A 72,089-nucleotide genomic window follows, 5' to 3' on the forward strand; every position below is an offset into this window, starting at 1 on the left:
GACAGCCAGTTATGCCAGTACCATTTGTTGAAAATGATTTCTTATTTCCATTGTATAATTTTAGCTTCTTTGTCAAAAATCAGGTGTTCATAGATGTGAGGATTAATATCCATGTCTTCAATTCTATTCTATTGGTCACTGTCTCTGTTTTTATGCCAATACCAAGCTGTTTTCATAATTGTAGCTCTGTAACAGAGCTTAACATCAGGGAAGGCAATACCTCTGGAAGTTTCTTTATTGTACAGGATTGTTTTGGCTATCCTGGGTTTTTTGCTTTTCCATATGAAGTTGATTATTGTTCATTCAAGGTCTGTGAAGAATTGTGTTGGGATTTTGATGGGGATTGCATTGAATCTATAGATTGCTTTTGGTAAGATTGCCATTTTTACTATGTTGATTCTTCTTATCCAAGAGCATGGGAGATATTTCCAATTTCTCATATGTTCTTCAATTTCTTTCCTCAAACACTTAAAGTTCTTGTGAAATAGGTCTTTCACTTCCTTACTTATCCCGATATTTTATGTTATTTATGGCTATTGTGATAGGTAATGTTTCTCTGACTTCCCTCTCAGATTCTTTATTTTTTGTGTATAGAAAGGCTACTAATTTTTTTTTTGTGCTGATCTCATATCCTGCCACATCCCTGAAGGTATTGCTCAGCTGTAGGAGTTCTCTGGTAGAATTTTTGGGGTAACTTATGTACACTATCCTATCATCTGCAAATTACAATTATTTTTTAAAATGGGTTTTTAATGGAAAGGAATTATATTGTACCACTTCCACCCTCCCATTCTCTCTTTCAGCCCCTCACAGGTAGCCTCCATCATACCCATTCTTGTTGCTCTGTCAAGTTGCTAGCCTCTTTTTATTACTATTACATTCCATTTGAATGACATCTGTTAATATTGCTAATGCCTCTTATGTGGTGAAACAGCTCAATGGTTATTTGAATAGCCCTTGAAATGTTACAATTAGCACACCAGATTGTAACTGTTTTAGCCAAGGAGTTGGTAGAATACCATAGCCCAAATGAAAGGCTGGGTCCAGTGGTGATTGGAGACCCTATTGCTGGCAATCTTAATGCCTGTTGCCATGGGCATTCATCTCTGAATTGTGTGTAAGATCAGACAACCCATGAGAATGCAGCATATGGTCACTTAGCAAGTCCTTCTGAGCCTGTAAGCCAGTAACTTGAATGTACTCAAGGTTTAGTTGCAAATACCGCACTGACAGTGAAGACTCCTCCATAGACGGGCAACTTCTACAAAAGAAGGCCCGCCTAAGACAGGGAAGAGGTCTCCCTAAGACGGGTAAGGGTTTACTCTTCTGAAATGACCTAAGACAGGAGGGTCTTCTGTTTTATAAAAAAAAAATTAGGGAGGAGATGTTGGGACTAATTGAGTCCTGGCTTTCAGCTGCTCTTCCCTGTCTAGAGCCTTCTAACTGAAGTTACTAGAAGCTTTGCTTTGCCTAGAGGTTCAGAGGATGGGTTTTTCACCTGTTGGCCATTGACTGCAGGGTATTTAAGCCTCCATGGTGCTATAAAAGAGGAGTTTTTGGTACCAGTGTTTGAAAGTATGTGTGTCAGTCTGTCCCTGCGTGTGTATTCTCAACCTCCAGCCCCTTGCCAGAAGCTCAAGGACTGGGTTCTAGCGCTTAGAGCACAGACGGGGGCCGCGGTTCTCGGCACTAATCTTTTCTGAATTAAACTAAATCCACTAATATTTTTTAAAGACAAAAGATACAAATAGTAAAACCCAAGATCTTCCTTCTTCAAATTGTTAAAACTACTTGGTGTTTATCACCATAGCTTTGTCTATCTCTTATTATGAAATAAATCATGAAGACAAAAAATAAAATAAAGAAGACCTAGCCAGTCTTCAAAAAAGACTCAGGTGGAGAAAAGGTATTTTAAATTTATTTCTTTGACTTCCAGAAACAATAAAATTAAAATTTAATGATTCAGATCAATCCACAGAAAGATATTAAAAATTTGATAGAATATCTGAAATCTGAAAAGAGCATATTTCTATGGGGTTAAGGAGAGGTATTCTGTGCTATAGAGAAAGGAATAAATATTCAACATATCTAATTAATAAGCAAGATATATAAGAAAGAAAAATATTTTCAATAAAAACTAAAAATAATAGGAAGAAACAAACAAAAAATAATGAATTAATGCATAAATAATGTGTTGGCAGAAGTTTCTGTCTTGCCAGCAGCTCCTAAGAAAGCACACTAAATCTTATATTAATTCACGCTCAGCTGATAGCTGAGGTTCAAAGCTAGTTAAATCTTACCTTAATCAATTTTTATTAAAAATTTCCACCTCCTCCCATTTCCCTCTCCCTACTCCAATCCCCCTTCCCTCCCTTTCCAGTCCAAAGAGCAGTCAGGGTTCCCTGCCCTGTGGGAAGTACAAGTTCCTCCCCCCTCCATCCATGTCTGGGAAGGTGTGCATCCAAACAGACTAGGCTCCCACAAAGTCAGTACATGCAGGAGGATCAAAACCCAGTACCATTGTCTTTGACTTCTCATCAGCCCTCCTTTTCCGCCATGTTCAGAGAGTGCGGTTTTATCCCATGCTTTTTCAGTCCCAGTCCAGCTGGCCTTGGTGAGCTCCAATTAGATCAGCCCAACCATCTCAGTGGGTGGGTGCACCCCTTGCGGTCCTGACTTCCTTGCTCATGTTCTCCCTTCTTCTGCTCCACATTTGGACCTTGGGAGCTCAATCCAGTGCTCCAATGTGGGTCTCTGTCTCTATCTCCATCTATCGCCAGATGAAGGTTCGATGGTGATATGCAAGATATTCATCAGTGTGGCTATAGGATAAGGCCAGTTCAGGCGCCCTCTCCTCAGGTGCCCAAGGAACAAGGTGGGGACATCTCCTTAGACACCTGGGAACCCCCCAAGAGTCCAGTCTCTTGCCAACCCTAAAATGGCTCCCTTAATTAAGATATCTACTTCCCTGCTCCCATATCCACCCTTCCTCCATCCCAACCGTCCCATTCCCCCAAGCTCTCCCCATCCTCCCCTTCTCCCTTCTCTCTCCCCATCTCCCCTAATTTCTTATCTATGCTTTGCCACATGGTTCAAGACTTATTAATTCATGTCTACCTGTCTTACTTCCTTAGCATCTGGCTGGAGTCTCCTCTGACTCCACCCTTCTTATTCCAAGCATGCTCATTTTGTCTCTCTCACCTTACCTTTTTCTGTTCAAACATATATTCACACATTGTATAGGAATATTTCAAAAATAATTAAGAAAATATTTTTTCTCTTAAAAATCTCTAGTAAGCATAAGTTTAAAAAGCATATTTTAGGGACTGAAGAAGGAAATGAACTTTGTCCATTCTTTTAATTAGTAACAAACAAATTTATTTAAAATAAGTATGTAAATGTACCTATTGATATATAAATAGACCTGAAATTCCTTAATTAAAATTTAATTATATAATACTTATAGTAATGACAACCACAAAATCGTTCCTGTACTAAGTTTGATTGTTAAACATATATAAAAGCTAAGGTGGCATAGCCATTATATCTTCCATGCTAAAACCTGCCTTATATATCTAAAGCAAATGGAAGGAAGGATTGGAGGACGAAGATACTGAGATATAGGGAGAGAAAGTTTCCAAGGTTACCACCCATGATCCAATGTCTACACATCATTTTGTTAGGTAGCTCTGAGCAACATGAGTTACACCTCCAACATGTCAAGAGCCTGACCATTTAACTGACTAGTCCATGGACTGTTTCATGAGAAATGTAAATGGGATACAAGCTACCTATGTGAGAATATGAATTGAATTTGATAATAAAATGAATGTATATAAGCTGGAGATAGCTGACCCTAGGGGATGGTAACTTAGTCAATATTGATATACTTAAGAGTTTCCATATAAGTAACTATATTACATTCTTTTGTTAGCTCCACTAATTCCAGCTAATTGTAATTAATGGAATATGTCTGGTTATATGATGAAGTGTGTTCAGTTAGATCCCAGGAATAGAAATTATGGAATACTCTGAAAATGGATGAAAAATACTATCAACCATGAAATGTATGTGCTGTTTCCTGTTGCCAGGCAAGGCAGGTGATTTCCATTAAAACTGAGGAAAAGGGGTTTTAGGGAAAAGGCATAAATATAGGAAAGCAGAAAGGCAGGTATAAAGACTATAATCTATAAAGGAAGGAGGAATTTGGAACAAATGAAGGCAAATGAAGCAGACAGACAGTTGGAAAGTCAAGAACCAGTTACCACCCTTATTATTCCAAGGGAACATAGCTATAAAATAACTCCCAGAGACAAATGCTATATATGTAAACCAGTGCATCATCCAACAAGTGTATCATCAGAGAAGCCTCCTCTTATACAATATGGTTTACAAAACAGAGCTCCACAATAGGACAGTGTGCTGATAATGAGAGATGTTGGAACACTCAGTCTTAAATGCGATGTCTTTACCAAATTGTCTTCTCAAGGCTCTAGAGAGGCTCTGTATCCTGCTAAAGAGGATACTGAAAGGTTTTAAGAGCCAGAGGTGGTAAATGTGGCCAAGAAAGAACATCATTCAGATCCAACAGAACTGATACACAATTCACATAGACTATGACAGCGATTTGAGACCTGTACACATTCACTCCAGACAAAATCCCATAATGACAAAGAGGAAGTAGACACAAATAATCTCCCCTAACAAAGAAATTATTTCCAGTTGATAACTGTGGGGGAAGGGAAACATCAGTTTTCGCCCCCAGTGGAGTGCCACTAAGTATATCAACCGAACTCCAGAATAGGATCCATTTCCCAGAGAAGTTGGTCAAGTCAAAATGGACTTCATGTTTCTTTGTAGACTTTTTATTTTGTTTTGGTATCTTGGTCTTATTTTTGTTTGTTTATTTACTTTGTCTTCCTTTGGATATCCATATTTTAGAGAAAGATAGAAAAAGAGAGAAGGAGATAGGGAGGAAGGGAGGGAGGGAGAGAGAAGAAGAAGAAGAAGAAGAAGAAGAAGAGAGAGAGAGAGAGAGAGAGAGAGAGAGAGAGAGAGAGAGAGAGAGACTGAAATTGGGTGAGTAGAGGAGTTGGAGGTAGTAAAGATTACAAATGAAATACATTGTATTATTTAAAAAGCAGAACAGAAAAGTGCAGGAGGCCAGCAACAGGGCTGAGGGAGGGGAGGAACCAAAATACATCAATGTAAACCATGTATACTTCATGTGTTAACAAATAGGTAGACCAATCTAAAAAGAGAAAATTTAAATTCCTTAGCACTATGTCATTTGATTAAGCTCACCTGAAACCTTTCTAATTTAAGGGTACTTACACAATCCGACATGTGCTTTTCTTCCAAAATGTATAGTATAATTTTAGAGCAGCAAAAATATTATGAAAAACAGTAAATTCCATTTCCTCATTCAGTGTTTCTAGAATCTGAGAATAGTTGAAGAGCAGATTGTAAATTAACCCTAAACCTGGAAACATCTATAAACTCATTGTATGTGTCTATGATTGTGCCATCAATAAAGATATCTTGTTTACCTGTGACATTTATAAGGATGTACACAGGCTAGCTGTTGCGGGAGGACCTTCCGCTTCTCCAGCCAATAACCGCTGAGATACCAGCCCATTGGGGCATGGTCTCTTTCCCTTTAAAAAAGCGGCTACTTCCCTCCTCGCTCTCTTTACTTCCTGCTCTGGTTCCGGAGACTAGACTTCTTCCTAATTGCATAGATGGCTGTTGTCTGGGACGGTGATCTGTAAGTTTTTTCCCCTTTAAATAAATACCACCCTATTAATCATAATTCCAAACTGGTGTGGGATTGTTTATGACTTATGCCAACAGCTAGCAACTCTCAGATGATTCATGATGAACCTTTTGTATCATAATCACTCAAATTTCCTTTTTACCCCCACTATTTCATACAAAGAATGATTTTTTTCAGAGCTTCACCATATAAGGATAATTTACAAATCCTATCACAATATAAAGTTTATCACTAAGCCATCTTTTCTGAAGGCAAATTTCAATCTATTTATAAATTGTAATACAAAATATTTATCATCATGAAACAAATCACATCAAATAACTAGTAACATTTTAAATAAGCATGGAAAGTTTTTTATACAACACACAACGGTCGAATGCCATGGTTGTCAGTATTAAGATTTCAATCATTCTGAAGAAGTGCATAGCAAACACCTACAGCATGCATTTTTCATAGGCGATGGTTTTTCTTCTCACTAACATATCCCCAATCAATTTGGGAGTCACACAGGATGTATAGCAGATGTCCATGGAAGATAGGTGACTCAGGAAATAGTACATTGGTTTATTGAACAGAAAACTCCATCTAATTGTTACAAGGATCAGTAGATTCCCAGAAAAGGTGGTGAAGTAACAGAATGAGAAGAACATAAAGCAAAACACTTGTATGTTCTGCTTAGAAGACAGACCCATGAGAAAGAATTCTGATATATTCTTCTTGCATTCCATTTACTATAGTCTGTGCAAGAATAATTGATTATCTATGTGGAAAGGATCCAGATAAATGATTTCTAATGTTATCACAACTACATCGGTGTTATAAAAAGTAGTTACTACTGTAAAAAACCACAGAAGAAAATTTGCAAATAAATATAATTGCCTTAGTATTTGAAAAATAAACTTGATATTTCAAACAGTTATTTATCAATTTTCCCTAATGCCTGTCATATAAGTAATAGCAAGAAAATCTTAGTTGTTAAAATATAAAGTAAAATTGCTATTTTTCAAAAAAATAAAATGTGGTATTACTATGTGCAAGTTTTTGAAACAGGAAAATGATTTAATATAATGTAGAGAGTGCATTTTAATTTTGTTTTCAGTTGCATATTTTATTGAAACTGTAATGAATGCTAGGAGTATTTTTTCTCCAATTTGATGTAGTGTAGCTACCTGAATTTTTATGTAGTAATAGATTCATATTTGTATACTTAAAAATTATTTAAACGTTAATTATATGACTGATGGAAAAGGTTCCATAAAATATATCAAGCTAGGGAGGTAGAGAGATAAGAATGACTACAGAAGTTATAAAAAACATTGTGTGGGATATGGTCTAAATATAATTTAAAAACTAAAATATAGTTAAATTTCCTTATTGATATTTTGAAAAGAAAGAAAACTTACATGTGTTTCTCATGAAAATTTCAATGCAAAAATTATTGTTAAGTAAACTCTAGAGTCATAAGTAGTAAGGATACAAACACATTAGGAAGAATAACTGAGAATCACAGATAATTTGGAGTGGATAGAGTTAGATTATAAACTAAACAACAAATTGAAGAGAAGAAAGTATATAAATTAAGTGCAAGTTCTGTGGTAAAAGCACTCATAGCTTGTATTTGTTTCATAATATAATTTTGCACTCACATATAATAGTCTTTATTATTTATTATTCATGTTAAAATATTAGAAGGATCGGAATCACACATCTGCTAGCAAAAGTTAAACAGTGTACAGAAGGAATTTATACATGAAACCTAGATTGCTAATTTGATAATCATACAGGACTCTATTGAACATCATGCAGAGAGTATTCGTCCACAGTTTCCATATTTTATAAATTTATTAATAATGATGTTTGTAATTATTTGAGACTTAAAATAGAAAGCTTTAAAAGCATTAGGTAGTACATTGACCTAAAATTTCAATTTTAACTGTGCTTTTCTACATTAACAATGGAAAGTCTGAAATTTCTCAAGTTCCAAGAATTTCTTCCTAACTACTCCTTATCTCCCATTTAATGACAAAATTAACTAAAAACGAAATGTATTCAATCAATAGCATTTTCACAAAACATATCAATGTATTATAGACTTAAATGAATGGATAAAATATATATTGAAATTTATGCTTCATTTGTAGAAATAATGCTTTCCAAAAGAAAAGCAAATACAATGTCGAGCAATTACATAATTTGCTAATAAAAGCAGCCTTCAAGTCTGTGGGTTTAATTCTTGATGATAGCTCCTGAATTATTAACTAATAAAATAAATGTTGAGTACTTACAATGGCGGGGCAGTAGTCTGAAAATGACCAGCACATGAATTGCAGCTGCTCTTCTGATTATTTTCACATTACTCCTTATCATAGTCTACCCTTCTTACTAGCTCGTCTTGCTGACTTTTCTTGACGTAGCACCTGAAATGGAAAGGAAAAATATAAAAGAGCCTAACAAATGTCAATTCTTACAAAATATTAAGATTGCATTTGTCTTTTCCAAATGGAAAACCAGCTACTGGATAAGAGAGTAAGATTTAAATAGTTATAGGTTCACACTGTTATATTTCTTCAGTCAATGTAAAATGATCCTATGTTTGGAAAGCTGATAATTCTTTATAGCCAGTCTTATTGAGAATTAATGAGAATGTTTTGAAAATACCATTCACAGAAATATTTAAAGCTATATCTTCACAGATACACAGTAAGCTCTGTAAACATACAAGAGTCAAGTACAAACAAAATAAATCATACCATCTTTAAATTTGAATGCAGGGCTATCTCTTCGTTCATGAGCATTCCCTAAGTGATGTTTATAATACAACACTACTCAATTGTCCAGCTTTCTGCTCTTCTCTCAGGTCTCTTGTGAATTTTGAGGCTACAATTCACTTTCTCATTTTGTAGTAGCCATTCTCTGAGTACCTTGTCTCTAGAGTCCAGTATGGTGATGTGATCCAAAGAGCCTCAATAACTTTTTAGTTGTTTGAATAATATTCTCTGAAGAGCATGAAGAACACTTGAGAATCACTGAAGGAACATTGAGTTTCCTTCGGAGGGGTTCCTGATACTGCAGAGTAGAGAAAAATAAAAGTGTGAATGTATGTGTCTGTCTCTTTTTCTGTGTGTATGTGTATGCAACACAGAGAGAGATAGAGACTTCAGAATGCTATGAAGTAGTTCAGGGAAGAAAACACAGACAGAAGGCAGTCCCTTGTGAATTTTGTGATTTGGATCTGAATTTTTTTTGACTATTTGGTACAGAAAGGCAATGGAATATTCATTCCTCCTTCACTGATTTTTTTTTGTGTTAAAAGATCAAAAGAAATGCATGTTAAAATTAATATGCACTGTCTCTCTCACTGATAACTAAGGTTATTCAAATTTATTTTGGAAAAGTAGATGATGATGAAAGGAGCCAAGAACTTGTGTGTGTGTCTTTGTGTCTCTGTGTGTGTTTGTTCCAGTTTTATTAGTATTTGTACACTATAGGCTCACTTTTGAATCCACTGACACTATTTAATATATTTTTTCTTCTTTATTGACTGCTAGTTCTGTTTTGTCATTTTTAACTTGTTGGTTATTTGCTTGTATGCTGTGAATTTTTTTGAAGAGAGAGAGAGAGAGAACATAAAGTTGGGTGGGTATGGAAGGAGAGAGATTCTGGGTAGAGTTGAGTGAGTAAAAAGTTAAGACATATTTCATGAAAAATTCTGGTTAAAGTTCATTATTCTAAACACACACACATATATACATATATGAATAACTTTGTAAGACAGATTAAAACTATTTCCATTATGAATGTGGTTGTATTAGGTTTTCCTCTAATATCTCACTCACAGGAGTTCATTCACACAACTTAAAATAATCATACATGTTTACACAGAGTACACAAAGCATATAACAATGAAATAATAAGAATTTTATAAACCCAGTTCTAGTAAAAGAATTAAACAATCCAGATATTTATCTCTAAATGTTTTAAATCTTAACATAAGTGATTCCAATTTTAAGAACTAGAAAATGTAGAACTTTGGTAGAGGTCCATACTTTTGTGCAGTCAACAGAAAAAGCACACAGAACAATATCTACGTAAAATATTTGTACGTACTTACTACTTGACCTAGCTGTCTTTTAACTTTTAGCTGCAAGCTCTGCCTGCTCCCAAACCAATTATGACAGAAAGTAAATTAGATACAAGACTTTGGAATCAGCTAGGTAGGCTAGGTAATTGAGTATTTTCCCTGAATTTGTCAAATGCAAATGGACTAGATATTGTTTATGTATTTATTGCCTGTACATATTTTATATGGTTATTGTATATAGTTTTCCTTATATTAGTTATAGTCTTCTTTATTATTATAGACAAAAGGGGGAAATATAGTATTATATTATTTGTGTTTTTATAAATAAAGCTTGCCTGAAGATAGGAGGGCAAAGTAACTATAGTAGCCAGTTATACGAGCCAGGAAATGGTGGTATATACACCCTTAACAGCAGGAAATGAATAAAGAGACAGATAGATCTCTGTGAGTTTAAGGCCATCCTGGGCTACACAAGATTCAATCTGTGTAAAAGAGAAACAGGCTCACACAAAGGTGATCCCAGCACTTTGGATCACATGCCTTTAATTTCAGCACTAAAAAGGTGGAGACAAGAATGATATGGCTGGGCAGAAAGGGGAATATAAAGGAGGAAAGGACAGAAACTCAGTGGAGTGTGGAGTCTGAGATTGGTGCAGAGCATTGCAGAATCATCCCATTGTTTTGGTAGAGGCAAAAATCTCTTTAGTGGCTTGGCTGTTTTAATTTGATCTTCAGCTTGAATCTCAATATCTTTCTCTGGGATTTTATTATTCATGTTACATTTAGCTTGGGTCATCCTTGTGTATTCCTGGGATTTCCCCTAATATCAAGTGTATCCCTAAGCCTGCAAAGGCTCCCTCTTGCAAGATATCTCTTTCATTGCTCTCCCACTTTCTCCCTCCCCCAACTAGACCATCTCATTCCCTCATGTTCTCACCGCCCATCCCCTCCCACCTACTTCCCTCCTACCCCCAGTTTATTCAAGACATTTCATCTATTTCCCCTTCCCAAGGCAATCCATTAATCCCTTGTTAAATTGATAAACTCCTTCAATAATGTGGCAAGATACAAGATTAGCTCAAAAAATTAGTAGCCCTTTTCTATACAAATTATAAACAGACTGACAAGGAAATCAGACAAACATCACCATTTACAATAGCCACAAATAATATAAAGCATCTTGGGGTAACACCAACAAAACAAGTAAAAGACCTATATGATAAGAACTTTAAGTCTTGGAAGAAAGAAACTGAAGAAGATATCAGAAAATGGAAAGGTCTATACAGTGTCATTTCCTCTGTATTTTAAAAAATAAAGCTTGCCTGAAGATCAAAAAAGTAAAACAGGAACTCTGGCCAGCACTACAGACCAGGCAGCAATGACACACACCTTTAATCCCAGTAACCACACTAGTTTGCCATAAAAATTATACAGTGAATAGGATTATTCCATAGCGTAGGCCTTTTTGAACAATAGTTGTATGATGGCCTTGGTATGTGCCTTCTTGGATTACATTATGTCATCATTGATATATAGTAAGTGTATTCTCTAGTAAGCCTAATGATAGTAGGGTAAATGAGCTGTAATGAAATCATGTTACTAGACCTGAAGTTAGTAGGAGGGCGGAAAATGCTCCTGTAAGAGGTCATGTGCGTGGATTAACTATGTGAAATGCATCTGTTTGGTGGGCCATTATGTGTTATGTAATTAGAGGCTAACTATAAGGGTAAATGCGTAAGCTTAGATTAGGGCTTCAGCAAACTCTAGAATGGTGAGTAGGGCTAGGATGATGAATGTAATCATTGCAATAGGTGGGCTGATGCTTGTGAGAACTAGTGTGGCCCCTCCAATGAGATGAATTAATAGCTGGCCTGCAGTGATATTGGCTATTAATCGGACTGCTAGAGCTGTAGGTTGAATGAATAAGCTCATTGTTTCAATAATGATGGTATAGACCTTTAATCCCGGAACTAAAGAGGATTATAAAATGGGAAGAGAGAACTCCCAGTCTCACTCTCATTCTGAGGTTTCCCGAAGGAAGGGTCATCATATTTAGACTGAGGTCAAGGTAAGAGCCAGTAGCTGTTTTGCTTTTCTGGTCTTCAGGTTAAACCCCTACATCTGTCTCTGTTTTTATTATTTGTGCAACAGATCTCCTGTGCTCTTGGATAAGTAGGATCAACATAATAAAAATGATAATTCTCTCAAAACAATCTGTAGATTCAATGCAATCACCGTCAAAAATCCCAACACAATTGTTTAGTATGAGCCACTATGAGCTCCGCTTAGTTGATTCTGTGAGATTTATTGATATGTCCTTAAACCCTATGGTTCCTACAATCTTTCCTATTCATCTTCCACAAGATTGCCTGAGCCCTTCCTAATGTTTGGCTGTGGGTCTAGCATCTGAATGGTAACACTATTATGGTAAGAAACTAGTTACAAAATATGTCAAAAGTTCCAGGTTCAAAGAAAGAGTTAAAAACTCAATTTCATGCATATATTTTAAACCCGGATCAGAGTTTCCCAGCCTTTCAAAATATTAGTATATTTCTTTCATAGGCTAAACTTCAATGTGATTTTGAAAGTATCATTGTAAAGAATCTTCAGTAAATAATTTGGCAAGTGTCCCTTAGAATAAGGAGGAGGCACCAGAATATGTCTGTAACAACATTTCTTGGCAATAATTGGCTGTGCAGTTGCTATGTTAGTGCACTAAGTCTGTTAAATAGCTCATTTAACAAATTCTTTAGAGGTGAGTAGAAAAATATAGTTTGGTCCCTTTGAGACTGTGCATACTTGCATGTTACCATATACCTTATACCTATAACTATTATGTGGAGAGAAAAGATGTCCATTTCTCATATATTCTCATTGAATTTTTCAGGGTAAGACCGACTTTGACTTTAAAAATACTTTTATATAGTAAAAACTGGATAAGATTTTTTTTTCTGTAGAGAATATTTCAGTCTCTCAGAAAGTCTAACTCTGGTCCTCTGAAAGAGTGTCTGTGTACTTTCTCCTGTCTCCATATTTTCTACAACATAAAGCAACAGTGAGTGAAACTAAAATACAGTTTTGTCTGGAATGACTCAATCCTCAATTTGCATGTTCCCAGTTCTCTTCTATGTGATTCATCAGGAAGGTAAATCAGAACTGAAGAGGAGTAAACTATGAGCAATGTATTGAAAACAATGTCTTTATCTCAAAAAGAAAGGATAAGTTTTCCAATATAACTTAACCTATTTTATTTATCTTTTCTCCCATTTAGGATCAACTCATCTTCATTTTGAGTCCTGGAAAACCTAAAATAACAGAAACATGTTTTCTTCATTGGTGCGAAGCTGGTAATAGTTTGTGTTTCTTTATCTTACACTGGACTCTGAGACTGGACAGTGTCTCCAGTTATCTACATACTACCTATTCGCAAAGTGCAGGCAGGGTTCGAACAGAGAAGAGGGGTGGACCCTCAGGACAGAGAGCCATTTTGCAATGAAGCTGCTGAGACAGTATGATAATGGGGATGAAATCAGTGTTGGGGTTCGGCATAAACTTTCTATTTACAATTCACCCTGTGGATTTGATGTAATGGCTAATATAAGGAGTAAAAAACAGAAAGCATCTCTACTTAAATCTTAAAACAGTGTATAGTACTTTGTTTACACTTTCATGAAATTTGTCCTGATTCATCTCATGATTTTCCTCCTCTGATTCTTACTGGCAGTTATGTTCTTTCTCTTTTCACTATGATTCTTCACATAACTATGATAGATATGATTGCAATACAGATACAGAGGTTACAACACTTGAAGCACAAAGGCTTGGCTTCTGGTCCTGTGTCTTGTCTGGCTGCGGTTGATAGATAACCGACATGGTCTTGGTAATTACAATGTACTGTAATGTGTGCAGACTGGAACAGCACAAATTTGTCTTACTTGAGTATTTAAAACTGACTGAATAAAGTGACTAAATAAACAATGGTAAAACAAAAATGAGACAAGAATCTACTAGGGATGACAAATCTACAAAATTCATCCATACAAACTTTAAAACAGAAATACATTAGAATACCACATGTCACCATGTAAATCTACATAGGTGCTCTGAGGAAATGGTATTTGCATTGTGTTCTCTGTCCAGACAAAATAAGAGACAAGTGGTTTTAGAAAAGGAAAGTTCATCAGGCTCTAATTTGTAGAACTTACAGAAATAAGGGGCTGTATTGGTGTGATTGTATGGAGTGCAAGTGGCGAGACACATCTGGAACGGTGATGCTGAAAGCGAGAGTGAGTATCTCAGCCACTGTGATTTGAAATAGTAATAATTTTATAGCACATGGATCATTCCATTTCACAAGCTACCTCGTCCATTTACAGTGATGATAGGGAAAAGGCAAAGATGGAGAGAATATAGGAAAGCTGAAGGAAAAAAATCTAAATGCTGATCCTTGTTTTCTGATTAGATACACAGAAAAGACAAATCACTAAAGGCTGTCAGTGATTTTATTAATTAGTTCCTGGGATATTCTAATTTATTTTCTATATTAATTACTAGATTAGAAAGATAGATAGATAGAAACACAATAGATACATAGAAATATATGTGGATATGTATGCTAGTAAGTATATATCCCAATGTGATTGACTGTACTTCTGCCATTACATTTTATGAGATATTAGGATATAATAATTGTAAAATGTTGTGCCAAAGGAACCATAGCCAAAACTATATAAATATTAAGATAATCTTTTATAAAACAGAAAGAAGATATGTAATTTTGCTATTCCTCTAGAAGATAGTTGAGGAAGAGAAGTTCCACTCTTCTAACACGAGATGCCCTGCATGGCCATTCTGCTTTATCTGGCTTTTGACATCAATATTCCTAACAGACTTCCATTATGACCTTTGTATGTGTTTATTTGTGGAATCATGAATAATCATTCTCACTACTCTTTGGACATTGTTTATTCATTCAATTTTAGTACGCCTAATAAGGAAAGTTTCTGTTCTTCCACTACACACTGATTACAAGACCTGCTTGTATAACACACAGCAGCCAGAGATGACCCAGGATCAGACGCAAAGCCTTTGAGCTCCATGTTTTGTAACTGTAGTGGGAGCTGCTGGCTGCATTCCTGCCACCCCAGCTCCTGGGCCACCTGGGTAGCTTTTGCCCCAAAATAACAACACACAAACTGTATTCTTTTAAACTCTGCTTGGCCCATTAGCTCTAGCCCTTATTGGCTAATTCTCATATCCCGATCAACCCATCTCTAATAATCTGTGTAGCATCTGTCTTACTGGGAAAGATTCAGCATGTCTGACCTGGCGGCTTGCTTCATTGCGTCTGGCCGGGAGAGGGGGGCATGGGCTCTGCTCCAGAGAGCAGAGCTGTCGAGTCTGAGCTCACTTCCTCTTCCTCCCAGCATTCTGTTCTTTTTACTCCACCCACCTATGTTTTAACCTATGAGGGCCAAGCAGTTTCTTTATTACTTAACTAATGAAATCAACAGATTGATATATGACACTCCCACATCATGTAACCCATTTAATTTTTCAGGGCAAAGCTGAATTTTTTTATAAGGAGAGAGCAACAGATGTATGAATCAGGAGAACCCTGGATTTTTATTACACCTAAGTTCTTCAGTACCTCCCACACAAAAATCAGAAAATTCCACTGAAAAACTCAGTAATATTTTATTTCAGGAGATAAATGAAATTTGCTTTTATTTTAATTACTTTTATTTCTCTGTGGGTCTATCTGTCTCTTTTTTCTCTATTTCTGTGCCTATCTCTCTGTGTCTGTCTCATCTATCAGTCTCTCTTTTTTGCTCTGTATGTGTGTGTGACTGTGTTCATGTGCCCATGTGTCTGTATATGTATGTATGTATGTATGTATGTATGTATGTATGTGTGTAGTGTGGTGAAAATCAAAGGCAATTTTTCAGAAGTCAGTAGTTTTTTTCTTTCTGTCATATAGATTCTAGGGATCAAGTTTAAATCGTCAGTCTTGGTGGAAGCACCTTTTCTGCTGAGCATCTCACCATGTCCTGGTGAAAAAATCCTAACAAAGGGTGTTCTTATGTTTTGCATGCCTCAATTTTGTGATAAACTAATTTAAAAAAAAAACCCTCAAAAATCATCTCATTATTTTCAAGAACCTCTTACAAGAAACCACTTAGATCTCTAAACTTTTGTTTTTGGAATCAAACTACCTAAGTGAGATTTATTGATTAGTTTGCCTAGATAACTTTTCCCTAATTTTCATATCCCTGGAATCTACACCATTAGATGTGTTCTTTTTCAATTTTGTCTTCATTGTGGAAATACTATATTTAAGATGTTATATAATTTTTTTCTTTATGTTTTTATAGTTAGAAAGACAAAAATGTCATTTTTTACCATGTGGCCACTACAGAAACACTATCAATATTTTTAAGGTTGATATCATCTTAGCTACTTGGAAGAAAAAATAAGGTTTGAAAGAACGTAAAAATTTAGCAAATAAACAACTTGAAATTAAAGGTTTATGAATGGGGAGATCATAACTGAAGAACCAGTCATGAAAGTCACCATAACAATGATACAGTGGTGTTTAAACATATCTCTATAAGATTTTATCGATTTCACTAACCTTTATAGAAACCCCAGAATCTTTATTCAATAGTCAATAAAAGCAACACATATACAGAAGGACTTCCCACAACACACTCTTGCTAGAAACAAATTATTACTAAAAGAAAGAAAAAGATTATAAAATAAAGTAACATAAACATAAAAACAAATAAACATCAATAAGACAAAACAAACAAACAGAAAAAGAAAGTAGCCAAGTTTCAAATGTTACAAGGTGGGCTTTGTACACGTAATTTTGATTCATCCTTTGAAACAAAAGACAATTCTGGAAGAGTAAAAAATGAGTGTTATATTTTAAAGAATGCTTTGTAGGACTAAACTAAAGAAGAGGCATTAGCAAACTATAATATATGACACATGAATATGTCACAACAAAAATAATCACAGATATAACTAAATATCATTATTTACTAACAAATCTCATTATTTTGCTAGATTGATGTCCATTCAAAGAAATATAAAGATTGAGAAATTACTTTACAAAGATGAGAAGAATGACATTTTCAGGAAATCATGAAAATGTAAGTTATTTCTGTAAAATTTTGTATAATGCTAATGAAATATATTTTTATTTTTAGCAGCCAACTAATATAAAATTTTTTTAAAAACTTAGCTTTTCTGAAAATAAATTATGACCACACTTGTATGTATGATAAGGGTATGCAGACACACAGATACAGATACACTCATAAATCTTTTCAGAAACTATGTATATATTATGATATTTTTAAATTTTATAATATTTAAGATTGTAAATTATAAAAGCATGTGAGATGCAACCAGTGAAGACATCCTATCCTGACTACCTGAAATCCATCCCTGAACCCTTATGATGAAAGGAGAAAATTACATCCTCTATCTTTCACATGAATGTTACAACATGAGTGCACATGCAGACACACACATGCATGCACACACACATGCACATATACACATACAAAGATCAACACATGAATAGACACAAACATGATAATAATTTTATAGAAATTCAAGGTCAAAGTGATGGCATGAAATTGCATTGATCATTTTTCAATCACATAAAGTACAAATATTTAAACAATTAAAAGAAAACACAAAACTTAACATTGCAACAATGGAGTTTTTAAACTACTACTGAAAAAATTATATGTATATATACACATATATAATTTTAAAAAACATCTTTTTTTAGATATCAAAAATTTTAATAAAAGCTCAAACTTACAGATAGAGAAGTTTAATTTTTAATTGAATATACTTAAATGTATTAAAAACATAATATAGTTTTCTTTGATTATAACAAACTCAAATTTTTGTATAAACCCTTATTTTATCATGGTCACAGTAATATGGTATCTTGAATATAAGAGGTAATCTTGAAATATGACTAAATAAATTTTTGTAAAGTATAATTTATCCATGAACTAATTGACTAAAGGATAAAAGACGGAAAGATATGATATGGGATGTACTTATGTGTTGCTTGCTTTTATTGGTTGATGAATAAAGGTATTTTGGCCAATGGTTTAGTAATTTAAAGCCAGGTGGGTATTCCTAACAGAGATAGAGTAGGTGGAGTCAAAGAGAAGTTATGTAGCCACATAATACTAACAATACTAGTAAACCAGTCTTGTGGCAATACATATAATAATAGAAATGGGTTAATTTAAGATGCAAGAGCTGGCTAAGAATATGCCTGAGTCATTGGCCAAATAGACCTATAATTAATATAGTTTCTGCTTGATTGTTTGGGTCTGGGCATCCCTGAAATGAAGGTTCAGTCTCTGTTTACAAAGATGAATGAATTGAATTGAAATGTTTGTTATAATGGAATCACAAATAGTAGCTGTTAATTGTATTAAATAGTGCCTTTCAAATAATAGATCACAGGAAGAGAATTAAGCAATGAGGTATATGTAAGTATGCATGTACTCATTTCTTCATACACATGTATATATCCCTGTATTCATGAAGGTTCTCATTTCTTGAAAACATTCAGAAGGAAGTAGAGGAAATATTTGTGCTCATACCCATTAACAAACACATGCTTTTCCTAAGTTTCCAAATCACTAAGACATTTTTTCAAAGACAGAACAAATTCTGCAGTTTGGAACTTTAATGGGAATCAAAGTAGAGTTAAACAACATTCATATTTTTCAGTCCTGAAATTCAAAACTTTGATCCAGTACAATAAACTTTTGAGTCAATGTTAAATCTTATTGACAACTAAATATCTAGGCTGATAGACATTGGGGTAATTGAAATCTTCAGGGATTTCATAACAAAGAAAGGTGGGACAAATAGCCTGGGATAGACCCAGTGAATTTCAAGTTTCAATGAACCAAATATGCTATTTTTTTTCTTGGCAGGTTAACATTTGTCAGACTCTTTTTATCTACTACATCCACTGATATGATGTATAACAATAGTGTGACTGAATTCATTTTGTTTAGCTTGACACAGAATCCAGAAAAGCAGAAAGCAGTATTTGGAGTCTTCTTGATTCTTTATCTTATGACACTAATGGGAAACTTTCTTATTGTGGTGACCATTAAGAAAAGTCGGACACTTGACAGCCCCATGTACCTTTTTCTTTTCTATCTGTCCTTTGCTGATGCTTGCTTTTCTACAACTACAGTCCCTAGATTGATCGTGGATTCCCTCTCTCAGAAAAAAACCATTACCTACAATGAATGTATGACTCGGGTCTTTGCAGCTCACTTCTTTGGGTGCATGGAGATCTTTGTGCTCATCCTCATGGCCTTTGATCGCTATGTAGCAATCTGTAGGCCTCTAAGATATACAGCTATAATGAGCCAGCATACCTGTGGTGTATTTCTTGCCTGGGTAGGTTCTTGTATCCACTCTTCAGCACAGCTTTTCTTGGCCTTAAGATTACCATTCTGTCCCATGCTTTTTCAGACCCCGGCCAGCTGGCCTTGGTGAGTTCCCGACAGAACATCCCCATTGCCTCAGTGTGTGGGTGCACCCCTCGCGGTCCTGAGTTCCTTGCTCGTGCTCTCTCTCCTTCTGCTCCTCCTTTGGATCGTGAGACTTCAGTCCAGTGCTCCAATGTTGGTCTCTGTCTCTGTCTTCTTTCATCGCCTGATGAAGGTTAATATTCAGGAGGATGCTTATATGTTTTTCTTTGGGTTCACCTTCTTATAGCATGGGACAAAACCGGACTCGCTGAACATAGCGGACAATAAGGACTACTGAGAACTGAAGAACAATGGCAATGGGTTTTTGATCCTATTGCACGTAATGGCTTTGTGGGAGCCTAGGTAGTTTGGATGCTCACCTTAATAGACCTGGATGGAGGTGGGTGGTCCTTGGACCTCCCACAGGGCAGGGAAACCTGATTGCTCTTTGGGCTGAGGAGGGAGGAAGACTTGATTGGGGGGGGGAAATGGGAGGTGGTGGCGGGGAAGAGGCAGAAATCTTTAATAATTAAATAAATTAATTAAAAAAAAGATTACCATTCTGTGGCCCAAATGTTATTGGTCACTATTTCTGTGATTTGCAGCCCTTGTTGAAACTTGCCTGCATGGATACCTATGTGATAAGTTTGCTAGTTGTGTCTAATAGTGGTGCCATTTGCATGGTAAGTTTCATAGTACTATTTATCTCCCATATTGTCATTTTATACTCTCTGAGAAATCACAGTGCAGAAGGAAGACGAAAGGCCCTTTCTACTTGCACTTCTCATTTCATTGTGGTGGTCCTATTTTTTTGGTCCCTGTATATTTATATACACATGTCCATTAACGACTTTTCCAATTGACAAGATGGTGGCTGTGTTTTATACTATTGGGACACCTTTGCTCAACCCTCTTATCTATACCCTGAGAAATGCAGAAGTAAAAAATGTAATGAAAACAATATGGTGTGGAAATGACTTCAGTTGATAAATACTATATGATGATTCTAAAGTATAACACCTTAAGAGTTTAGCTTTGATACAGGGACTAAAACGATACAGTATTTCTGAGAGTATATAATCAAGATATCTTTCACACACACATGTGTGTGTGTGTGTGTGTAATACTTTGGAATCAGTGATATGTCTTAAGAGGTAAATGATCTTGCAATCAAGCCTAATAACTTGAGTGTGATCTCTGAAACATACAGGGTTGAGACAATAAACTGTCATAATATGTCCTCTGACCTCCTCACATGTTTCCTGTTGGATACAGACACATAAATAAGCAAATAAATAAACAAGCAAGCAAATAAATAGATAAATATATTCAATAAAAATTCTAAAAATCAAAATCTGATTCAGTTCTCACTTATGGATAGAAAATTAATAGATAATTAAACATGTACATGTATATGAAGTTGTGGGGTATATATTCTGCTTCATTTTGTGGATGTTTGGAAGTCTCTTAAAGAAGAAGAAGAAGAAGAAGAAGAAGAAGAAGAAGAAGAAGAAGAAGAAGAAGAAGAAGAAGAAGAAGAAGAAGAAGAAGAAGGCAGCAAAGTTAAAAATGAAGACAACTTAGAGATGATGTCATTAAAATGAAGTTGCTTTTAATAGTATGCAAATAAAAACACAAAGTAATAAATCATCGTGACAATGGAGTGAAATATAATGGAAAACAAATGACCAAGACACTGTTACCAGCTATGTCTGTGTGTGTTTGTTGACATACTGGGAAAAGGTTTAAAGAGAAATGTAAAAATAAATCCTCTTTAGAAGTTCAAAAAAGGGAAGTTTGACTTGACATTTCTAACTACAAACACTTGTTACAAGAGGAAGTCATCCTTTGCTATCACTGAGGACATTCCCTATCTGTCCAAAGTGTCCCATCTTTCCAGTCAGGCTACTTTCTGTAAAACTTTTATATGGTTCCTAATGAAGAGTGAATGGCAAATGACTGTATCACTCTAGCCCTGAGAACACTGTTAGTAATGAACACTGCCAATATTGAATAGTGTCAACCAGAAATTCTTACCTGTATCTTCTACAAAGTCAACAAGAAACTAATCTTGCCTAAATTTTTATGGTCTCAGATCTTTGAATCAATCAATGGGTTGGGTTTTATGCTAAATAATAGCATTAACGGAGTGATAGTCCATTCCATTGTATAAATGTATGCTTTTACATGTGTATATGGATGTGTGTGTCTCTGTGTGTGTGCATGTGCAGAACTTGAAGCAAAGATAAATCACATCTTTATGATTCTTACTATTAACTACTGATCAAGAGTTTTCCTCTAACTGCTTTATTTTGGAGATTAATATATTTTTAGCATACTGTCATCATAGAAGTAGGCAGGGTGGCTGTATAATATTTTGCAATTTCATATAGAGTCCAATCAAACTTTCAAATTTAATAATTAATGGCATAAGTGTTAATGTATAAATATGTTGACTATGATATGGTAATTTATTTCAATTGACAAAGGAGTTATATATTAGTTACACAATAAAAACTGCACTATTAACTAAAAGAATAATAATTTATTTTTGTTTTGTGGCAGGATCTCACCATGTAAATCTGTATATCCTGGAACCTATTTTGAATGCAAAGATGGCCTCAAACCCAGAGACATCCTCCTGCCTCTGCTTCCTAAAAACTGGGAGTAAAGGCATGAGCCACCATGCCCAAACTTCAAAAGTAGTTATAATTCTGTTTACTAAATTGTAAGCACAGGGGCAGGTGATTCAAATTTATATGATGAACTAAAAAATATTTTAACAGTAAGAATTAGCTTATAACATACATACTCTTTGTTGGCCTATCTTTATCTAATTAGTAATCCTTACATATTAGCCAAATATAAGGTCATATTTCTCACTTTAAGATGCTTTTCAATATTTATACTTTGTGATTAATACCCATTAAAATTAATTATGAGGTTATTTTTAAAAAGTTTAAAATAATAATATTAGTTCTAATTTTTTTCATTACTGCTAAACAGAATAATAAGTATAAAATATATAAATATATTATCATAAAACATTTCTAAAAGTTTTTTTGAAATTTGCCCTGTAATTGAGAAGGAATGAAAAATGAAAATTAGTTTAATACTCATTCACAGTTTCTGCTTGAATGCACTACAAAAACAAACCAAAAAAAGGACACTATCAGTGTTGTGAAATAAGTTTCATCTTTGGGTCACTTTGACAGGTGATAATGACCTTTGCCTTCTAACAAACATATAGGCATTTGCATGCCTCCCATCTAACAGTTTCCTTCCACTATATGTATGTTTTATTTTCCTCCACCTGTTGGTCTCTTTCTTGAAAATGTCAAAACTATTTACTCATTTATTTCTCCTTTTAGATTTTTTTGTCCACAGATTATCGTGTGGTTACTTGTATTATAATATTTTTATAAATTATTAGTTTCCTTGTACTTATAATATTGATTTACATAAAAATTATTTATCCTGAAGAAATCATAAGTAAAATATCATCTGTAATTTTACCCCTGAGTAAAAATCTTCACAATCCCCTCAAATAAAGTACCTTGCTAAAAGTCATCATAGAATTCAACTTCTGTGATATTAATAATCTTTTATATATGGGTTATTATTAATTAATAGCTTACTTAATTATTTAGATAATTTTAAAACTGTAACTTTTATCTTTACTCAGAGGAAAAAATATATTGAGATAAAGAATAATGACATTAACTGGGGTCATAGCTCAGTGGTAGAACACTTATCCGTGATGGGAAAGATTAAGCGGTCACTCCCCATTTTGTTGAGAAAAAAATAATGGCAGAAAAGGAAGACAGAATATAATGATGCAGGCTGGCTTCACTGAAAAAACAACACTCAGTCTCACAGTCAATGTTTTATTCATGCAATTTCATTGACCATATTGATGAGTTCATAAACATAGCTTCAACAATTACACCATATACTTTAACCATATTCTGAACTCTATTCACCCCACTTTATCCCTCAATATCTTACCCATGTCTTTTTCTTTCTTTTGAATAGTTCCACTTTTCTTTTCTGTTACATATATGTTTCTTTTTTCATGTTTTAATATGTATTAACCTAGGCACATACATTATAGTGGCACTCACTCAGGGGATCAAATGTTAACATATTTTTAAGAGCAGTTAGAAGAAAATAATGTGCTTCATGTCTTGTAGGTAGGTGTTGAAGAACACAAGATATATTTTAGACAAAAAGGGAATAGAAAGATGGACTGACATAATTCTAAATGAAGCAAGGAGACACTAAGGTATTAGTAAGTTAAGTAAAGGTTCAATGCTGAAAAATTTATAAATCCTATACTTTATATATTTTAAATTATACCATTTATCTCAATAGCTACAAACATAAAATACCATTCTGATTTCTAGGGAAGGAAGGGCAGATTTATTCATTATTCATTTCTGAAAGAAAGACTACTTCATATGAGAAATCTGATGCTTAGCATAAAAGTTACTTGGAAAAAAACTTTCTAATTCCTCCAAAGCTTCTTCATAGCATTTTTCATCTCTGCATTCCTCAGTGTGTAGACAAAGGGATTCAGCATGGGTGTGACAATTGAATCTGACACAGCCATGGCCTTGTCTATGGGATAGGTAGACACAGGCCTCACATATAAGAAAATACATGGCACAAAAAACAATGCAACCACTGTGAAGTGAGAGCCACATGTGGAGAGAGCTTTCTGTCGCCCTTCAGAGTTATGAGTCTTTAGAGAACATAGGATAATTATGTAAGAGACAATTAGAATAAGAAAGATGGCCAAACACATCACCCCACTGTTGAATATGACAATGAGACCCAGGGTATGGGTGTCCATACAGGCCAATGTCAGCAACTGAAACAAATCACATAAAAAGTGATCTATGATATTGGGACCACAGAAAGGTATTTGATACATGAATAGAAGCTGAATGGTTGCATGTGCAAACCCCCCTACCCAAGCACCTCCCAAAAGCATGCAGCACATATGAGTACTCATCATGGTTCTGTAGTGAAGAGGTTTACAAATGGCCACATAGCGATCATAGGCCATCACAATGAGAAGAATAATCCCCACACCTCCAAAAAAATGCTCTGCGAAGAGCTGAGCCATGCAGCCTTCAAAGGAGATGGTAGTATATTTGGAAAAGGAGTCTACAATCAATTTGGGGGCAATGACAGAAGAATAGGTGATATCCAAAAGGGACAAAAAAGTGAGGAAAAAGTACATTGGTGATTTCAGACTCTGACTTGTGATCATGGTCACTATGATGAGCACATTTCCCAACACCATGACCACATACATGAATAGAAACACAACAGAGAACAATTTCCGCAAGTGCCAGTTCTCTGTAAGACCCAAAAGTATAAACTCCGTCACATTGTTTTGATTTCCCATTTATTTTGTAATTAGCATTCCAGCTCATAATTGTTGAACCTAAAAAATGAAAATATGATTTAAAATTAATCATCTGTGTGCTTCTAGGTCATAACTCTCATATTGACTTTCTGTACCGCTAACCATTCTGCCATATAAGGTAGAAGAAATATGCTTTGAACTATAGTCATGAAGGCCAGTATGGTGACCAATGACTATAATGCCATCACTTGATGCTTAGAGCAAGAAAGAGCAGAAGTTCAAGATCAAAGTCATCCATGACTGCATAGTAGTTTGCTCCTGATTAATCTAAATGAGACTGTCTCTCAACAAAGCTGTTCTTTCAGGTTAAAAAGGTTCTTCTCTCTCCTTTTAAGCTTATGTTAATTATCAATGGGCAACATTTTTGAGGAAAGAGTTTCAGGACAAGAATTCTCTGTGAATCTTTGGCTGTCCTGGAACTCACTCTGTAGACCAGGCTGGACTCAAACTCATAGAGATCTGCCTGCCTCTGGGATTAAAGGAGTGCACCACCATCCCCCAGCTTAGTGTGCAACTTTTGACCTACATAGGTGGTTAGATGTCATTTGAAAAATAAAAGACTGCAAAAAAAAAGAAAAAAAAAAAGAAAAAGAAAAAGAAAAGACTGAGGTACAATCAGTTTATAAATATTGTGATGGCAGCATATGTCCAGGATTTGTTGACCATGTGTGTAAGAAAATTTAGCAAATTGTGTTATTCTTTTGTTTTTTTAATGATAATATTTTCTATACAATTTATTCTGATTAAAATTTTCCCTTCCTCTACTCTTCCCTATGGATCCCCTCCTCTCCTACCATCAGGATCAATCTCTTTTCTGTTTCTCCTTAGAAATTAACTGGGCATTTATGGTATAATAACAAAATGAAATGTAATATAAAATAAAAAATGACAAGTCAAAATAGGAAAATCAAGCAAATAGAAGGAAAAGCAATCAAGAAAATGTACAATAAAAAACAAGAGAAGTATGAAGCTGCAGAGACACACTTTTGTGCACATCAGAAATCAATAAATACACAAAACCGGAAGTCATCATATATACGCAAAACCTATAGGGAGAAAAGATAGACAAATAAGATAAAATCAAAATGTAAAAGCAGTGACACATGATTACGGGACAAGGAACCTCCAATGATGCCATTTCCAAAAAAACTGTAGCTATACCACTGTCATTTCCTGCTTTCCTTCTATGTCTGAAATTATATACTTACTACGTATTATTATCCGATACCTAAGTAACATTGATCAATGATGATTAATTCCCAATTTGAGAATAAATGGAAGAACGGGAAGCTGATTTTCTTGCTTGTAATTATATAATTTCTGTTTTGTAGATTCAGCATTTTATAACAAAAGTTATGAAAGAAGAGGTCATAAATTTGAGATGGGTACAAGAAGAATTACAGGAGTAAGAGAAGCATATGGAAATGATATGAATACAGTTATCGCCTATTAAATTCTCAAAAAATGTAAAAGAAGAAAGTAAACAGGAAGCATTTTGTAAATTGTCCTACTCTTAAAAAACTTTCTTTTTCCCATCACCAACTTCGCCCAGTCCACCTGTAAAACCCCAGCAGGTGGGGGGCATGGAGAGAGAGTATTCAAAGAGATGCCTGAAGCCAGCAAGGTAAAAACCTAGTGTAATGGAATTCTCCGGAATCTACAAGGCTGACACTAGCAAAAACTCCTAGTAGTGAAGAATAGAGCCTGAAATTTCTACAATCAGACAAGGATTTTCTAGTGGAGGGAATAGGACACCAATCCAGTCACAAAACCTTCCACCTACAATTTATCCTTCCTGTAAGATGGGCTTTGGCACAGGTGCCTAGAACTTGTGGAAGCTATTTACCACTGACTTGTTCAATTGAAAACCACGCCTGACACTATCTGCAGGGTCATGAACCTGGATAGCTCAAAGATCTAGGATAAAAACGAACATTTTTGAAAAAAAAGCCCATGAAATGATTCCCAATAATACTCTACTATACTTGTAGACCACAGCCTAGCCTAATGGTCATCAGAGAGCAGAAAATGTTCATCAAGCAACTGAAGGGCAGAGCAGAGACAGAGACAGAGACACTCAGCTAAACATTAGGCATAGTTCAGAGCTTGGGGATGCTGTGGAAGAAGGAGATGAAAGATTGTAGAAGTCAGTGGAGTCAAGGAAACACAAGAAAACACAGAACCAACTAACCTCAACTCCTAGGCACTCACAGAGACAGAAGCAACAATCAGGAAGCTTTCAGGAGTCTGACCTCGCTAGACCGTCTGCATCAATGCTACTGTTGTATAGATTGGTGTTCTTATAGGACACCTAATAGTGGGAGTGGATACTGTCTCTGACAATTTTGCCTGACTTCTGGATCCTATTCCTTCTTTTGGGTAGGTTCATCTAGCCTTAGTATGAGATATGTCAGTCTTTTACAACATGATATTCTATGCTTGGTTGAAACTTGTAGACGGCTTGCCATTTTTTGAAGTGAAAGTGAGGAGGAACAGATCTGAAGAAGAAAGAAGAAAGAGATAGGGACTTGGATGATAAAAGGGTTGGAAAGTTTTGGTTGGTAGGTAATGTATGAGAAAACAATAAACAAAATAAATAGAAAAATAATAGACTTTCTTTTTTAAAAGGCCACTCCATTGAATAGAAGCAAAATCAGTTAACTCTCTAAGTTTTATAAATCTAATATTTTATAAATCAAGTGTTTATCAAGCAAGGACGGATTAATTGCACAAGTGTTTTTAGATATGGTATATGTCTGTGAGAACAAAACTCATAAACTAAAAATAATGCCAATAGAAATAAATGTACTGAAGGAATTTAAGAAAAATACTGACTTAAGGCAAGTTTGAGAGCAACCTGGATACATGGTGAGACCTTGACCCAAAATAAAGAAACTAATAAAAACTAACTAATAAAAACACAAAATATTTTGGTATATGAGAAATAGAACATAAGCAAAACAGTTAGAAATGCAAATACTTAAATCAATATGTGAAAAAGATACTGTGAAAGACAAAAACCAACTAAGTTGAACTTTAAAAAATAAGCCTCATTGGTAAGCATGTCCCTCTGAGTAGAAACTTTTATTCTTTATTCAAGAAATTTAATTCAATAAAATAAAATTATTTGGTAATTTTATATATTGATAATATTCAACTCCTCCCCCAAACTTCTCAAAGATATGGTTTTATATTCCTACACAATTATCCCAACTTCATGTCTTCCTTTTCTTAATTTTATAACCCACTGACTCCAGTTTACAATGCCATGTGGTTCTAGTTGGAACTTGTTTGACCTACTAAAAGCTGCAAAGTTAAAATAAAATAGACTGTCCCTTCTCTGGCAGCCATTAAGTGTCAATAACTCCTCAGTTAATGGTAAGGGTTCATGAACCTGTTTACACTGCATGCTGTAAGTTCCTCAGTTAAGTGTAGGGGCTCATGAACCCCTTCACACTCCATGCTAGAATGCTGAATTGATCTTATGTTAGTAATAACTTCTCTGAGCTCATGAAGGCTGTAGCCCTGTTTTCTACAGAAATCTCTGCGAAACTCCAGAACAACGACTCAATGGGAGGGCACTCATCATATTCTAGAAGTAGTTTCTATACTCTAATTCCATAAAATGATGAGATCTGTACATGAAACCTTAATCTAATTAATAGTCCTTTTCTACCCAGAAAATCAGTATTTCACCTGGTGTGTCTTATTCTCATCTGGCCCCAGGGAAGTTTTCACCCTTGAGAACATACTATTATTATAGCTGGTGAATGAAAATGCATTAAAACTGAAGTAATATCTTCACCATTGTAGAATGATGATTAGATGATTGTTTTCACAACTCTTTGAAAAAGGCGAACAGGTCAAGTTTCTCAGATACCGTATAGGGTAATCTGTGATCTTCTAAAATTCATCCTCATTTCATTGACATAAAACAAACTTTCTCAGAGAAGATAGAACCTGTGAATTATCCCAGTTTATTTTCTAACCATGTGGAAATCTAGGAATACAAATGAGGGAGTTCAACCATCCAGTTTTTATCAAATGTGTAGACCAGAACTTTTATTGTGTCCATAGAAAGAATTAGAAGTAACTTTTAGACTCTCTGAGCCTACAAGAGACATAATCTTCCTAGGTCACTAAGTGGTATATTGTCTTACAAATAAAGAGCAATTACTAAAGAGAAGCCAAATGGAGACTTACCAATTCATTTCACCTTCCCTTTCTATTTGCAAATGATTGTATTTGTGGATGAGAGTAGTATGTCTTATTTAGCTTCTTCTGAGAAATATTATGAGTATTTCTGTTCTCTGGGTATTATCTAGAACTGATAAGAGCATAGGGTGCTTGCTTGAGGCAGACTTTCTTCATCCCGGATTCATCCCTTGAGGATGATTCTACAATGATGAAGATACTAATAGTTTTAATGTATTTTCATCTACCAACTGTAATAATAGTGTGTTCTCAAGGGTGGAAACTTCCCTGGAGCCAAATCAAAATAAGGCATCAGTAAGTGAAATATTAAATTTCTGGGTAGAAAAATGCTTAAGATGTGTCCATTTTCATATATGAAATATAAATACAATGTGAGAAAGAAGAAATAATATAAATGAGCTCTCTGTTCTATGAAGTTATTTCATTTGCATCGATTCTACAATGTAATTGGCATATATCACTATATATACAATTACTTGCTGTGTAATAGCATTCTCATAATAGTGTACACAGTTTGACCAAGTTCCTTGTATTACCTCCAGTTTACTCTCTGTTTTCTGGCTTCTCCTCCAATTACTCCAATAATTTGAAAGTTAATTCCAATCATTAACTTTCATTTAATCTTCCTGCCATATAAACATCCACAATTCATGTAGCTATATAAAAATCCATATATGTATGCAATATTTGTCTTTCTATGTATTAATTAATTTGATTTAGTATGATACTCTTAATATAGACAATATAGCTCTGTTCGTTGTGGCTGGATGTAACTCCAGTGTATGTATCTATCACGTTCTGTTGATGGACAGCTAGTTTGATATAATAACTTTACATTGTGAAGAGTGCAGGAATAAACATTGACTTTGTAGAAGTATTTCTTTAGACTTAGAATCTTTCAGAATAACAGGACAGGAATACCATATATTTAGTATTTGAGGAATATCTATACTAATTTATATACTGGATTTCAGTTCACTTTGTACATTATTGTCCTTTTTCTTTCATATTTAGGAGTATTTGTTATTTGTTTTTTTAATGACTATCATTCCAATTGGGATATGAAAGAATTTTGATCCATCTTAAATTTCCATTTCCTGATGGACAGTGTGATTTGAACATAAAATGTTTTCCTTAGGATGATGTTTTTGAATATTTAGATTCCCTGTTTGAAGGGGTTGTGATATTGTAAGTGTTGGAGCCTTGTGGGACAAGTAGATGTAGGGAGAAGACACTTGTTTGAGGAGTTAAAACCCAGCCTTGATTCCTACTCACTGCGTGCTGACTAAGGGTGTTTGTTACCAGCACGTGTCCTGCTCCTAATTCTTCACCTGCCTACTACTCATTTCCCCAGCCATGAAGGAACGGCCCTGACAAATACTAAGCCTTAATGAACACCTATTTCCTTAAACTATCTTTTTTATTCAGCCACAACAATGAGAAAATTATGAAGCATAGGAAGTGATAATAAATGCTTTCATGGATTTTAGCCATTTGTACTTTATCATTGGAGAACTCCCTACTCATTCATTTCCTTCCATATGTATTCTATATTTGGTTTCTTGGTATTTATTTACTTCTTGGTTTATATTTATTTTCAGTTCTCCATACAGTATAGATATCAATAAAGTGTCCGAAATGTAGCTATCTAGAATTTTCTCCCATTATCTTTACTGCTCATCAGAAAGAAAATAATTTTACATAATCCCATTCGCAAAATCTTGTCATTTCTTCAGCAATTGTAGTCCTTTGCAAAAAGTTGTTGCCTAAAGTGTGAAGTTCCCCCATGGCGGCAACAACAACTGCTTACATAGTTTTTCCCTAAATATTTCAGGTCTGATAGTAAAATAATATGAACAGAGTTAATGATCACATATTTGTCTTAGCTACTTTTTTATTGCTGTTAAAAGACACTATGACGGGGCCACTTAAGAAAGAAAACATTTAATTGGGGTCCTTTTTCAGGATCAAAGGTGAGTCCCTTCCCATCATGTTGGAGAGCAAAGCAGACACTGGAGCAGGAGCTGAGAGCTTACATCTCCTCTGAAAATTAGAGGCTGAAGGGTAATACTGAGCTTGGCATGGGTTTTTAAAAACTCAAAATCTATCCCTAATGACACATCCCCTCCATAGTTCCTAACCCTTCCCAAAACAATACAACTGGAAACCAAACAGTTAAATATAGCACTCTATGAAGGACATTCTCATTCAAACCACCACAATACTGCTCATTAAATTTTTTAAAGAAAAATATGTCTTTTATTTTTGAGATTAATATAATTATATCATTCCCTTTCCCTTTCCTCCCTCCAAACCTTCCTTGTTCTTTCATGACCTCTTTTCTATCAATTGTTACATATATATGTATATATATGCACACATACATATGTGTATACACATATACACATACAAACATATATGTATGTGGGTATGTATATGTATGCGTATACACACACACAACACTCTCTGTACAGTGTTGTTTGTATATATATTTTTAGGGCGGATCACTTGGTATTGAATGACTAATCTGTGTGCTCTTCCCTGGGGAAGACTTTCTCCCTGTCATATTGATATGACTTTACTTTGGTAAGCTTCTGATTTTCCTGGGAGACACAAACTCACAGAAAACTCCCTGATCCTCTGGCTCTTATAATGTTTTTGTCCCTTCTTTCACAATAATCCCTGAGCCTTAAGCTTGGGAGGCGTATTATAGATGTTTCTGTTGGGACTGGCTTCCATAGCTCTGCATTTTGATTGGCTGTGGTTTTCTGCATTGGTTTCCATCTGTTGCAAAGAGAAATTTCCTTGATGAGGAATAAAGACTATGCTTATCTATAAGTATAAGATAAATATTTAGAATGTAGTTAAGGATTATTTATTATTATTATTTTTCAATCACAGCACCCAAGATAACAGAGTATACAGAGTATAATTTTTCTTGCCTGGTGAACTGAATTTCCTGTTAGAAATATTGAAAGCAACTACTATATGTAAAAGTAAACTGATAAATGATTTCTTAGAAATTTTCTGTGTTCTATATACAAATGACAAATGTAGAGTGGTGGTCAGGATCATTTGGGCTGAGGATTAGTTGTCAATTAAGACTGGTACTCAGGGTACACTTACTAGAGGGTTTTGCACAAAGATTTGGAGAGGTGGAAGTGATAGAAAAATGGATATTTACATTAAACAGTTTCTCCTGAATTTGTGGAACTGTAGCTTTTGAGTGAAGAAAGGATCCAGAAAGTGGGGAGAGGTCACAGATGAATGTCCTAGTGAATTTCATTTTTGATAAGAAGGCATTATCGGAGAGTTTCTGCCAGCATACAACAAATTTCTGCCAGTGGGAATATGGATATAGTTGCAATATTAGGATTTAATCAGTGTTCAGAGAGATGTATACACTTTCTCAGTGTTGAGACAAAAAAAAATCACAAAAATGGCAATTGAAGAGAGATGTGTTTATTTGCAACCAACAACGCCTGTCTGTACTCTATGCGCTACCATACAGTTTGTGAGTTTCGAGCAAGGGACTAGAGGTTGAAACACAGAGATACACACAGACAGAGAGACAGAGACATGGACCTCTAGTCACTGTTAAGAAGCCCTTTATTCAATAGCACCACGGAGGCTTATATGCCCAACAGTCAGGTGGACCAACAGGTGAAAATCTTATCCTCTGATCCTCAAGGCAAGGCAACAGGTGCTCGTGAAGCACAGCTGGTAAACAACTTTGACACAGCCTTTAGTAACTCAAATCAGAAGGAAAATAAGGATCTCTAGCAGGGAAGAGCAGCTGGAGGCCAGGACTACAATGGTACCAACATTTATTTTTTTTTCTGAATGTTTGAGAACATACAGTTCATCAACATCAGGAAAGCATTTTAGCATGATATCAATTGTCAGTACATGCTGGTCCATCATGATGGTCTTCTCTTATGTATGATGCTCAAACCAGGAAAATTTTATGTCAAATTTGATATGAGGTATTAGATAGAACAATCAAGTTTGATCTTTCTCTTAATCACTGAGCCATCTATCCAGCCTGATTTTGGTCTTTTTCTGTTGCTACAAACTTACATTGGATAATTACAAACAAAACTTTTTTTCTCAGTTACTTGAGACAGGAAGTCCAAAGCTATAGCACCAACAGAACTAGTGACCAGCAAAATTCTATCAGCATAGATGGTATCTTCTTGCAGTGTGATGTAGATTTAGAAGTAAAGGGTTGCCTAGCTTTTTGAAGGCCTTGGTTCAATTTCTAGCGCTGAAAGTAAATTATGTTATCCTTAAGATATATACAGGCAAAAATATTTTAATTAGTTTCCTTAGACCATTGTACTGGACTCAGTGTATGCTTTCAATTACTGAACTGTTACTCCCATGAAGATTAATCTTCACAGCTGCTACCAATCCTTAGCAACTTTGCATTCAATTACATTCTTTTAAAATATAACGTTCTACTCGGAACTATTTCAGCTTACATTCATCTCTTATGCATTAAGTTCATCTCCATGAGCCCCCACCCAGAGTCTTTAAATTATGAAACTATTCAGAAACGTCTTCTATACTCAATGTAAACTCTTAGCTATGATCTACCACAAATTCTAAAGAAACTGAATGTTTCCAATATATAAAGACACCAATAAACATTGCTGTTCCCAAAGCAAGGAACAGGAACCCCCCAAAATTGTCACTTCGGTATCAAAACTAGAATGACAAATACTAAATCCTGAGTCCTATGTCCAGGGTCAGAGCATGTGGTATCACGATATGAATTTCCTTGGTGTTGTTTCGGTTCTTGATATTTACAGACCACATGATTCCTCTGCTTGGTTTATTCCATTCATATCCTGAAGATATTCTTGCCAGGTGCTTTACATGTCTTTAATTTCAATTTCACTGGAATTAATTGCTGCTTAGACTTCACATTTACAACCTCACACAGTTAATTCTCACAGAAACTGACTCTCTTAACATTGTCTAAACTCCCAAGCTTCTTATTTAAATAAATACAGGTAATTTTTCCCATAACACCTTAGTCCTTGCATTCTGCATGAAGGAAAAAAGATATTTATCATAAAGAAAATACTGAGGTTTCCCTGAAGTTGATGAAGTAGCTGTCAATTTTGTGGACCCATGTCTTCTAACTGCCTTTTTGATGGCTAGATTCTATTCTTTATATAGATCTCTGTCAGCAGGATTCTTTGAGGATCTCTCCTCTCAATGGTGGTTCTTTCAAATAAGTTTACAGTTTTATATCTTGAAGGAAGTGATGCTTGTAGTAAAACCAAACACCTAAATATTTCAGGGTTACTTTTCTTTTTGTCCCAGTGAAAAGCATGCATATTTTTTAAACAGCCACACCATCTTTTACACAAATTCTAACTCATTATATTTGTAGTAAAACTACTTTTCAAATTCTGTTTTTACTGATTTTTTGTCTGATTCTTACTCTAAATTTGACAAGAAGTATCCAACAATAGATATATCACAGCAATGATCAGAGGCAGTCTTGATATTTTTCAATATTTAATTTTTTATTCTAAATATATAACAAGAGAAAAATATCACAAACATTTGCACTAAATTTACCAGGGATATTCTCACAACCTAGGACTGTGGGAGGAAGACCCCAGAGTATCTTGAAGCTGGCTGGCTGCTGGCATAACTCCAGTCTAAGGGAGAAACCCTGTCTCAGAGGAATATGGCAGAAAGTGATAGAGAAGGAAACCTAGCATTCTCCTATGCGCTCTAGTATATACACATGCATGTACTCAAATACATGTTTGTATAGACCCAATACACTGACACATACAAAGTAATTTAATAAATGTTTTCCTGACATAGAGTACTACAAACTAGATTGTTACTATGGGTATATTTATAAACTTGCTCTATTTACATGGAGTTGAGAATTTTGACATAGTCAATGTCTCATTTAGATAAGTGTACTGCACAATTAACTAGAAGGGTTCACAAAAACATGGAATGACTCAGCTCAAAAAGTTCTAGGATCAAAAAATTAATTATTTTTCATCCACTACAAATATGAAGAATTCTCTAAGAAACACAGTAGACTTCCATTTTCAAAAACCTTTGCTAATGATCTCAATAATTGTATGATTTCTATTGTTTGTTCCCTTTATCTATATATTCTATAATTTATATAACTTTGGAGATATCATGTCAGTTAAAGCTCAGTATATGCCAGGAATAAACAACAAAAATGGATTCCTTGCACAGATATCAACTCCAGAGAGAAAGAGAGTAATGAAGGTTAGAAGGTATAGAAGGATAAAAGCACTTTTAAAATACTACTGTGAAGAAAATGAAAAGACTGAATAATCTGAGAGAAGAAATGGAATATGCTTTGGATAGAGTCATGGGGTAAAGCTTTACTAGGATAATAATATATAGTATTTATCTAAGATTAACAGTAAGTAAGAAATTAACTGACAAGGATGATGGTTTTAAGGGAGAAATAAAAGACACTGAGGAGAAAAAGGGCTTGCACGTCTTTAGGACAATATAGAAGCTCTGACTGCTCTGGTGCATAAGGAAGGAAAGTGGTGGACTGAATGTTTCAATGTTAGTTCTAACTGCAATATTAATTAGAAAAATCTTTTAAAAGGGCAAAGTGATTCCATGAAATGGTGGCAAGAAGGACCATAAATAAATTATAGATATTCTGTAATCAAAAGCAGTTTTCTAAATAAATATCCCAGTTGTTGACAGCAGAAAATGAACAGTAGCAGATTTATAAGTTCTTGAAAAAAATGTTCGTGGAAAGCACATGCACAACTGACATGATAGCTACATGATAGCAAACAGAAACTACTGTCTCATCCACAGTTTCTTCATGGCATTTTTGACCTCTGAATTCCTCAGTGTGTAGATCAAGGGGTTCAACATGGGTGTGACAATTGACTCAGATACAATCATTGCCTTGTCAATGGGGTAGGTTGACACAGGTCTCACATATAAGAAAATACATGGCACAAAGAACAACACAACAACTGTGAAGTGATAACCACATGTGGATAAGGCTTTCCATCTTCCTTCAGAAGTGTGAGTTTTCAGAGAACACAGGATAGTCATGTAAGAGACAATAAGAATAAGAAAAATGGCCACGCACATCACCCTACTGTTGAAGATGACAATGAGACCCAAGGTATGGGTGTCCATGCAGGCCAGTATCAGTAACTGAAACAAATCACATAAAAAGTGATCTATGACATTGGGACCACAGAAAGGTATTTGATAAATGAATAAAAGCTGAATGGTTGCATGTGCAAATCCCCCTACCCAAGCTCCCTCTAAAAGAATGCAACACATCCGAGGACTCATGATGGTCATGTAGTGCAGAGGTCTACAGATGGCCACATATCTGTCATAGGCCATCACAATGAGGATGATAATCCCCACACCTCCAAAAAAATGTGCTGCAAAAAGTTGAGTCATGCATCCTTCAAAAGAGACGATCGTCTTCTCAAAAAGGGAGTCCACAATCAGCTTTGGAGCAATGACAGAAGAAAAGTTGACATCCACTAGGGACAGAAATGTAAGGAAAAAGTACATTGGTGATCTCAGACTCTGACTTGTGATCATGGTCACTATGATTAGCACATTTCCCAGCACCATGACCACATACATGATTAGAAACACAGCAGAAAGCAGTTTCCGCAGCTCTGAGTTCTTTGTCAGACCCAAAAGAATGAACTCTGTCACATTGTTGTGATTTCCCATTTATCTTGCTTTAGGTGAGCTCCAAGTGAATCTTTTAAATCCTAAAACAAATATAAATATATATGGTTTGTAATTAGTGGGTGTTTTTAATTTTGTATTTCCACCTATCAAGGGAACACACTTGCTTTTAATCATTTATTCTCCCTCCAAGCTTTTGTTGTTAGAATTATACAGTATTGTTGAACAAATGTTCTAGTAGTATGATAGAGCATCCTTTGGATATATGCCCAAGAGTGGTATTGCTGGGTCCTGAGGTTAGTTGATTCCCAGTTTTCTGTGAAATCATACTACTTTTTTCCTGAGTGGTTGTACCATTAATGAAGGAATGTTACACTTAGTCCACATCTTCTCAGGTATAAGCTATCATTGGTGTTTTTGATCTTAGCCATTCTGACTGGTGTAAATGATATATCAGAGTCATTTTGATTTGCATTTCCCTGATGACTAAGTGTCTTTCGGCCATTTGAAATTCATCTATTGAGAATTCTGTATCACATTTTTAAATTGAATTATTTGGAATTTTGGCATCTAATTTCTTGATTCTTTATATATTTTTAAGATCAGCCCTCTCTCTGATGTGGTGCTCTTAACTGCTAAGCAATCTCTCTAGCTCCAAGGTGACACTTAGAATGATTATTTTAATGAAGTTGAGGATAGTTTCAATCCCTCTCTTTAATGTTCTTTGCCATATATTTCTTTGATTAGTTATGAAGATCAGTATTTCATAAACTTTTTAGCTGTGACCTGTTTCTTTAGAAAAGAGAAAAATAATAAGCTTAATTTCAACATTAATAAATAACTGAAACAAAAATGCAAACAAAAAATGACTTAAAGCTCCATATAAGATTGTGATGAAGAGAATGAAGAATTATTTCCATGAGAGGGAATAGTATGAGAAAAGGGCCCCAGGTGGGATGAAGAAAGCAAACATTTTTGAGTCATTAGTAATAGAATATAATGTTGATTTCTTCAATAGTTCTTAGATGCGTTTAGATGCATAATTAATTAACACTGTTTTACTTTTTAGCTGTGCATTTATCTAGAAATATTGAATTGCTAATTAATGACATGGATTCAAAATAACTTAATAGTTGTTCAAATCGCATTCACTATAACTATATGAGAATTTGTGATTTTAATTTTCTGTTATATCAATAAAATTGCAATGTCTTTGTTAATTAGTTTTCATGTGTGTAGGTGTATAATCATAGAGATTAATGAACTTGAATACAATGTACATGAAAGAAATATTTAAAATAAAATTTTAGGATAAATTCCATGATTATTTATTTGTGAGTTAATTTTAAGCTCATTTACTTCTAAAATAACGTTATCACTAGCATTATAAAGGGCTGCGCTGTTTCTGTGCTTCCTTTTGTTCTTTATAGCCATTTACTTCAAAAGCTATACCGATTTATCCTTCATTATCCTTATATGTTGTAAAACACTCCAAATTATTTTTTTCAGACATTTCATGTAGCAAAGAAGAGGTTTCATCTGCTACATTTTCCATAAATTCATTAACAGTTGTGAACTGATTATACCATCTGTAGGGTAACAGTGTCAGTGATGTCCTGTGCCCTAGCTTTCAAAATGACACTTAACTGTAGATGCTATTTTTCTCTCAGTTCTAAGTGTGTGTGTATGTGTGTGTGTGTTTACATATGTAATTACTTTTTCTCAAAATAAAATTTTAGAATCTACAATTCTTTGAACCCCTGTGATAATTCAGGTATACATTATATGTCCCTTTAATTATTTTGATAAATTATCCCTTTAATAAATATTCCATTAGTTCATTTTTCTTTTCATGAAACTCTAGATTTTTTATTAGAATGAAAAATAAATTTATTAGGGTAAAATGAGTCATGAAATTTAAATGTATAAAACCAATGTAAAGGCAAATAATCCTTGTCATCTGAAGCAGCTACTACATAATTGCTGTCTTAAATGAATAAAGCTCAGGCATTACCCACTCTACTAGGGCAACCTTCTCCATCACAGGCACTGGAGTAATTCTGGCAAATATAAACAATTATATTTTGTAGCTATGCTTCTTATAACATACAAATTTCATGAATAAAATAATCCCTAAATGAAAATAGCCAATCTTAATCTTATATAGTATTGAGTATTATAAATGTCAGAGATAATTACATATTCTATTTTTCTGTTATTAAAAGGAAATAAGGAATCTCAAAGTTGTTTTAATTTGCATTTCCCTTATCGCTAAGGAGGTTGAGCATGACCTTAAGTGTCTTTTGGCCATTTGAATTTCTTCTGTTGAGAATTCTCTGTTCAGTTCAGTGCCTGATTTTTTAATTGGGTTAATTAGCATTTTAAAGTCTAGTTTCCCAGACCTTTGTCTGTTGCAGGGTTGGTGAAGATCTCCCAGTCAGTGGGTTGCCTTTTTGTCTTAGTGACAGTGTCCTTTGCTTTACAGAAGCTTCTCAGTTTCAGGAGGTTGCATTTATTCAATGTTGTCCTTAATGTCTGTGCTGCTGGGGATATACATAGGAAGTGATCTCCTGTACCCCTATGTTGGAGAGTACTTCCCATTTTTTCTTCTATCAGGTTCAGTGTGTTCAGACTGATATTGAGGTCTTTAATCCATTTGGACTTGAGTTTTGTGCATGGCGATAGATATGGATCTATTTTCATTCTTCTACAGGTTGACAACCAGTTCTTACACCTGCCAGAATGGCTAAAATCAAAAACACCAATGATAGCCTTTGCTGGAGAGGTTGTGGAGTAAGGGGCACACTCATCCATTGCTGGTGGGAATGCAAACTTGTGCAACCACTTTGGAAATCAATGTGGCGATTTCTCAGGAAATTTGGGATCAACCTACCCCAAGATCCAGTAATACCACTCTTGGGAATATACCCAAGAGATGCCCTATCATATGACAAAAGTATCTGTTCATAGCAGCATTGTTTGTAATAGCCAGAACCTGGAAACAACCTAGATGCCCTTCAATGGAAGAATGGATGAAGAAAGCATGGAATATATACATATTAGAGTACTACTCAGCCATAAAAAACAATGACTTCTCGATTTTGCATGCAAATTGATGGAAATAGAAAACACTATCCTGAGTGAGGTATCCCAGACCCAAAAACAGGAACATGGGATGTACTCACTCATAATTGGTTTCTAGCCATATATAAAAGATATTGTGCATATAATTTGTGATCCTAGAGAAGCTAAATAAGAAAGTGAACCCAAAGAAAAATGTATAGTCATCCGCCTGGATAGGGGAAGTAGACAAAATTGCCGGGCAAAAACTGGGAACTTGCACGTGAGGTGGCATGGGGTTAAGGGGAAATGGGGTGAGAAACGTGAGAAGGGGAGGATGGAAGGAGCTTGGGGAATGGGATGGTTGGGATATAGGAAGGGTGGATATGGGAGCAGAGAAATATATATCCTAACTAAGGGAGCCATCTTAGGGTTGGCAAGAGACTTGACTCTAGAGGGGCTCGCAGGTGTCCAGGGAGATGTCCCCAGCTCATACCTTGGGCAACTGAGGAGAGGGAACCTGAAATGACCCTATCCTATACTGATGAATATCTTACATATCACCTTTGAACCTTCATCTGGCGATGGATCGAGATAGAGACAGAGACCCAATTTGGAGCAACGGTCTGAGCTGTTAAGGTCCAAATGAGGAGCAGAAGGAGGGAGAACATGAGCAAGGAAGTCAGGACCACAAGGGGTGCACCCACCCACTGTGACAGTGGAACTGATTTATTGGGAGCCCACCAAGGCCAGCTGGACTGGGACTGAATAAGCATGGGTTGAAACTGGACTCTCTGAACATGGCGGACAATGAAGGCTGATGAGAAGCCAAGGACAATGGCACTAGGTTTCGATCCTAATACATGAACTGGCTTTGTGGGAGCTTAGCCTGTTTGGATGCTCACCTTCCTGGACCTAGATAGAAGTGGGAGGACCTTGGTCTTCCTGCAGGGCAGGGAATTTGGACTGCTCTTCAGTATTGAGAGGGAGGGGGAATGGAGTGGGGGGAGGAGAAGAGGAGTGGGGATAGGGGAGGGGAGTGGGGGGAGGGGGCAATATGTGGGAGGAGGGGGAGGGAAATGGGAAACGGGGAGGAGGCAGAAATTTTAATTAAAAAAGAATAAAAAAAAATAAAAGGAAATAAGGAGAAAAGAAAAGGTAACCCAGGAGGCCTAAAATTAGGAGGAAACTGGCACATATATGTAATATCATCACTAGGATGAATAAGGCAGATCTTCTAATGTTAATCTGGATTTTGTAATAAGACTGATTCAGAAAAAATTCACATAAATTAAAAATGAAAGGATTGAAAATGAGATAGAGATAAAAAAAAATAAGAAATACAAACATGAACAAAGCAAAAAGAAGGGAATACTAATCAGAGAAGGAACTCTTGGAAGGCAAAGACCAAGGAAGGAAAAAAGATTATTAAATTGAAATTAGAAAAAGTAAAAGCACAAATCACCAGTGCAGGCACATTTCTTATGACCAGTCTTTTGAGCATTTACTTTCCAGAATCTGGATCATTTTTAAAAATACTCTAAATGGCACAAATAAATCAACTCAGAAAACTTGATTAAATCCAGGCTAGAATGAAAGAATGAACAGAATTCTGTAAGTAAACATCTCATTTTCTATATTTAGGAAAAATATCACTTACAGATAAGTAGACAGGTGTAGAAGTCAAATTGTTGGCACACTTTTGGATGAACACATACATGTGTATGTTCTTTTACAAATAATAGGATTTTTGTTAACCTAAACTACATTTTTATTTAGACTATGTTGACTTAATAATAGGGCACATTTTAGAATTGTAGCATAGAGTTTGGGGTTGGGAGCAAATTTATCTGTATTTTCAAATTCCTGGAATGCTATTCTTTGAAATTTGGGAACAATTCATCAACATTCCTTGTAATGTTTAGAAGCTTCAAAATTATGAATGTGTTAAGTATATTTCTAACAGACTTTAAACCTTATTATTTGGGTAGCAAATATTCATTTGTTAAAAATAAAGTACAACAATTTAGTAGTTTTGCAGAGAATTACATTCTGCAAGAATATTCAAACATTGAAAAGCATATTTAAAATTCAGATCTCCCAGTAAGGCAATGCCACATTATGGAATCACGTACAGGTACTGTCCAGTCTACCTGCTCATGAACATGTGAATGAATAATTAAAATAGGGAACAAACATAAAATGGAATACAATTCAGCTCTAAAGATAACTGAAATCACAAAATTTGTAAGAAAATATGTGAACTTTAAATCTGTTTTATTAACTGAGATCACCCAATCCCAGAAAGAAAATAATTGTATGTTATCCCTCATCAAATGCTCAACCAAACAATAAAATGATTTTTAATCACTTTTTTCTGCAAGTGTTTTTGGAGACAAATATATAAGGTTATCAGATCATCTGCATTTAATGTGTGATTATTTCTTTTACCTTTCTTTTTTTTGTAACTATATTTTGTAATTCGAAGCTTCATTCACATGAGACAAGCTTGTTCACAGTACTCAGACATCAGCGAAATGTTTGCAGATTACTGTTTTAAGTGTCTGGGAAAACTTTAACCCAGTTAACAAATCCTGGTCAAGTTCATAGACCTAATTATTTTAACAAAATACTTAAAACTTTTTGTGATCTCTGGGCCTGTTAGAGAAATAACCCACCTAAGTCACTAGGGTATCTACATTTTCTCTAATTAAGAACAATTGCTAAAGAAGTATTCAAATGGAGACTTACCAATTTATTTCATGTTCCTTTTCTATGTCCTGTTGTTTGTGTTGGTAGAATGGATTTCTTTATTTGGACCATTTGTATGACTTTATATTTCTTCCTGTGTCTGACCAGGACAGTAAGAGCATGGATTACTCACGTGAGATGCAGACTTGCTGCATCCAGGTGGATCCCTTGAGCCTTACCTCACTCTGATGGAGATGCTAATTCAGAATGCAAACCTTTTCTGTTCAGCAGCTCTAATAATAGTGTGTTCTCTGGGGATAGCCATTGATTGGAGGGAAAGGAGGGTGTTTTAAAAACTTCCCTGGGACCATGACAATATGCTTCCTTCCAGTAAATGACTAAATCTTCATAACAACTTTTTACTGTATTTTTGCTTTCTTTATGGTTCGAACATCAAATGCCTGATATCATCAAACTTAAAGGAATTATAATATATAAATTTCTAGCAAAATGATTCTAAGCTAATCTATCAATTGAATTCCTCAAGCAAGAGCAATGTTTGAGACTAGAAACTTCCTCCTATGATAAGAAAAATTTCATTTATGTTAAAATTAAAATGAAATCATTGCCAATTTCTGTCACATGCATATGAAAGTAATGGTTTACCATGTTTAAAATCATCCAAGTCATGTCCTGTGTAGTAGCATGGCTCATTTTCAACACCCCCAGCTTTTCTCTTATTATTCCACAATGCAACTCCACCCACTCCCGAAACCATGACAAGACACAATGACTATTCCAAAGTTTGTAAATAAGTTTCCTCTTTATTCATGAGGACTTAGTTTTGAAATAGCTAAACTGCATGCAAGTTGGAAACACTGAGGGATAAATCCCTGTATCTTTAGCAAATGGCTTTGAAACTTCCCTTTTATATTGTTCGCTATCCAGTCCTAATGTTTACTCATATCTCTACAGTCTCCCACAGACACCATAATCACTCTGTGAGAAATATTTCCTCTGATACATTATTTTTTCATTTCTTAATTGTGTCTGTTACACACACACACACACAAATGCACACACATACACACACAATTGTATACCACACAACTTAATATACTTTCTGGGAAGAACCCTCAGAATGGTTTATTGGCAGTAATAATGTGAGTATATAACTAACAAGTTCTGCAAGGACATCTACTGGCACACACACATTTTCTATTAGAGGGGAGCTGGTTCTCAGCTTCAGAGTTAAGAAACAAAGTGTCAGAATAATGAAGGGCCAATTAAAAGTTCACTGCTACCCCCAAGGAATGATAGAACATGCTTGTAGTCATATCACTTGAGTGGTGAAGATCAGAAGACTAAACAATTAAACATTACCTTCTTCTACATAGTTTAAGGTTACTCTGAATTACATGAGACACTGTTTTCAAAATTGTACACTAAAACTAGGCATGAACAAATAGCTTAAATTGCTGGTCATAGAAGGACTATAGGTATGGCCATTTTCTTCTGTTGTTGTTTTTTTGGTTGTTTTATTGTTTTGCTTTGTTTTTATTTTATTTTTTGTTTGTTTGTTTTATTTTGTTTTGACTTCCTGCTTTTTTGAGACAGGGTTTCTTTGTTTATCCTAGAACTCACTCTGTAGATCAGTCTGGCCTCAAACTTACAAAGATCTACCTGCCTCTGCCTCCCATTTGATGGAACTAAAATTATTCCCCACAATTTTCATAAATAACCTAAAATAAGAAGAGGGAAATAAATCATAGAATAGAAGTGAAGATCTCCATACTGCAAAGTGTAACTATATTGTCAATTTTGCTAGTAACTATTTATTCCAGTCTTACTCTTACGTTTTAAAAATGTATAGAAGTAAGGTGGTAGAAGTGGTGGAGGCATGACCAGGATTCTAGGCACCCCAGAAGTCACTCGACATTCCCAGTGGTCACGTGGTTCTCCCAGGGATTGCTCTGCAAACACTGAGATCATTTAGGCCTGCTCCCAGTGAGGATGCTTACTTGAACCTACTCCCCCGGAGGACACTGTCTCAGGCCTGCCCTGGTAGAGGCTACTAGCTTGGGCCTGCTTCTGTGGAGGTCACTGGACTGGGCCTGGTACCACAGAGGTCACTGGTTTGGGTATGCTTTTGCAGAGGTCGCTAGCTCCACGTCTTTTCTAGACCTCTATTCCTTCTATTTGTTTTGTCCTATTCTTTTGTGTTGTTTTGTTTTACCTTATCATATTATAGTTTATTTTATTGTTAACTGATGTGGGAGTGTCATATATCAATCTGTTGATTTCATTGGTTAAGTAATAAAGAAACTGCTTGGCCCTCATAGGTTAAAACATAGGTGGGTGGAGTAAACAGAACAGAATGCTGGGAGGAGGAGGAAGTGAGCTCAGACTCGACAGCTCTGCTCTCTGGAGCAGACGCCATGCTCCCCTCTCCCGGGCAGATGCAAGGCAGCTCCTCTCAGAGACAGATGCCATGCTCTCCTCTCCAGAGCAGACGTGATGAAACTCCAACCCAGGATGGATGTAGGCTAGAATCTTCCCGGTAAGCGCACTTTGGGTGCTACACATATGAACAGAAATGGGTCAAGCAGTGTTTAAAAGAATACAATGGCCGGGCAGTGGTGGCGCACGCCTTTAATCCCAGCACTTGGGAGGCAGAGGCAGGCGGATCTCTGTGAGTTCGAGACCAGCCTGGTCTACAAGAGCTAGTTCCAGGACAGGCTCCAAAACCACAGAGAAACCCTGTCTCGAAAAACCAAAAGAAAAAAAAAAAAAAAAAAAAAGAATACAATGTGTGTGTTGTTATTTCGGGTATAAAGCTAACCATGTGGGAGCCGGGCTGTGGGAAGAGGCCCACAGCTCCATACTACAGTTAACCCTTAGAAGCCTTTTGTTTTCTAATGAGAGAGAAAATGCAGAAAGAAGGTGGACAATGTCATAGGTTTTATGTAAAATAGTAGGAGATGCCAGCCAATGAAAAATAATAATTACTACAAATGTTCCCAGGGATGAGAATGTTAAGCAAAAACACTTATTAATAAAGAAATAAAAATAAATGTTACCAGTACTTTTTAAATTTATAGGAGAAATAATTTTAATATATATTAGAAAGAAAGGACACATTTTAAAGACTGTCCCAAAGCTATAGGTTTGTACCCCTGCAGCGTTAAAAAAAAAACTAGACATGGTCGACCACACTTATAAACATAGAAAACAAGCGTTTGAGGCAATAGAATTAGAGCAAGATCATAAATAAAAAGTCTTACATTATATCAGACTCTTATATCAAAGTAATTAATACAGTAATTAATTAATTTTAAAGAAAAAGAAGGAAAAAATAATTATTAAAAGAGGAAGGTAAGGAAAAAAGTTTTATAATGGAAAAATGCACAAACAGAAAACAATGGATGTCTTAGCTGGAATTAAAATTACAATCACATATTTAATATAGAATAAAACCAAAATATTTCAAAAGATTAATATAAGAATACAAGGAGGTAGTAAGTTGAGTAAATAGTTCTTAAATAAGAGATATAAATGGTCCCAAAATACTGGAGGAAGTGGTCAACACTCTTTTCCATTTGTGAAATTCATATTTAAAATTCCTGGAGATTCCTCTTCAACCAAGTGATAATGGTTGTTAGCAAGAGAATATAGAGCACAAGTATGAGGCATGGGCGGGCAGGTAAGTATGGAGAAGGATGGAGGAGTAAGTCAGGATCCCCATTATTCAGTGCTGAACACAAGGTACTGAACATTTCAGGGAAAGGGAAAATATTGCTATTGATCTTCTGTTGACCAAATGGGGTTCTAATGAATAACCACATCCAATGGACAAATACACAGATGGCCCAGGTTAAATTGCATGTGCTTCACAATATAAACAAAAGTAATTGTCTTAGTTAGGATTTATATTACTATGAGGGGATATCATAACCATGGCAACTCTTACAAAGAAAACATTCAATTTAGATGGCAGAGGTTCAGTCCATTACCATCATGATGTGGGGCGGGGGCACATAACGATGTACAGGTAGATATGGTGCTGCCTACTTCTTCAGCAGAAGGCAGAAGAAAGTAGACCGATTGTCACACTGAGGGAAGCTTGAGAAAAGAGACCTCAAAGCCCAACCCACAGTAACACCCTTCCTCCAGCAAGGCCACACCTCCTAATAGTGCACTCCCTTTGGGGAATATTTTGTTTCAAACCACCATTTTCTACTCCCTGGTCCCCAAAGGCTTATAGGCATATATACAAAAAAATATATTCAATCCAACTTCAAAAGGCCCCATATTCTATATCAGTCTCAAACGTATTTCAAAGTCCAAATTCTTGTCTGAGATTCGTGTTTATCTTAGTGCAGCATTTCATATTATTTTCAAGGAAAAAAAAGTGAACCAAAATCAGCAGAATGTTATTATGGAAAAATCTTTTCATAGGCTGTGAAGATGCATTTTTGCCAAGATGCCTTCTGATTGGTTTATTAGGAGAACTGATTGGCCTGTAACTAGTCAAGAGGTATAGGTGGGACAGCCAGGCACAGGACACTGCAAGGAAGAAGAAATGGAGAGAAACAAGATGAGCATGCTGTGTAAAAGAAGATACAGCCACGTAGCAGAGGGTAGAAAATTAATGTGGGTTATCTTAAAGGTAAGAGTTAGCTAGTAATCTGCCTGAGCTATTCGTTGAACATTTATAATTAATAATAAATGTCTGAATGGGTATTTAGGAGCAGCTGCTGAGAGAGAAAAACGCTGCCTGCAGAATGCTAAGTCACACAATATTGATGAAAAGAACACAAAATTCCACACCCTAGAATCACCTGCAAGAGAGTATTGAAAGATGCTTACTACGATTAAGTGGATTAAGGTATACATCTGTGGGGTATTGTCTTGACTGAGATAATTTAGGTGGGAGAACCCAACCATGTAGATAGCATCATTTACCTGTTTTACATTCCAGATTGTAAATAAAGAGAAGGAGCTAAAAACAGGCATGCACACATGCATGCATTTTTTCTGCATTTAACTATGGATGTGACTAGTGACTTCAGGTACACATTTGCCTTAGAAATGAGAACCACAGGTTTTCATGTGGGTAAACTTGTTTCTCAGGAACAGAGACCATAACTCCTTCAAGGTACTGGCTGAGAAATTCCTGAAACAGAACTTTTCCCAAGAGACGTGTGAGTCTCTGTGTGTCTGTGTGTCTGTCTGTCTGTTTTGTGTGTGTGTGTGTGTGTATACATTATATATTTGACAAAGAAACAGAAGTGACTTGGGATAAAGGAATGAGGACTAGTAAAACTTCTGTAGGATGTAAAATAGAAGCTGAACTATGACAGCTAGTTTTAATTGTCAATTTACCACACCCTAGAATCACCTGCAAGAGAGTATTGAAAGATGCTTATCAAGATTAAGTGAATTAAGGTATACATCTGTGGGGTATTTTCTTGACTGAGATAATTTAGGTGGGAGAACCCAATTCTATAGACAGCATCATTTACCTGTTTTACGTTCCAGATTGTAAATGAAGAGAAGGAGCTAAAAACAGGCATGCACACATGCATGCATTTTTTTCTGCATTTAACTATGGATTTGACTAGTGACTTCAGGGTTCCACTTTGATTTTCCACAATGATGGTAACACTGCATGTTACCTAACACTGCAGCCCAATAAGCACTTTATCTATTAATGTTGCCTTAGTAGGGATACTATTTTTCACAGCAACAGAAATGTAATCCAGACAGGGGGTAGGAGGGATCATGGTTTGCTTACTTTTGGATATAGACAAAAAATGATTGTTTTTCAAAACTGAAAAGTTTTTAGAACAGTGGTTCTCAAACTATGGCTCATGACTGCTTTGTGGGTTAAATGACCTTTCATAGTGGCTGCCTAAGACCATAGCAAACCAAAGATATTTACATTATGATTCATAACAGTAACCAAATTGCAGTTATGATGTAGGAATGAAAATAATTTATGTTTGAGGATCACCACAATACGAGGAACTTTATTAAAGGACAACAGTATTAGAAAGGTTAAAAACTACTGTTTTAGAATATTAAATGTTGAAGACTGAATATGATCAAGTTGTTAATTGTTTTCCTATGGTAAATTCTAGAGACTTTTTAATAATGTTTTCAATAACAAACTGATAATATGATCAGAGTACCAAGTTATGCAGGAGAAATAATTGGCTCAGAGCACTGGAGTGGTGGCTGGGATAATTATATACTCTATCTTTATTTTCAAACACATGGATCATGGATTATGATTCATAGCTGATAATTGATTAAATCCTATGATGATTATATCTACTGTTTGTTGAAAACTGAAAGTTTTTCTTTTTGTTTGTTTGTTTCTTCCTTTAGCTTTTGTTTTTGATTTTGAAGCTTCAGGTTGTACTTGTGCCAGTATAACTCTATACCCTCAGGAAAACCCTGAGCATGTTAACAGTCAATGGGAATTTAACGGTAAAATGGTGAGCTACTCAGTCAATGGAGACAAGGCCACAAAGGGATGCACATGGAATGATGCAAGCATGCTCATCTTGAAAATATAAACTGTTTGAAAAGTGCCCTCTGAGTTATTTTACCCTTAAACATTATATTACAGCCAACATACTAATGATTGCTATTTGAAAATGTAATCTGGAGACGGTTAATGATCTCAACTCAAGATACCACCAAATGGGAGACATGGAGACATGAATGATTTTGTGAAAACCTGCTGGCTGCTTTTTCAGGAGTTTTTCTTATGTAGAAGACAAGTAAAAGACTTCACCTGCCACTAAATCATTTCCTACTTAACTCTGTGGACACAGCTAACATAGTGTTTACAATTTCTTTGAAATAATTGTTAACTACATGTCCACAACAAACATAACATTTACCCTTTCTTTGAAATTATTGTTAACTCCATTTCTATAAAGATAGGTTTCCAGTGGATGACTGGCTTGTGTAATTCTCTTCTGAGTCCTTGCTCTTCTTTAGAGGAATCCACATGCAACCTTCTTTCTGGACCTTAGTCTTTCATCATCTAGATATGGGATTAGACATCTTACTTGCAGAATATTTGTGTTTTATTTAGTGGATCAATAGATAAATGACTTTTCAAGGTCACAGGAATGGCAAAAACCTGAAATTTGAGGTAGTCATAAAATTAGAGATTATAAACTTGACCTGATTAATCAGAGATATTATTTGGAGTTGTCTTTTAAATTAATTCATCTTAGCTTTATTTGTGTGGACAATTGTGGCCTCAGGATCAAGAGTCCTGAACTACCAATTGATTTCAGTTTAATTTTAATTCATGTAATTAGACATCAAAATTTAATATGTAAAAAGGATATGATGGTGAGATATCAGTGCTGAATTGAGAGACCAAGGTAAGTTTCAGTTACTGACTTTGGACATAACATGCATAAGACTGAAATAGTAAAGATGGAGGGTGGTAAGTGGAGTATTAAGCATGGATGCCAAAGAAATGCCAACAAGGCTCTGGTGATGGTATTTAAATTTCTGGAGACAGAACTCATACCGACCATGCTAGTGCCTTGTGACTCAATTTAATTTTGTGTATGGAATTTAATTATTTGAATCATTACTGTGTGTTGTGTAGCAATATAAATTATACAAAAATGATAAATTTGAAATCCTTAACCCTACTCGTATAAAGACAAAGACTTATATAAGATTAAAAACATTATCAAAATAATTGAATTACTACAAATATGGAATCCATGAATGAGCATAAAATGAATGTTAAGGGTGATGCTGACAAAGGAAGCAGTGAGGAAAGGAGGGATGGTTATAAACTTGTTAGCAGAAGGCGTAAACAGAGGCTAGCGAACTCTGAGAAACTTAGAAAAATACTCATGGTGAATTATTGAATAGCAACCTGTAAACATTTTCTTATATTTTGTTTCCTTTGTAATCCTCTGATGTACTACAAGGTAAGACAGAATTCTTAGTGGAACTGAGAAGTGGAATGCTTAGTGACGAGGGTTATAAACATGATCACATATCCAACAAAGGAAAGTTAATCTAATTTTATTAGTTCACTAACACTTATTTACAGAAACTTACAAGCAAACAACTACTGCTCATTCTCATGAAGAACTTTTAGCTTCTTTATTTTTGAATTTTTGAGATAATGGTTCACTATTTGTCTAATCTGTGCTTCAAACCTAGAATCCCCATGACTGGAATTATATTTATGCACCACAATGGCCAGGTATCATTCATACTTCTCAAAAGAACAGTCATCTTGAATACCTTAGTGTTGTATTAGTCCCTGACATGATGGTTTCAATTAATACAACTTAGTTTTATTTCTATCGGAATGTATGTCCATGATCTTTTAATTTTCTCTAAATATTCAAAAGAGTTTTTAATAAATTATACTAAAAATTTTCAATGTTTCTAAGCATTTCTATATGTCTATTGATAAACTAAGTCAGCATTCTATGCACAAAGTGGCAAAAAGAAAACTAGCGAACATCTTATGCATATGTGTGTGTTCGTATTGTGTAAAAATAGATATTAAGGAGGGTGAGTTATAGACAAAAGATTAAAGCACTATTGTACTAATTGATTATTACTTACATCTTTTCTTTTACCTACCAATTGATAAAGGTTTTCCCAAGGGTGTTAATTATATAATATTCCTAGCAATATGTACAAACTAAAATGATGAAGCAGGTTTCCTAAGTTGCCCGAACAGAAAGCAAAAGATATATATCTGTAAAAGACACCTTGTAATGGGATCAATAGAAATGAAAGATCTGTTAGATTCTACTGGGACTAGCTGGTTTTCATAGTTCTCGTTGATGGCACTCACAGGGGAGAAAAGATATCATGTGTCCAGGGATTACTCATTAAAAAATAGGATTCTTATAAAAGTCAAAACCAAAGCATGGGATTTTTTAATTTAATATTTATTTTTATATTTTGCTTTTGAGAGATTGAGGGCAGGGAGAGGAGAGAATAGGAGAGAGGAGAAGAGGGGAGGGGGTGATGAGAGGGGAGTGGAAGAAAAGGGAGGGGACTAGAGGAGAGAATGAAGTTAGATGTATAGGAAGGAAGATAGTATCTGGGAAGAATAGACAAGGGGAAAGAATATGATCAAAACATATTGTATAAAATAATTAAATAAGAATAAGTTACAAAAAACAAACAAATAAAAATAAACTTTTTTTTTCAGGTCCCCCAGTTCAGAGTTCCATGTTTTTACCAGCAAATGGAAAGTAGAAACAATGTGACAGAATTCATTCTTTTGGGAATTACCAAGAATCAAGAGATAAGGAAACTATTCTCTGCATTGTTTCTAATCATTTACATGGCCACAGTGTTGGGAAATGTACTCATTGTAATAACTATAACTAGAAGCCTTAGTCTGAGGTCCCCCATGTATTCCTTCCTCAGTTCTCTGTCTCTCATAGATGTCTCGTATTCATCTGTCACTACTCCCAAGTTGATTGTGGATGGCCTTTCTGACAGAACAACTATCTCCTTTGAAGGCTGCATGACTCAGCTCTTTGCAGACCATTTCTTAGGTGGTGCAGGGATCATCCTTCTCATTGTGATGGCCTATGACCGTTATGTGGCCATCTGTAAACCCCTGCATTACATAACTACCATGACTCCTCGAGTGTGCTGCTTGATGATGGGAGGCGCTTGGGTAGGAGGATCCATGCATGCAACCATTCAGCTTCTCTTCATGTATCAAATTCCATTCTGTGGCCCCAATATCATTGACCATTTTATGTGTGATTTGTTCCCATTGTTGCAATTAGCCTGCATGGACACACATATCCTGGGTCTCTTAGTCATTCTTAACAGTGGGGTAATGTGTTTGACCATATTCCTTATGCTCATGACTTCATATGTGGTCATCCTGTGCTCTCTGAAGTCTTGCAGCTCTGAAGGAAGGCACAAAGCCCTCTCCACATGTAGTTCTCACTTCACAGTGGTGGTGTTGTTTTTTGTACCTTGCATCTTCTTGTACATGAGGCCTGTGGTCACTTATCCCATTGATAAAGCAATGGCTGTGTCTGCTATCATTGTTGAGCCAATGTTGAATCCTTTGATCTACACCTTAAGGAATGCAGAGGTGAAAAATGAACTGAGGAAATTGTGGAAGAAAAGGGGACCCTAACTAGTATACCCTGATACTGTGAAGACCAATACTTCCTGCAGAGCTGGGGAGATATATTTTGAGAAGTACCATGAGTCTACATGAAATATAAGAGACTTCATTTAAGCTAATTACCTGTCCAGGATACCACAGTGGCCTGTTTATGCATTTTAGAGAATAGTTTTTAGACACAAGTATATTTTATGCCACATTTTCCTCGGATGTCTCTAATCATATATTTAAAATGTTTGCATTTTAACAATGTGAGGTCCTCCAAGTTTAGAGTCATTTCTTTTATGTTATCTGAAAAAAAAAATATTCCAAAGATTTGTTTGATCAATTTCCTATATGTTTTTTCAATATCTATTCCTATTTTAAACCAAATGGATTATTTTTATAATCCTTAACTTTATCTGATCATTGCCTTTTGTTAATATTTACCCCTATATGTGTGTTGCATCAGGATTTATCATGACAATCTATTACTTAGACATGCTTCATGAAGTCTAGGGACATAATGTGCTAGCCATGAAAGCATAAGGACCTAATTTTTACTCCCAGAACCCCAGGAAATACCTGGACATGGTTCTTGTTTTTTATTCCCAGAATTGTTGAGGTGGAGATGGACCAGACAGAGTTCTAAAACTTGCTCATCAGCTAGCCTAGCCAAATTTGCAAGTTTTAGGCTAGGCAGAGACAGTAATTCTAAAAGCTTTCACACACACACACACACATGTTCACATAAAATCTCTTGAATTTTATATTGTCTTCCATCTAATTTTTGTCACAGCAGAAATCATTTCATCCTTTCAGGCTATCAACACTCTGATTATTAACATAATACCTAGTAAACTAATATGTACTCAATATTTTTAAAGGACATAAATAAAAATCGGACTTACCAGATTAAATGTTTATAAATAAACCTGAAGAACAAGATAGAGAAATGAGAACGTAAATTCTTTAGGAGTCTAAATCTTCCCAATTTAAATGCTTCCAAGTGTATTTTTGGAGAAATATCAGTTTAATTGAGTACTCTTCTGATATAGAGGCCATTATAATTCACAATTCTCATCTAGCTCTGTCACTCTAAAGAAACAACTTCTATACTATCAGAATCAGGCACATGATATCCATTTACAATTACATAGACAAGAATAGTTTTGACTACTCATACTGAAATTATGACTGATCTGTGTCCAAATGATTTTGGACACAATGATTTGTGTCCAAAAATATCTTCTCCTGTGTGTTCATTAGATATAGTGCATTAATAAAATTTAGTTAATTCAGCAAACATAGTATTTACCATCTTATCTTCAATACTCTCAACTTCTGATTCAAATATTGACCTAAAGCTTGCAAAACAAACAAAAGCAAAATAAAACAAAATTGAAAGACCTTTAAAATAAAATGTGATTCAGTAATATCTCTCCTTGGCATATTCTCTAAGGAATTGACATCTTACTCCATAGACTCTTGTTCAGCAATACTCATTGCCACCCTATTCACAATATCTGGAGATGGGAACAGCTTAAATTTCTTTCAAAAGTCAGATGGATGATAAAAATGTGGTACATATACACAAAGGAATACTGTTCAGTTATAAAGAAAATAAAATCATGAAATTTGAAGCTAAATAGATGGACCTAGAGGAGATTATACTGAATGATTTAACTCAGACCCAGAAAGATAAACACCACATATATCCTTTCATCTGGTAGTTCCTAGCTCCAAATCCTTTGATAGGAGTACACAACATGGTGGAAGCAGTAAACCAGGAAAGTATAGAGGGACCATGGCGATGGGCTGGGGGAGCAATGATTGTAGTTGATAAGGGAAAAGCTGAATAACAACAGGAAGCCCCAATTGGGTTTATTTTGCCTAAGAAAACAGTTTCCCTTCTTGAATGTCAAATAGTGACCATGTTATTTCGTTGTATTGTGGCTCTTCCTACCTGTGGTGGTTTGAATGAGAATGGTTCCCATGGGCCCATATACTTGAATACTTATTCCCAGTTGGTAGAATAATTCAGGAAAGATTAGATGGTGTGGGTTTTTTGAAAAGGTATGTCTCTGCAAGTAAGCTCTGAGATTTCATAAGCCTGCTTTGCTATGTACTTGAATTGTCAGCTCAATGCAATTTAGTATGAAACACAGATTATTACTCTGTATCAGATAAAACATGAGCTGCATGCAATGACTTGTACCTATAGTCCCAGCTGCTTTAGATAATGAAGCAGTATCAGTATGAGTTTGAGACTAGCCTGATAACATTGAGATTCTGTTACAAAAAACAAACAACAGAAAGGAAGAGAGGGAGGGAGGGAGGGAGGGAGGGAGGGAGGGAGGGAGGGAGGGAGGGAGGGAGGGAGGGAGGGAGGGAGGGAGGGAGGGAGGGAGAGAGGAAGACACAAAAGCAAAACCAAAACAATGAGACATGATTCATGAGAAGGAAAGATACATAAAGGAATTATTGCAACATATTTGGTAATTTTATTTTTTAAAAAAAACTATAGTAGGTTTTTTGTGTTTATTAAAAATTATTAATAATTATAAAATTACATTAAAATATTTTTAAACAATATTAAAATAAATTTTAGTAACCAAATGTAAGCATAATGTCACAGAAACCTTAAATCTTGAACTCTAGTATCCTTAATGTACAGAAAAAAGTGACCTAAAACATAAGTAAATTTTAGAACAGATGCATTAGACTTGAGCCAAAACATTCTCAGCTAATAGTTTGTGCTGTCTTTGTTATATGAAAGTGTAGTTTTTGATTATAGTTGTAAAATAAAAAATGTCCTGTTTATGTATTATAATCAGTGTCATATTTTATTTCAAAATCATTGAAAAATAAATGCAGATGTTTTTGAAAGTACACATGCTCACAAAACAATTTCATTATACATAGTTTCTTAATACTTAGTTTCCATATGAAAACTGCTTACAAGTTGGCTTAGAAGGTGAATTGAAAGAAAACATTATTTACCAGGGAGCTGGCAAAAGATGAAATTTTTTAGCTAAACAGTTTACCTTACTTTGAAACTTACTTTCAAAATTTTTGCTTTTGCTTACTGGGATAATTAGGTATCTGTCTTTTCATGTTTGTTTTCACTTTTTCAGAGGCTTAAAGTACTTTTAGTGTATTTTAAAATTATTGGAAAGTTCATAATCAATGCTAATTTTAGAGGAGATGATCCTCAGGCTCAGTATTCTCATTTCCATCATGGGAATTGAAATGATACTTATTTAATGCAAAAAGTACATTTGATAATGCACTAAATGGATCTTGAATCATGATGTAATGCTTAAATGTTAAAACACTGGAAAATTTTGTGTAGATATAGTCATTATTTTTCAGAACTATTTCTTTCATGTGGAGACAAAATTAATATGCAAAAATAGAAGCAGGAACTTGTGTTAAGGAGGTCTGATCATGGTCTCATTATGTCCTTTGGTATGATATTTATGTCATCTCCATGGTTTGTACTCACATGGAGATCATGTCAGTCAAGCTGTAGATACAAAAACTCCTACATATTTTAAATCAACTTTATGTCATTTTTTCTTTCCCTTACAAGCCTCATTTTCTAAACACTAAATGAAAAATATATGTTGGTCTTGTTGCAAGGTATTCCACTGTGTGAGCTATGGTAGGGTAATCAGTAATATGGATTACAAACTGGAAAAACAAGAAATCTAGTAAGAAAAAGATTACCAAAACAAACCCCAAACACACACACACACACACACACACACACAAAAAAAAAAAAAAAAAAAAAAAACTCATTTTGCCTTGGTTCAACCATTCCTGATCATGGGGTCTACTATGCAGTATAGTGGTGCAGTATAGTGGATACACTCTATTGGAGAAACTGATTTTTCCTTTCCAGTAGGTATGAATTTCAAATTACTTCTTGGTTAGGTGTGTAATTTTGTGTTCACTTCCCCCTCTGAGTGCTGGGATTTTTGTCTGGTTTAAACCTGTGTCGATCTCATGCAAGCTGTTACAGTGTCTGACTTCACATGTGTTTGAGTATTTGTGTCTGGAAGTTGCTCTAAATCTTTCTAATTGAAAACACTGTAGAACATTATTTCTTTTAGTATGAGAAAGAATTTAGTCTTTAATACTAGCTAAGGTTATATATATATGTTACCTTAGCTAATATTAAATATATACATTCAGTTAGCCTAGAGTTAAATGTTAGTGAGTACAATTTCAACAATAGTCTAAAAAATAAAGAGATTGCAGGTGTGAGAGTAAATCTTGTTCCAGGGCACTTGCTAAATGAGCAGTATACGTAGGATTTGCTTTCATTTATCTGATTTTAGGAAGATGCATCATTGTAAGGCTGTTCAATTCCTGAAAGACTGTTTATGTTTGGAGCTAGCAACCAAATGGGTCATCCTATGATCTCTTTATTGTGTTTGTATTGTTTGCTTGATCTTTACTCATACAGTCTCGGCTGGTCTTCATCTAGTGTGCTTCTACCCCTGGGAAAACCCTGATCTCAGAGTGGATGGAGAGAATTTACGGTAAAGTCATTAGATCCTGAGTCAATGGAGATACAGTCAGAAAGGGATGCAGTTGGAATGATGCAATCATTCTCATCTTGGAAATCTCTGCCGATCCCACCTTACTGTCTGACTTCTTTCCCCTGAGACCACTACCCAAGAGAGGGCATGGCAAATGTGGTTATTCTAAAATATTGTTTAAATGTTGTTTACAAAGATAAGCTCAAAATACCACCAAATGTTAGGCAGGTTACCATGGATGGGTTTTTGACAAGCTCAGGTGACTGTTGTTCTAGGGAATTGTTCCTATTTAATGAAAATGTAGGTTGTTTTACTATCTATGTCAAAGAACCTACAGTGTACCTTTGTGTAATCTTTACCCTTAATTTTTTGGGAACTCTGTTCCTATCAAGAAAATTTCCAATGCATTATCAGTTGTTTGTTGCTGTTCTGATTTACAACACATTCCTGGAAAGATTTGTCTCATGTGAGAACATCACTGCTAGGACCAGATTGTTGGTCGTCTTGATGTCGACTTAGACATTTATGCGTTCAATATTTACAGTTTTTATATTTTCCCACTGGGATTATCAGGAAACTTTTTTTTGAGGTCACAGAGGTAACATAGAAATGAAACTGAGGAAATGTTAACATTTACCTGAGTCTTATTGATGTTACTATTAATCTAAGATGCTATTTGATATTTTTGCAATAATTAACTCACTCAACAAACTCATAATTGTATTTTAATGTGTAAATAAATCACTTCTTTTTTATATTTGTGTGCATAATCACCTCAGAGTGAAGAGTTCTGATCTAATAATGATTTCGAGTGTTTTTGTTTTATTTTGTTTTTTAGTGTACTCGGGGAAGTTATGAAAATCATCAAATAATAGAGATCTGATAACAGTGGCTCAACACAGAATTGGTAACCAAGGTAAGATTCAGCTCTGATGCTTCGTCACATCATGTGTATTAGATGTAACGGTAGAGATGAAAGTGTTAAGTTCTGTATTTAAAGATGTATACAGTGGCCACACCCTGTTGAGACTTCTTTCAGTATTAGAGTCAAGCCTGACACCAGACTTGCTGAGTCCTCAGGGTTCAATGCAGTTTCCCGAGAATGGTGTTGATTTTAAAGAATAAATTGAGTTTAATTAAGCTGTTAGTGTACAAATATCACAGAATTGAAAGTGATGGAAAGATAATGAGTCATCCTTAGCAGTTCTTTAGATGATAAACTGAACATGAAATTAGAAAAACTGGAGACCAAATAATATTATTGCTGTGCTACATAGCTGCCACCTTTGCAAGTTCATGTAACAAATTCCGTGGATGACATGACGAGGAGGGTACCAGGTAAGTGATTATGGAGAGGATGACTTATAAAAGGGGATAAACAGAGGCAGCAGAAGATAAGAGGAAAGAAAAAAATGATGGGTAATGATTCACTAACCTGTAACTTTATTCATAATATGAACATTCTACAAGGTAGGACATAATTCGAAGAGTCATGGTGAAGAGTAATTTGTTCCTTTGGTTAAGTTGATAATGTGCCCCCTCAAAGGATTTTCACCAGTTTTACAAGATATCCAAACATTTTTTTTTTTACTGAGTTTGATATTAAGATAACCATAGTTCTTATCTCATGCAGCCTGTTTTTTTGGTTGTTTCTTGGTTGCTTTTTAAGATTAAGATTCATTCTGTATCTCAAGCTTACCTCCATCTCAATCTGTAAACCAACTTTATCACAAAAGTCAGGTTTTCTAGAGCAAAGTTTATCTTTGTGCAACACCATGTCCAACTATTCCAGTTATCAGTAATTGACCTCAGAACAAAAGAAAACTAAGTCTCTTTACTCTAATAGAGGAATCAATTAACTGAACTGTTTGTTCCTTTATAAAGAGATATGCTAGATTTCAATGGAGGGAGAGAACACCAAAACAGAAAATTTATCTACAGGGAAAAATTGATTATGTCAGGGTAGGGAGATGTGTAATAATAAAAACAAAATCATAGTAAGTTCACTAATTATTTATTCTTTCCAAAAAGGCAGTGTTGTGAATATTACCTAATGCATGGGGTTTCTATATATGTTAGACAGTGTGATTGCGTAGAACACAAGCACTACATAGAAATTGCTGTGAAAATTAAAGCTTTAGATGACTCCTTCAAACTCTTAGCTATTTAACATTTCATGACAAACATTCTGAGACCCAGAGCAGAATCAAATTATCAACATATTTTACAAGTCAGAGTCAAAAATAAAATTCAGCTTTAATATATAAGAATGTGCTCCATCAACTTCATTAAGAATAAAAGTAAGATAACCAATGTCAAGTGTCAGCACTGAAGTCATGTACATATAAGAAACATTACATGGACTGAAAAGACTGGATTTATGTGTGTGTATTTGTGTGTGTGTGTGTGTGTGTGTGTGTGTAACAGCAATTAAAGAAAATAAGACTTAATGTTAAGGAGCTAAATGGTAGCATTAAGGAGGAAATAAAAGGGATGCAATAATGTAATTATATTTTAGTTTCAAAAACATTTAAACAAAATAACAAAAAAGGAGCCTAACAAAAATGTTTGTAATTCTTGTAAGAAAGATATGGGAAATTGGGATTAGTCTGTATCTTAGGTTTACAAAGAAGCAGAGACTTTAGAGTAAAGCTCTCTCATACATATTTAAGTCAAATGACAAATGTTTTGTATTGTCTACATATCATAGAGTTACTACTTACTGAAAAAATACTTTTATTCTACTGACCTTCTCTGTCAGGAAATTATTTAGAGTGCAGAGATCTGAGTGCTGTTCTTTAAAAGTTTAGTGTAATGATGAAGAGATATCACTTCAAACTGAGATAGCCTAGATGGGGACTGATGGTGCATGCCTTTAATCCCAGCACGCAGAAGGCAGAAGCAAATGGATCTGTGTGTTCGAGACCAGTCTGGTCTACAAGAGCTAGTACCAGGACAAGCACAAATGCTATACAGAGAAACCCTAAACCCTGTTGAAGAAAGAAGGAAAGAACAAATGAAAGAAAGAAAGAAAGAAAGAAAGAAAGAAAGAAAGAGAGAGAGAAAGAAAGCTGAGACAGCTTAATTCATAATTCCCATGTTTCTCTGATGATATGTTTAGGCTTCTAAGGTTTAGTTTCCTCATTCTCGAGTAAGGAGATCTAGTAATAGTACTATCATGTAATATAAAACATAAATCTGATAATTGATAAATCAGCTTAAACTCTTCTTTAAATATAATTATGTGCAGACAAAAGATTTTTAATTAATACTTTCATTATTATTTAGAATAATCTTGCTTTTATTTTTGCTATTTTTATTTTATTCTTATCTTTATCTGGAAATATCACTTCACAAAGAGGCAAAAAAGTTAGTTATGATAGAGGAGTACCAATGGAGTTACCATATCTTTAATGATATATTATTAATATCATCCAACTGACACTGGCTCATTATATAATGATGTTATTTCAATTGTGGGAGTATTGGGTACAATTTCTTAAAAACTTATCCAGAAAATGATGAGACTGCATGATAACTCAGAAAATAATTATATGTACAGAATTATATTTTGGAGTTTGATATATGGCTATTACTGAATTTGTCTCTCCAATTATTAGCTGATAATTGAATCTATTATGCTAGATAGTTTTTAAAGTGAAAGAATATAAAGAAGCACAATAACTTATTGATGTTGTCTATTTGATATTATCATAAGGTCCACAATACATATTTTATTAGTGTTAATTTAAAAGTAACAAAACCTTGATTTGAATTTGGCTTCAGTGTTACTGGCAATGTGAAATTTAGGTTTTCTTTCACTTCTTTAGACTTATATGCTAATCTCAAAAGTGATTCCTGTTTATGAGACATAGTAGAGACTCAGTGGATATCAGCAATGTATATTAGTAATATTAATGATTCAATTTTAGATGACATACAATTTGAAGAGTCATGCAAGTGAAGAGTTTTGCATATAGTTCTTCAGCTAGGACATTCTAAAAATGTCAACAGTGTTGACAAGAAATGAACAAATTAAAATTATTATATTTTCCAAGTGTTTTGATTATTTAATGAATAAATATAATTCAGCATCCTAACTTCAAGTTTAAAAATGCAAACACTAAATAGGTTAAATAGGTCTTGCATATTAAGTAGATTTTCTTTTTGTTGTTTGTAAAAAAAAATAAAAGGATGGTATAAGAGACTGGAAATAGAATGGCAAAATTAACGAAAAAAAAACTTGAAACTGGTAATCATAAGTTGGTCAAAGCTTGTCCTAGAGTATTAACCTTGTAAATATCTTAAGAATATGTATACAGTAGAATAATAACAAGAGTTCGAGTCCAAGCATGAGTGTAAAGCTTAGATGGTCCTAGACCAGTAGAGTTGAAATTGTCATAAAGCTTTTATTGTTAATGCCTGTTTTTTTTTTTTGTAGTACAAGACGGAGAAAAGAATGATAAAGATAGTATTAGACCGTGCCCCAAACTGCCCAACAAAACAATAATTACTGATAAAAAAAATGTCTCTTGCAGATTCTCGAGTTTAGAATTCCATGATTTTATCAACTCACATCAATGGAGAAGCTGAACAATGTGACTGAATTTATTCTTTTGGGAGTTACAAAGAATCTAGAATTAAGAAAAATATTATCAGTTTTGTTCCTACTCATGTATGTAGCTATAATGTTAGGAAACATATTGATTGTGGTAACAATAACGAGAAGTCCTGGTCTGAGGTCTCCCATGTATTTCTTCCTTAAGTCGCTATCCCTCATGGAGGTCACTTACTCTTCTATCATTACCCCCAAGTTAATTGTGGACTCTTTCTCTGAGAACATTTCCATTTCATTGGAAGGTTGCATGACTCAGCTCTTTGTGGACCACTTCTTTGGTAGTGTGGTGATAATTCTTCTCATTGTGATGGCCTATGACTGCTATGTGGCCATCTGTAAACCTCTGCATTATATGACAATCATGAGTCCCAGAGTATGTTGCCTTATGGTAGGAGGTACTTGGATTGGTGGATGTGCACACGCAACCATTCAGCTTCTCTTCATGTATCAAATACCTTTCTGTGGCCCGAATATCATAGATCACTTTATGTGTGATTTATTTCCACTGTTAAAACTGGCCTGCATGGACACCTATATTCTAGGTCTCTTAGTCATTCTCAACAGTGGAGTGATGTGTATGGCTATTTTCCTTATTCTTACTGCTTCCTATGTGATCATCCTCTGCTCCCTAAAGTCCTCTATCTCTGAAGGAAGGCGTAAAGCCATCTCAACATGTACTTCCCACTTCACAGTGGTTGTACTCTTCTTTGTGCCTTGTATTTTCTTGTATGTCAGACCTGTGGTCACTTACCCAGTAGACAAGATAATGGCTGTGTCCTTCACTGTCATTGAGCCAATGTTAAATCCTTTGATATACACCTTGAGAAATGCAGAGGTTAAAAATGCCCTAAGGAGGCTTCTTAGGAAACAGGGGACATTGAGTAGTCATTAGCTTACACGCAGGAAGTAATACTGCCCAAAAAGCTAAAAGAGATCTCTCCTCTGCATTACTCTACTCCATTGTGAATTCAGCCTCATGGATGTCTCTCAAACTTAACAACCAGGTAATGATACAATGTTCCTCTCTGTTCTGGTTAGTGTCTTGTCCCCAGCAAACCAAACCATCAAATTTATACTACATCTTTTTTATCCTAAGTCTCTAGGAAACAAAACCAAAGTAAAATCTTTATTTTTGAAAAGTATTTGGTATTACTATCAAATATGTGACTTTGGAAACATTCTGAAAATTCTAAGACACTAGAAATTTTACTGAACATCATAGCCAAAATAAATAATCTATCTTGAACTTTCTTAACATTTATGACTGCTGCTATTCTAGATTTCCCATGTAATCAACTATTACAACATAAGCTAATACATAGTTAAAATCTTAAATTGTTTATGCTTCTATGCCTCTGACCTAGACAATGTATGTTTCATTTGCTGAAAGCAGCAAATACAAAAGTTTAAATCAACATCCTAAAATCTGTCATAAAGTTTGAAAATGACTATTCATGGATGTTCTTTGATAAAGAGTGTTGTTTCTTGTCTAGATCAATCGGAATCAATTTGATTCAGTCATTTAATACCTTGTAAAACTTGGTTAAGAATTTTGTAAAGGTGAAAGATTTATACGATCTGAAGAACCACTGAATATGGTGCACAATGAGGGCTGCTGAGAAGCCATGGACAATGGCATTGAGTTTTGACCCTACTGCATGTACTGGATTTGTGGGAGCCTAGCCGGTTTGGATGCTCACCTTCCTAGACCGGGATGAAGTGGGGAGGACCTTGGACTGCCCACAGGGCAGGGAATCCTGACTGTTCTTTGAACTGGAGGGGGGGGGCATGGGTAGTGTGGGGAGGGGGAGGGAAAAGGGAGGCGGGGAGGAGGTGGAAATTTTTAATTAAAAAATTTTTAATAAATTTAAAAAAAAGAATTTTGTAAAGTAGCCCATTCCTTCCTGTATGTGATGCTTTCTGTGCTGTTCAATAAACATTGTGTAGCAATTTTTCTAAGGACAGAGACCCAGATGCATTTCCAGTCACACACAGAGAGATAAGCACCATTCATACTCTCAAACAAACATCAGAACAAAGAGATACACAGTCACAGGCAGAAACAAACATGTCAGAACTTCACAGAATCACATACAACCTTCAGGCAGGCACAGATTCAGAAGTATACAACAGACAGAGGACAGAAAACACAAGAAGCATGACATAGAGTATCCAAGTCTGGATTCATTCTTGATTAAAAGACTCTGGGGGAAGTGCTTATATTTCTTTCCTTAATGTGACTCCATGTATTTTTGGTAACTCATGGTTAATCATTAAGGAATGTAATGCATATATCTGACAAAATGGACTTGAAACTAAAGCTAATCAAAAGAGACAAAGAGGGATACTTCACTTTGATCAAAGAAACAGTTAAAGAAGAAGGCATTAGTATCCTAAACATACATGCACCAAATTCTACTGTATCTAATTTCATAAAAGATTTGTACTACTAAATTTAACAATACATATTAACATCAATCCAGTAACAATAGTTGATTTCAAAACTCAACTTTCTATATTAATCAGGGCAAGTCATTTGAACAAAAATTAAACAGAAAAACAAGAGAACTAATTGACAATATATATCAAATGACTTATAATATGTCTGTAGAATATTCTAACCCAAAACAAAAGAAAGCGTGTTCTCTTATCAGCACACACAGGATTGAAAATTCCTAAGATAGGACACAAAAAAAATTTGTGCAAATTCAAAAAGACTGAAATCACTCCTTTTATCCTACATAACTGCAAAGTAATAAAATTTAAAACTGATAGCAAAGCAATCTCCAATAAATACATAAGCTCATAGAAATTAAGCAACTCATTACTGAATAATGACTAGGGTAATGAAGAACTCTAGAAGGAAATTTTAAAAATTACTAAAAAGTATGAAATTAAAACATAGCACTACAAATAAGAAAAAAATATATAGCTTTAAGTGTAGGGTTAATGACCTAAAGGCTCTGCTGAACTGGAAAGCTCTGGGCCTGACTTCATCTATAAAACCTGTTGACTGTTAGGATCCAGGAAGCTTCCCTCTGTTGGTATCTACTCCTTTGAGCAGGGAAACTGATTTGAGGATGGAATCTTTCACCCCTTTTCTCCCACAAAACCCCAAGCTTGCTGTGCAACATTTGTATAGTCTCAACACTAGTGGTGACAACACAAAACTTCAATTATACTGAGCAATGATTTAATTTCTTTCTCTCCCTTTCATCCCTAGTGGACCCAAGCACTTTGACATCATGCCTAAGCACAGCCTTTCCCAGTAACCCCAAAAGACTACATGGATGCACACTTAAACACATCAGTTGAAAAAACAGATGAGTGACTGACCTCTCAGGTTGACTGTTCCAAAATTTAGACCCTAACTAAACCTCAGGGCACATTCTGTGCCTCTCCCCTCTCATCCCAGCACCAGGAAAGCAGCTGAACCCTGCCTCCACCTGTGGTGGAACTCTACTGCTCTGGGGCAGACCCCAACAGCATGGAAGCAGGTGAGATAACAGCCAATATCAAACTAAGTAGAGAAAACCAGTAAGTGTTTCCACTAAAATCAGGAACAAGAAATGGATATCTGCTCTTTTGACACATGCTTTGTATAGTATTTGAAGTCTTAGATTGAATAACAACAAAAAGAAACTTCTATAAATTCAATGAAATGAACATCAACATCTAGCACAAGTCTTCACAAAAAAGAAAGAAAAATGTTCAAATTCACATAGAAACACTTGCAAAAATAGAAAAAACAATAAAAGAAAACAGAACAGCTGAAATAATCCTGCATAATAAATGAAACACTGAAGACATCACAATCACATATTTAAAACTGTGTTACAGAGCTATAATAACCAAAACAGCAACAATATTTGCATAAAACATACATTGTTAGAATTGAAGATGATGACATTATTTCATAAACCAAATGTTACATTATTTTTTAAATGAGTTTCAAAAGTTATACTGTAGAAAATATATCTTTTAAAATGGTGCTGATCAAACTGGGTAGTTATATGCAAAAAATATGAAAACATCCTATACCTATAACCGAGCATAAAACACAGTAAAAAAATATGGATTAAGAACTTCAGTGCGGGGCTGGAGAGATGGCTCAGAGGTTAAGAGCACTTCCTGCTCTTCCAAAGGTCCTGAGTTCAATTCCCAGCAACCACATGGTGGCTCACAACCATCTGTAATGGGGTCTGGTGCCCTCTTCTGGCCTGTAGGCATATACACAGACAGAATATTGTATACATAATAAATAAATATTAAAAAAAAAAAAAGAACTTCAGTGCAGGTGGTGGTGACGCACACCTTTAATGCCAGCACTCGGGAGGCAGAGGCAGGTGGATCTCAGTGAGTTTGAGGTCAGCCTGGTCTACAAGAGCTAGTTCCAGGGCAGACTCCAAAAGCCACAGAGAAACCCTGTCTTGAAAAACCAAAAAAAAAAAAAAAAAAAAAAAAAAAAATCAGTGCAAAATCATATATCCCAAACCTGATGGAAGATAAAGTATAGAAATGAAATCATCGCCACATCACTTTTCATTTATGATGACCATGTAGTGCATGACTTTGACAATGAAGATTTCCACATCTGACAGCAAGTGAGCAATGAAGAGCTGAGTCATGTATCCCTTATAGGAAAAGCTTTCTTTGCTGTAGCCAAGTCTCTAATGAGCATCAGAACCACAGGGGAGATGTATATGTGGATATATTTTCATTTTTGTATAATCTGAGCACAAGATGATTATACAAAACCCTCTCATCCTATAGTTCTGACATAATAGTGATAGTTCTACTTTAAGTGCCTGAAATTTATACCTACATGTTACCTGTAGGACGTGAGATCAAGGATAAGGTCATGCCTGTGTTTTACAGATGATTGTCCCCATGCCTAATCCCCTCATCAATCGTCTGAGTTACACTGAAATGAGAATTGTCATGTACAGGTGTGAAACACAAACATTTTTTTAAATCTTGTTATTCAGAAAGAAATTAAGTTTTAACTAGCTCAACACAAATGTTTCAGAGTTTTGTGGATGTGTTGCACAAATGAAAGACCTGTTCTTCTAGACACCAACTAGACTGCTCTAGAATGCACTGATAGAGTACATAGTTATTATTGGTAAGGTCCTGAGCTCAGTTCTTGTTACAAGCCACAACATCATACAATAATTGTTCAATCATCTTTTTTTGATTGACTTATCAAAGCCAATGGCTTTGGTAAAGGTTTTTAAACTAAGAGGTAAGGAATTTGTTGTCATTACTTCATGAATGAGTGGTTGTCCTTTATTGTAGATTTTGTTGCAGCTGACTTCCTTTCTGTTACATATTTGGGAATTAGTTCCGTATTTCACAACAGTTTCCCATCGTCAGACCTTGTTCTTCTCTCCTAGGTAAATGCGGAGATCGTACTCCTTGCAATTATCTTTATCAGCAGGCATAACAGTGCTTAGGGTCCAGGCATAGAACATTGCCTGTCCAAGCTGCCTCTCTGGTTTTACCTCACTCTAAAGATTCTTAACTCATTAAGCTCACCTTCACCTCAGTTTACTGATGACTTTAGTTCAGGAAATTTACAGTTTGTATTTTCATCTCAAGGACAGCAGAAGAGATCTCGGCCACAGACTCACAATGCCCATGATCACAATGGCTGAAAACAGCATACCCCGGTACTGATAATTTAGAGACCTGTGTCTTTTCTTCACTATGGGATATAGTCTGGTAGAAACTGCAGCCTCTGGTGTATGTGCTAATCGGATCAAGGGCCATGATTTCAGCCTGACTGTTTATGTAGGTTGGCTAGTTTCTTGGCAGCCTCTGTGCTTGCTGGGAGAAAAGAAGCAGAGCACTGATTTAAGAAATCTGTGCCCTATTCATAATTTTACTGAAAATGAACGTTTTAAGTTTTATCTACCACCTATAAATGGAGTTTACTTAACTAACCTTCCTTTTGAGAATTCCCTGATGTTTTAATTCCTTTCTTAACTTTCTCCATTTAGGAGCTCACCAGATGTGCACTAGCAACTCCTGTGAACCTTTCTCCCTCCCTCCCCCCTCTCTCTCCTTCCCTCCCCCTCCCTCTTCCTCTCTCTTTGTGTGTGTGTGTTTATGTGGAAACCCTTATCTGACTTTTATGCGGCAAAAGATTTCCAGTCCTGGAATCTGCTAGGGCTGGGGGATTGCAAGTTTTAAGGGTATATATGACTGGGAATGTTTGTAACAGGTAGAAGGGTTAAGATCTAAGAACAGTGTAGAACAAGAGAGAACAAGATGTAACAATGAGAAATGATGAATTGAAGAGAAAATAGTAAGCACATACAGACAAACAATTCCTGTTTTGAGTAGAATTTTTACTCCTCAGATCTTTGCCCTCGGATTTGTAGCCCCCCTTTAGCTCATCCTGGCATCTTTAATTGAACCCTAAATGGAAGCTTCAGCTAGAACTTTTAAGACTCCCCCTAGGTTCTCCACCATCACAAAATAAGAACTAAAAGTACACTTGTGAGCATACCATTTATCTGTTGAAGAACTTATGTGAAATCAATTAATTTTTTTTCTGGGAACACATTGTTGTTTTCTGTCTCTACATATTTTGTTTTGTTTAAGACAGAGTTTCTCTGTGTAGCTGTATAGTCCTGGAATTAACTTTGTAGATGAGATCAGCCTCACTCACTTTGTCGATCCTGCCTGTGCCTACCAAGTGAGTGTTGGAATGAAAAGCATTCACCATCATGCCTGACTACTTTGTTGTGTTCTCACATTTCCAATGATCATATTTTAAAATTGTTCTAATCTTATTTTATTAATGACACAATTCAATGTATGGGAAAAAAATTATTATTTTCAAAATAGAAGTTGAAGTCAGTGATATTGAGGCCATATATTAGATGATGTTATTATAATCTCAAAATAAAAAGAGATAATTCAAAAAACTTAAAATATCTTATGTAAATCACTCCCATAACCCTACTGGTTTTTTGGAAACTATAACTATACTTTTATCCAAGCCATAATCTGAGTACAGTGTTACTCAGGTGTACTACATTTCAAAGAGCTTAATGATTGTAAATTTACCTAGAACATGAGTGATCATAATGGTACAAACTTCAAGCTATATCAAATCAGCTTAAACAGTGTAGACTCACTAGAACAAGAAAATTCATTTAATGTCATTAATCAGGTAATGATAAGGTCTCGGTTTATATATTTGCTTTTGACATGACTAAAAAAGGAAAGTCTATAGTGAGTAAATTAGAAATGGTGATACCTCCCTCATGAAGAAGATGGCAAAGTATAAAGTTCAAGGATCCATGAAATAGGAATGCTAGTTCCATTTGTTATGTAAATCCTACTATTCAACCCAGCAGAGATTGGATGACCTACTTTTGATAAAAATTTTGAGAAAGATAGCTTTGACCGAGAGGATGGAACATGAACATTTCTGTTATCAAACTTTATATTAATGGGAACTTAAGGAAGAAAAATATCACAGAACCAGAATATATCAATGAAAGATTTTTAATGGGGTTTAGGTAGAAAGGGTCAATTGTAAATATTCAGCTTCAAAAGTCACAGATTGTATAACATAATTCATTAGTGCTGAATTGGCATTAGAAACACCAAATGTGTGTTTTAGCAGCAGTGCAACTATAACCTAGACTGGGTAAGGTTTCTCCATTCTAGAGTATTTTTTTCTTCTCTTTCAAGGCCACCCCATAAATGACAGCTCTTTTATTCTTCATGATTTAAATGTTCTATATAAAATTTACGGTCAATAATTTTCTGATTTAAATCAAAATATATTTATTTATCTTCTGCATGTATTTTCCTATTGAACAATACCAGAATAGCATCTTTCATTTGAGCATTTCTCAAGGTATAGATTAAAGGGTTTAACATGGGAGTTATCATTGTGTAGAACACAGCTACTGCCTTATCAATAGGCAAAGTAGTTGCAGGTCTCAAATAAACAAATATGGAGGGCACAAAGAATAAAACAACTACTGTGATGTGGGAGATGCAAGTGGAGAAAGCTTTGCGTCTCCCTTCTGCACTGTGGTTTCTTAATGAGTACAGGATAACCGTGTAGGAGCCCAGAAGAAGGAGAAATAATAAAAGACAGATAAACCCACTGTTGGCAGCAACAAAGAGCCCCAGAATGTGGGTATCAGTGCAGACCAGTTCAAGCAAAGGGTTAAGATCACACATAAAATGATCTATGACATTAGGGCCACAGAAAAGTAAATCAATAATGAACAGGATCTGTATGATTCCATGAAGAAACCCTCCCATCCATGACACCCCCACTAGCAGGTTACATACTGCTCGGTTCATGATGGTTACATAGTGCAGGGGCTTGCAGATGGCCACATAGCGATCATAAGCCATTGCAGTAAGCAGGATGATTTCAGCACCTGCAAAGAAATGTTCTCCAAAGACTTGGGTCATGCATCCATTGAATTGAATGGTCTTTTTATCATGAAGTGAATCAAAAATCAGTTTAGGGTTATTGACAGAAGAATAGCATGCATCAATAAAGGAGAGATAGGCAAGGAAGAAGTACATAGGGGACCTTACCAATTGATGGTATATGATGGTGACCACAATGAGCAAATTTCCAATCACAGAGACTACATAGATAACTAAAAACACAACAAATATAATTTTCTGCATGTTTTGGTTCTGTGTGAGGCCCAGGAGAACAAACTCAGTCACATTCCTCTTTTCCATCTGTTTCATTGGAAAGTTAATCGCTTTTTATTTCCTTTAACTTCGGCATTATCATAATTAACATTTCAATGCTACTCATGTACAAAATTTTGTGAATATTTTTGTTGCTGTTTTCACATAGAGAATACAGGTCTTCATTCTTTGGATTACTCAAATTGACTCCTGGATAACTGGATTAATATGACTGCAAAGAATATTAAAAATAAAAATTTCATAAATAATGCTGGAAGTGGAGAATTTCAAATATGTGGAGGATCAAAGTAATGTTCACCAATATAAAGCTAAAACATTTTGTTTTTAATCCTATGAGATAAATAAAAGGTAATTTAAAATAAAACTTGAAAACTAAAAAGTCATTGGGATAAGAGGAAACTCTGGGCACCAATACACTAAACTGAATTTAATATCTTGGAAGAAACAGAATTGAGTTCCTAAATCAAATCTAGAGAAGGAAGCTCAGGTATTATACTATTTGTCAAGTTTTATTTTCATCACTTGAAAAAGGGTATTTTGATTTACAAAAAAATCCAAATACTGAATTATGATTCAAATAATCATAATTATTTGAAATAAATTATGAATGATGATTCTATCTTTTTCAAACAAACTACCAGGATCTGAAAACTATTCATCTTTATTTACTTTTCTAATATCAATATTAATAAGAAATTAAAACAACTCAATCATGGGCATAAAGGAAGTCAGGGAAATAAACAAAACTACTTAATAAAGAAATAAATGAGATACTAAAAAATCTATAATAATTAACAGTATAAATGAAAGACTTGTAAAAGTTTTAATAAAATATTTTTTCTATCTACTAAACATTATTTTTCTTTTCTTGACTGTCTTTAATATCTAGTGTAGCTGCTGTTATTTATCTATTTTAGAGATAAGGAAATGACAGATAGGACCATGTATAAGTTTAAGGTCAATATTAAATTGACAAAACATACTGTTTCTTAGTTGAAGTTTAAGCGTTTCTTTATTTAATCCTAGTTGTAAATGAAATCGATGATTAATATTATTTTTTCTACAATTTATATAGTTATTTTTATATTTATATAACATTATATTTACTCATATAACATATCATTATGTAATAGTTTTATTGTTCCATACTATAAAACCATAAAGTTAGTGTTTTTATGCTTGAAATCAGAAAAAATGATGACTTTGATTATTGTCATTTTTACTTAATATTAAATGGCAATTTTTATACAGATATTATTATTAAAAATTTACCATTACACTTCATAATTGTCATTTTATACAAATATTGGTTTATAATTTACTCTAAATGTGCTCTAACTCTTCGTAGAATTTTTTTTTTCTCTTCGTAGAATTTTATATAACTTAGGTGACAACATCTGTTGTGAACCCACAAGAATTATACAGTAAATGTATAACAGACACTTCTACTGATGTATCCACAGGAATTGTATATGTATAGTTCACCTGGAGTAACCCATTTTTGCAGAGCTACAGGCAAATTTGTCCTTTGAATAAGTCACTGTCAGGTCAGGTCTGTAAAA

At 35.0% G+C, this 72,089-nt stretch overlaps 5 protein-coding genes across 6 annotated transcripts in view; 2 read left to right on the plus strand and 3 right to left on the minus strand.

The window, feature by feature from the left end:
* Positions 1-8,129: 8,129 nt before the first annotated feature.
* LOC130863393 (olfactory receptor 4C6-like) lies at positions 8,130-24,827 on the minus strand. Its single transcript, XM_057753339.1, has 3 exons — positions 23,906-24,827; positions 20,228-20,249; positions 8,130-8,193 (listed from the first exon to the last, which is right to left on the minus strand). Exons 1-3 carry the CDS (start codon positions 24,807-24,809, stop codon positions 8,130-8,132), a joined length of 990 nt encoding a protein of 329 aa, XP_057609322.1. The 5' UTR covers positions 24,810-24,827.
* Positions 24,828-34,461: 9,634 nt separating this feature from the next.
* LOC130870010 (olfactory receptor 4C6-like) lies at positions 34,462-36,794 on the minus strand. Of its 2 annotated transcripts, XM_057762577.1 has the most exons (2): positions 35,899-36,794; positions 34,462-34,495 (listed from the first exon to the last, which is right to left on the minus strand). In XM_057762577.1, the coding sequence occupies exons 1-2, from the start codon at positions 36,792-36,794 to the stop codon at positions 34,462-34,464; spliced, it is 930 nt and encodes a 309-aa protein (XP_057618560.1). The 2 variants fall into 2 exon arrangements, with proteins under 2 accessions (XP_057618560.1, XP_057618561.1); XM_057762578.1 differs by lacking the exon at positions 34,462-34,495 and having other exon boundaries at positions 35,883-36,794.
* A 14,971-nt stretch (positions 36,795-51,765) lies between these two features.
* Positions 51,766-52,683, plus strand: LOC130870060 (olfactory receptor 4C6-like). Its single transcript, XM_057762632.1, has one exon. It carries the CDS (start codon positions 51,766-51,768, stop codon positions 52,681-52,683), a length of 918 nt encoding a protein of 305 aa, XP_057618615.1.
* A 9,100-nt stretch (positions 52,684-61,783) lies between these two features.
* Positions 61,784-62,713, plus strand: LOC130863424 (olfactory receptor 4C6-like). Its single transcript, XM_057753367.1, has one exon. It carries the CDS (start codon positions 61,784-61,786, stop codon positions 62,711-62,713), a length of 930 nt encoding a protein of 309 aa, XP_057609350.1.
* Positions 62,714-69,627: 6,914 nt separating this feature from the next.
* Positions 69,628-72,089, minus strand: part of LOC130869343 (olfactory receptor 4C46-like) — a 2,667-nt gene continuing 205 nt past the window's right edge. Inside the window, exon 2 of the mRNA XM_057761343.1 lies at positions 69,628-70,545. Coding sequence (XP_057617326.1) covers positions 69,628-70,545 — 918 coding nt within the window. The remainder of the gene's footprint in view (positions 70,546-72,089) is intronic.

Source organism: Chionomys nivalis, chromosome 2 (assembly GCF_950005125.1).
Source record: "Chionomys nivalis chromosome 2, mChiNiv1.1, whole genome shotgun sequence".
Lineage (NCBI taxonomy): Eukaryota > Metazoa > Chordata > Mammalia > Rodentia > Cricetidae > Chionomys > Chionomys nivalis.

Excerpts from the sequence above, each read along its gene's own strand:
- LOC130863393 (XM_057753339.1), bottom strand. The coding sequence starts at position 24,809 with ATGGGAAATCAAAACAATGTGACGGAGTTTATACTTTTGGGTCTTACA. Across the intron at positions 20,250-23,905 it reads TATGAAGAAGCTTTGGAGGA|GAAAAGTCGTTAATGGACAT; the intron begins ATTAGAAAGTTT and ends TCTTGTCAATTG. Across the intron at positions 8,194-20,227 it reads AAAGTCGTTAATGGACATGT|GTGCTACGTCAAGAAAAGTC; the intron begins GTATATAAATAT and ends TTTCCATTTCAG.
- LOC130870010 (XM_057762577.1), bottom strand. The coding sequence starts at position 36,794 with ATGGGAAATCACAACAATGTGACAGAGTTCATTCTTTTGGGTCTGACA. Across the intron at positions 34,496-35,898 it reads AAAAATGCCATGAAGAAACT|AATCAGACAAAAAATCAGTA; the intron begins GTGGATGAGACA and ends ATTTAGAGTAAG.
- LOC130870060 (XM_057762632.1), top strand. The coding sequence starts at position 51,766 with ATGGAAAGTAGAAACAATGTGACAGAATTCATTCTTTTGGGAATTACC.
- LOC130863424 (XM_057753367.1), top strand. The coding sequence starts at position 61,784 with ATGGAGAAGCTGAACAATGTGACTGAATTTATTCTTTTGGGAGTTACA.